Here is a 59,560-nt window from a genome sequence, read left to right as displayed (position 1 = left end):
ATTGGTTAAACGTGTGAATATGTGATAATGATGGATTGTGTATATATTTGGGATAATAGTATTGAATCTTTTGAGTATTATACTATTGAATTTTGTGCTTACTTGAATATGTGAAATTTATTAGATGATACTATTTACATGATTATGACTTGTTGTAAGTATGTGAGATTAATGAACTGTAGAAGTATGATGTGTATAGTAGCTATTGATACTTGTGATGTGATGATTTTATATATCTGAATCCTAGCATGCAATTTATCATATGCCCACTTATATGATTTGATATCTCACCCTTTTCTCTTGTTTCGTCGTTGCCTTTATATTGGCAACGTGCAGGTATTCAAGTATGAAGATTTAGTTGCCGTTACTCGAGTCGGTTGTCGCTCTGATATGTAGCACTCTGGGGGGAACGATTTATATTATTATTGATGTTGCTATTTAATTGTTTCATTTTGGTTGGACAAAATGTTAAGTTAACTGAAGATATTTTATTGAATACATTCTTAAGTGATTTCCGTTGTGTTTTAATAAAATAAGTTATTCTATTTCAAAGGTGCTATGTATCCGCTTTATGCGACGAGGTGATTTGTTTTGTTTAATTATGTGACGCCTCATTTGTTTATTGAGAAATTTTGAAAACTCTGATTTTTTTTATATAATTTCCGGGTAGAAATGGGGTGTTACAATAGTGGTATCAGAGCAGGTCGGTCCGTCCGGCCAAGTTGTCGAGTCTGTTGAGTTGTGCGACAGTTGAATGTTGTCAGTGTTTTAGTCTTTAGTACATGACACGTGTGTGAAACACTGTCCGTACTTGTTTGTTTCGTTGCAGGAATTGGTTTGTTTCCAAGTGGGGGAGAAGTTTTACTTCTCGATGATGTTTCTGTTGTAATAGATGGTCAGGTATGTCGTCGACAAGCGACGATACAAGTGGTGTTGAGAGTTTTGGATGTTACCCAGAGTCGAAGACGATGTGAAGTTAAGGATAATTTTGGGAGATAGAAGTTAGAGAGTGGTGATGTTCAGCACGGTTGAGGACTGAGAACTTGTCGGTGTGTTTAACCTTTGCGTCTAATGTTGGTGTTTGACAAGTGTTAAAGTGATAAAGTTGCGGTAGACTTTATGATAGACTCGCATAAGTGATTAACGGACGTAGTCGATGTGTGAAGTGTTGTGAATCGCGAACCCTAGTTGGAACTCGAGAATGCGCGTAGCTTGAGTTTTGGATATCTGATTTGAACTCCGTTTGAAGCGTCAGAAAGATAACGAGATGAAATGTATTATAAGAATGATTGTCGCAGCCGTAATAGATTGAGTTGACGTGATGATGTTGGGATGGGGTGCAGTTGTTGTCGAAGTTATTTGAGGAGTTTGGGAGATAACATAAAAATTGTCGATGCTTGACGTCGATGTTTGCAATTTGGATAATGTCAGAGATTCGTATCTTGAGTTTCGAGTATCAATTGGACGTACCGTTTGAACCTACAAAGAGGTGAAGTTGTATTCTACCTTTATGGAAATGTGTAAGCCTGTTGAATAAGAATGGTTGTTATCGCAAATGTCTGAAGTGAAGTTAAGCAGAACTTGTTGTTGATGATTAAAATGAGAAGACGAGATGTTGGTATTAAAGATGTTTGACGATTGTGTGTTGCTAAGTAATTGTGAATAAGATTTGGTATTATGTTTGGACATCGGTGTCTCATCGACAAGATCGATTGAGTAAGAAGTTATAGGAATTGTGAAAACCCAAAGTGAATTATTGGATTATGTCGTGTTATTGGATTTAAGTGGAAATTCTAAAAAAAAAACGCTCTTATGATGTAACAACGATTTATACTCCACTATGGTTGTCGGATACTAGTTGACAAATTGGGGAATTGATCACCCTCAATCTATTGTTAATGGTAAACGAAAATCGTGTTGGATGTTATAGATTTGTCTTGTTGTCCTAATAGTGTGGAAAGATTTTTATATTTTTATCGTGAAGTTAGCCGCTCATCAGTTGGTGTAGCTTGGTAAGAGGAATCACTGAGTAAGAATTAGATGAGATTAACAATCGGTGAGGTACGTTTTATGCAAGCTAGTGTCGCAAAGTGAAAGATTGGAAATATCAAGTGAACAACGATGTGAAGATGAGTATTGAGGAAACTCTGTATTGGATTGAGAAATGTGAACCATATAAGTTGACAGTATATATATATATATATATATATATATATATATATATATTTATTTAGGATAGTGATTTAAAAGAGAATTATCTGAGTTGAGCAGCAGAAGCTTATGTGACACGGTTATTGTAAGACTTGAGGGAGTAAGAAACTATATGCCAGAAGTCGGTAAAGATGAGTTATCTTGATATTGGATTGATGGACTGTTGGAATAAGTGTGATGCGCAAGGATACTGCATTGAGTCGTTGATTATTGAATAAATTGTAAGAACTATAATGTGTTTTGTTCATGAGAATCGTTGTTGTGACGAAGAGGTAGTGATCGAAGTGTTACCAAGCGTGATTTGGAGAATAGAGATTTGGATACGAGGTTTGTGTTTGGATGGTGTTGAGCGGATTATCGAGGACGAAAATATTTTAAGTGGGGGAGAGTTGTAACACCCCGAATTTAATTAAATTGGTTAATTAAATTAATGGAGGATTTAAATATTTGATTTAGTCGAATTTGGATTGTCGGTGTTATTTAAGGGCGTATTTGGAATTATATAAATTGAAGTCGGATATTCGGAATATATTATTAAGAATAATATTATTTATAAGTCGGAATTATTATATTGAAGGAATTATTATTATAAGTGATATAATTAATTATTTGAGTTATATCTCTTATTGGGCCTAAATTGATTTTGGAGGATATTAAATAAAGAGAGGATTTAAACACTAAGCCCAATTGATTTTTTATTAGGGTTTTAGAGATTTTGGGAAGGGGGAGTTGTCATAATGAAGAAACAAGAATAGAGGAGAAAGAGGCAAGAATATGGAGAAGAAGAAGAAGCTTGGAGATTTCTCCCCATGGTGTCAATTGAAGGTGCAATTAGAGACCAATTGAATTGCTTCAATTGATAAGGTAAGGGTGGGGTTCTCTTCCTATAATGGGGTCTATGAGCAATTGTATGTTGGGAATTAGGTGTGTAGGTTTATTGCATTATCTTGTGTTGATTGATTTATGTTGATTGATGATGTTCATAGAAATTGAAATTGAGAAGCAATGTTCTTGCTGCTGTACACTTTTAAGCTGCTGTGAAATGATTTACATTAAATTATTGTCTCGCCAACTGGTCTTCATATAATGTTAAGAGGTTCTTCAGAATCACCAAAGCCACATTTATCTAACTTACATAAAGTTATATTTAATATACTAGCATGTATTTGAAGGGATATTCTGAAATTTATTTGGTGAAGATTATTTTGAATTTCATTTCATGTGTGCTTAATACATGTAAGATATGTTGTTTCTATTCTTCCATGTTTCTCATATAATATTAAGTAGGATACTTATATATTAATAGTATAGAATGGAGAAGAAACATCTCACTTAAGCCATTGTTTTTCGTTTGTGCACTGTGTGGTGTTATTGTGTTGGTTCTCTGTTTTCTCATATATGTATTGGTTTGCTTATGTTTCCAAATACTATTACTTAATACAGGCAATGGTATATTATAAATGGAAATGAAATATAGATTATGAAATGAATGATAATTAGAAATAATAGGATAGGAAGTGTATAACAAAGATATAGAGCTAATAAAATGCAAAACAGTCCCGTTTGAACGAAATAGCCGAATTAAGGGGTAAAATTAGTTGTCCGGAATTTGATAAAATTTACGTGGTAGCTAAGTTTAATTAGTAGATTAACATGTTGGTGTTATTTTGTTGAAATTGTGATATTTTACGAATCGACTGAAATTGTGTTTGGTTTAAATATTCTTTATAAATAAATTATAATAATTTAATAGAATTGTCAATAGAGTTGTTAGAGTTGTCAATATAGTTGTTAGAGTTGACAATAAGTTGTTAGAGTTGTTTTGAATTATTAAGAGTCATATTTTTATTTGTTTTGAGTAATTCTGACATGTTTAGAGTTGTCAGTGTATAATGTCGGTGTTTGTTTTTTTTTGTTGAAACTTTAACAATTCATATCTTTTGAACCGTAACTCCGTTTGAGTCTCTGTTCGAGGCGTTAGAAAGCTAGCGCGATATTCTTTTTAATAAAAATGGTCTTGAGCAATAGAATGCTAGAAAATTGGAAATGGAGTAGAAATAGAAGTGAATTAAATTAATATAGTGTGATTATTAATCGGTTGATTAAATTAATAGTTGAATTAATTTCAATGTGTTTAATTGATTAGAATACAATTTGGAATTAGATCAACTATTTGGTTTGTCGGTAAATTACAATATTTTGAGAATTTATCCTTAATTGTGTTTTGACTTGAATATGTATGTTGAGAAATATATATTATTATGTCAATGATGTTGTTTTGATATTGATTCTTTGTGGGTAGTTGGATATCATTAATTTTAATGATTAATTGCTTGATTTTAAATGTGTATGTTCATATATAATTGGCAAAATGAGAATTAACATGAGATAGTATGGTTACTAGTGTTAATTGGACTCTGTGAATCGTAATTGATTAATTGGCCTTTTATATGTGAATGATATGTATGTGTTGTGAATGTTGTGTACAATTGGTGGATAATTCATCGAGTTGAATTATTGTGATATGCTAAATATTAAGATGGTAGAGATGATCTTAATTGCATATGTTTGTCAACATTGTACATGCATTCATGTCATGGTGTGCCTTGAAACAAAGGTGGTTTGCTTTGAAACAAAAGCGGGGCTTGAATTCTAGATTGAATTCGGAAAGCGGTAAACTATATGTTTACATATGGTGGCTTTGATCTTGTCTGGATCAGAAGCGTGGCTAGATTCTATATGAATCGGAAGCGGTGGAACTTTGGGTCCACATTGGGTACCACATGCATAGAGTCACATGTCTTGCATTGAGTCATATTGAGGTTAAGTGATGTTTGAATATATGCATTTATGTGATTGTCATGTGTACATGAGATGTGATAATTGAAATTGGTGATGTTTTGATATATAATTGGTTAAACGTGTGAATATGTGATAATGATGGATTGTGTATATATTTGGGATAATAGTATTGCATCTTTTTAGTATTATACTATTGAATTTTGTGCTTACTTGAATATGTGAAATTTATTAGATGATACTATTTACATGATTATGACTTGTTGTAAGTATGTGAGATTAATGAACTGTAGAAGTATGATGTGTATAGTAGCTATTGATACTTGTGATGTGATGATTTTATATATCTGAATCCTAGCATGCAATTTATCATATGCCCACTTATATGATTTGATATCTCACCCTTTTCTCTTGTTTCGCCGTTGCCTTTATATTGGCAACGTGCAGGTATTCAAGTATGAAGATTTAGTTGCCGTTACTCGAGTCGGTTGTCGCTCTGATATGTAGCACTCTGGGGGGAACAATTTATATTATTATTGATGTTGCTATTTAATTGTTTCATTTTGGTTGGACAAAATGTTAAGTTAACTGAAGATATTTTATTGAATAAATTCTTAAGTGATTTCCGTTGTGTTTTAATAAAATAAGTTATTCTATTTCAAAGGTGCTATGTATCCGCTTTATGCGACGAGGTGATTTGTTTTGTTTAATTATGTGACGCCTCATTTGTTTATTGAGAAATTTTGAAAGCTCTGATTTTTTTTTATATAATTTCCGGGTAGAAATGGGGTGTTACACAGGTGGAAGCACTTCTGATGAGATTCGCCGATGTGATAATATGTCATACCATGAAGTCATTTCGAACACTACGCCAAGTAAAAAGTATATGGTGACTTTGGACTCTTCAACTTTAATGATCAATTATAGCTGTCACAAGTTTGATTCTATGGGAATTCTATGCAGTCATGCTTTACGGATTTACAACATCAAAGGTATTTTAAAAGTACCCGACCACTACATCTTAAGAAGATGGTCAAAAAATGCAAGGTGTGTGATTTATGAGCATATAAATATGAGAATAGAAGAAGATTCAAGCTCTAGTTCAACTACATGTGATGATGATGCCAGTCTTCTTTATCGTAATTCTATTATGAAGTCTTTCTATAATTTAGTTTTGGAAAGTCAAGATGACAAAAAAGCACAAAAAGTTATGTGGGAATTACTTGATATTGGAGTTGAGAGGGTTCGACAATGTGTTGTTAAGCACAATTTAAATTTAAATGAAGAAAAAATTCAAAGTGATTTCTTGTTAAATGAGGAGAATGAGAACTCTGTAATTTTAAATCCTCTTTTGGCAAAAACAAAAGGAATGTCTAATGTTTGAAAAAAAAGGACATTTTGAGAAAAAGAAACGATCAACTGCAAAAGTAAAAAAAAAATAAAGGTGAATGATTCAATATTTATTTTAAAATATTATTATAGTTATATGTTTAATGTGGGAAGTTGTTAATATTTATCTTATTTTTCAGAGAAACATATTGGAGACAGTTTTAATGCAGGTAATTCTCTGGAAGATGGACTAGCACATGTTCATCATTCCACGAACGAATCTTCTTCAATTGTTTGTCCTTCTTTTCAGGTCTGAAACATATTTCGATTATTATCAATGTAGTATTCCTTTGTAATTATATGTTGACTAACATTATATTTATATCATTTGATAGCAAAATCTTTCAAGTTGGAGTTTAAATACTCCATCGACTTCTTTAACTACATTGTTACAAGGGATGAACTCACATAATTATTTAAATCACGTACACAGATAATCACATATTCTTGTTTATTTTAATACTATATCTTAAATTCTAATTTCTCACTAATATTAGTGATTTTTTTGTTGTTATAGGAATCTTGTCATTTTGGTTGGATACCTCCAAATAGAAAATGAGCATCAGATATCACAATACATTTTAGTGTTAGAGAAAGTCTAGTTTGTTTTGGTATTGTGGATGGTGGAGGTGTGTGGTGTTTTTTATTACTCCAAACTATTCCAAGTGCAAATTCTGCTTGGAATGTGCCTGGATTGGACTGTGAATCAGCTGTCTAGATTACCTTCAATTTGGTTCTTTCTCAAGTTCAGCTTCTATACAAGTATCCGATTTGATTGGCACAACAACTTTTCAGAATTGCAGGACCATGGTTTTTTTTCAAATAATTTATAGTTGTTCATTTTTTAGTAGGTAGCTTACTTTGATTTAGGCTTTTAGTTTTTAGATGAGATGTTAATTTTAATATTAAATTGATGGTCTTTTGATTCTAGTGATGGCAGGCTGTTTTTTCATTTAAGTTTAAGTGTTTTTTTTTATAGATTTTACTGAGGTTTAATTTTAGTGGGATGTACTCTTGTAATGACTATGCATGTCTTATGCTTTTATTCATTTTTAATAGTAAATTTTTTGCCATTTTGATCAGGCTGTTTTTCATTTAAGTTTAAGTATTTTTTATAAATGCATACCGACTTCATGAACGGGGCAATATACATAGAGATTAATCTTTTCAACGTAAATATTGCATTCACGTGTACTATTGCATTATCAAGCTTTTTGTCATAAAACTGAAATAGAATGAATTGAAATACACAGCTGGCTTACAATGGAAAGCTCCAAGAAAAATATATGCAAAAGAGGGATAATGCAAAAGAAAACACATAAAAGTAATGAAAGTATGTCAATTTTTTTTTGAAGAACTTAACTAAATATTCAATTTAAGAGCTTATATCCATTATCTAATTTTCTAGGTTTAAGTAAAAATCAATGTATAAAATCAACTTTTCAAAGTTTGAATATTTGTTTATGGTCTCATATCTGTTTTTTCTTTATCAAATTTCTCATTTGTAATCATGTTATTACTGTATTATAATTTATATGCATTCATTATAATGAAAGAGAAAGATGAGAAAATGGTGTACGCTATAATTTCTCAGGAGAGAGAACATGGTTGAATTGGAGCAGTTTTTTAATGCTATTATTTCTCAAATAAATTACATGTGTTATTAAATTTTTAATTAACTAAAATTAATGAAACGTGATTCTATTTTTTTAATCAATTTTTAATTATAAATAAAATTAATAATTTGTCTTAATTCTATTGGTTGTGTCTAAGAAGAAGGATTTAGATACGTGACCACACAAGAATTTCTCTACCACACCAATTAAATTAAAAAAATATTATTTTCTGACACACAGACATAAATATGTAATACCACTACCAATAATTACACATGTGTTGCCGTTGGAATTTGACTTTCCGATATCGTTCATCAAAGCTACTATTTCCGTGTCAAAATTACACCGATTTAAAAATCTAATAATAATGTCATAAAATATTATACTTTTATTAAATTAATCTTATTATGTATTAGAAGTGGTGTACAAAAAATAACACAATCATTTCTACATTAAAAAATGAGAATAATATTCAATTTGAAACAATTTTTTTTTTCTAAAACGACCCTCATTTTGAAAAGGGGGAGTAAGTTGTAAAACGCCAAGCAACGTGCCTCCACGATCTCCAACGTGGGCCGGCCCAACGCATTTTGAGGCCTAAGGCGAAATTAATTTATAAAATTTCAAAAATAATATTTAATTAAAATTAGACCAACATTTTTCAAATAAATTTGTTATAATGGTAATATTATATATTTAAATTTAAATTTAAATTTTTTGTGTAAATTATTTTTGAATTTGTTTTAGAGAAATTTGAAAAAAAATTATAGAATAGAAAATTATTATGTGCATGAGAAATTATTTAAGAAATGGAAAAACGTGCAAAGTGGTAATCAAAAGAATTGAACCCAGGTTTGTTTTAAACAAATTTGAAAAATAATTATAGAATGTTAAACAAAAGAATCGAATACAGGAAGTTTTGCGTGATAAACATTACTATTGGCAGCTCTGCAAACCCGTTTTCGTTTTATTATATTGCAACATTATTGAATATATAAATTTCAGGCCTTTTTTAATAGGAAAATGAAGCCTATTTCAAAGGAAAAAAGATGAGGCCCAAGGCGATAGCCTCACTCGCCTTGGGCTTGGGCCGGCCCTGCCAACGTCTACTAATTCGTGATCGAGATATATGTGCCACTTTCTTGTCGCCGTCTTCGGTGTTCATTTTGAAACGGAGGGAGTAAGTTGTAAAACGTCAAGCAACGTGCCTCCACAATCTCCAACGTCTACTAATTCGTGATTGAGATATATGTGTCACTTTCTTGTCGCCGTCTTCGGTGTTCATTTTGAAACGGAAGGAGTAAGTTGTAAAACGTCAAGCAACGTGCCTCCACAATCTCCAACGTCTACTAATTCGTGATTGAGATATATGTGTCACTTTCTTGTCGCCGTCTTCGGTGTTCATTTTGAAACGGAAGGAGTAAGTTGTAAAACGTCAAGCAACGTGCCTCCACAATCTCCAATGTCTACTAATTCGTGATCGAGATATATGTGCCACTTACTTGTCACTGTCTTTGTTCACCGTTAACATCATTATCATCTAACTCGCCTTGTCATTTTTGCCATTGACATTATCTAACTCGCCTTGTTTTGTGTTGTTTGGCACTATCAATAGTGCGTGAACCATACTTCTGAGACGTAATTCATAGCTTCCCTTGCAGACATTTGGTTTTTCAAATTTTTTTGCTATATTTATGTTGTGTTTTATCTTGGTTGCTGTAAATTTGTCTTCCAACGTCATTCAAAAGTAATGTTGGTTAATAGCTTCATTGATTGTTCAATATGGTTCATCGCCAACCACTCTAGTTCATTTTGATAATTCTACGGCATGTCTATCGCACTGTCTGGGGTCATGGATTTTAGATTCTGATACTTCTGATGATAACTTGTTAACTCCTCAAATATGTCACATTATTACTCTTCTGATGGATCTAAGGCACAAGTTATTAGTATAGTCAAACTTCACCTCTACCATCTCTATCATTGAACTATTGAACTATATGTTATTTGTACTTGGTTGTCCTTTTAATTTGTTTTTCTATTGGTAAATTTACTCTCTCTTAATTGTTCTATAACACTCTCTTTCAATTCTTTCTCTATCCATGATCGGAGTACTGAAAAGACGGTTGGATTAGAATCTAAATCATAAGGTCTATATTATCTAACATGTCAACTTGGTAAACATGTTAGAACATCTCTTCCAAGTAGTTCTAACAAAAGATCCATGTCTCCGTTTGATATTGTTTATTCTGATGATTGAGGTCTTAGTCGAGCGTTGTCTACTATGAAATACAAATCTTCATGAGTGATATAACTATCCATCTTAAGTTATACATGACACTATTTTTTTGGTCCATCGGCTTCTTTTTTTTATTCCAAAGGTAACTCTGATAATCAAAAGCAGAAGAAATATGGTGATTCAAAACAATATTTTTTTCTATACCGAAAAGAATGTTTGTTGTGTATGATCAATCTAATTCCTATCTAGATATCATGAAGTAAAGGTACTCAAGTAACATGTATTTTAAACTTGATTGTATTTTAAAGGCCATGGTTTTTAGTGAAAACTTTCATGGTGTATTTTTTTCTTCTTTAGGAGGGTTTAACTTTACAAGACATTTTTGTTCATTTGATTCTTGTTCCATTGTTATATTATATAGGCCACACTTTTATTGACATCATCACACTCTTTAGTCAAGAATCTTCTCCCCAGTTGAAAAGATATTCCATACCAATGTGCCTATTATGTACAATGCAACAGAAACCTTAAACACATCATTCCAAGAACCTGCGATGAAAAATCACATATAAGTGAAAACCAAGACATGAGTTTCAAAGAAGTGAACTCCAAAATGAATGTGGAGAATTCTCAGACCTCTTTGGAGTATGTATCCAGTTGCAGCTGTGCCAAAGACACCAGCAAGAACTCCTGCAGTGTTCGATAGTCCCAGCAATACGCCCTGAAATTGAAACTCGTGAGCATTATGATATAGACATGTCGAATAAACAAAATAAGCTCATATGGACAGTTTATTTTTTATGGTATATCGTAAATTAGGAAACAGTTACTCACAGCATATCGTGGTCCAATGTCTTGATGATTAGAATAAAGACCAGATTGTGAAAATGCATCAGATCCCTATAAAAAAATATTTTGGTTTGAATTAGATGGCTTAATATATTTAAGTCTTATCCAAACATGTGGTATTGGCATTAATGCTTCATAATCGGTAGAAACTTGCGGCATAAGAAATGCCAAAAATATAAGATTTCAGACTAAGGAAGAAAAAAAATGTTGATCTAGCTCAAACCTGGCTGCATGCCATGCAGAATACTGCCATGGCAGGTGTTTTGACATGGCTTAGTTGTGTCAGAAAAAAGGCGGGACCCAAAAACCCGATCGATTGCATGATCTGCCACATCCATAAATGTTAAGAGCATAATCATTTTGAAGAGTGAAATGAATGCCAAAAGCAGCTGTGAATATCTTACTTTTCGAACAGCTGTTATGGAAACGCCTTTGCTAACTAATGTGTCAGCAATCCATCCTCCGATATTTGCAAAAACAGCCATGGTTAACCACGGAAGAACGCATAAGAGCCCAGATTCTGTGAGGTTGAACTTCAGAACCTGAGATAATGATGCATTATCTTGTTGATTCAATCGACTAAATGGAAATTGTGATGTAAAAAATGTATTAAACGAAGCGTTCAATCTTACTATAAAAATTTGTTTCGAAAATTTAATAAGTAATAACCTGATTGTAGTAAGTAGGCATCCATGTTAATAGAATGAATGTCCCCCAATTGTGACAGAAATGAGAGATTATAAGAGCCCAAACTGGTGCTTTTGATAGAATTAATTTCCAAGGAATATCTGAAACGGGTGCTTTTGACACGCCGCCTTCAAGTATGAGCCTTTTTTCCTCTTCCCCGAGATCCGGGTCATCCTTCGGTGAGCTATATGCCTTGAAAGAAAACGAGTTTACTTGCCAAGAAAGATATTAGAATACACGAAGTAGATTTCATCAAAATTAAAGGGAAGTTGACTTACTTTTTGCAACCAAAAAGCAAACCAAATACTTCCAAGGGATCCAAACGAGTAAAACACCGATGGCCACCCAAGGTTTTGGATCAGAAAAGGCGAGAACGCCAAGCCTACCACAGAACCAAGGTACATGCCGCTATATACTAGCGAAAGTGATCTGCTTCTTTCTGAAACTGGAATCCACTTGGACAGAATATTATTCATGGCAGGCATCGCTACACCCTGAAAACATTAGCACGATTTTATGGTAAGATGGCATTTGAAAAAGATTATTAACACTTATCTGGTAATATAAGTACTTGTGCAAATGTTTGGTACCAACCTCACCGATTCCCATAAAGGCGCGCATAATAAGCAAATAAGGGAGTCCAAGTTTTGCAGCAATAGGTGTTAAAACTGTTGCCATTGACCACCAAACAACTCCGAAACCTAGCACTACCTTCCCACCAAGTTTGTCAGCCCATATGCCACCAAGAATCTAGAGAAAAGAAAACCATCACATAATGTCAGTTTGATTCAAATTCAACAACAAAATAGAAAGTGTGAAAATCATAACATACTAGCATTATAGCATATATTCTTTCAACATAAAATTGTTATGCATGGTAGAAGATTGATATACGAAACCGATTTCGTGTTAGGCTAATATGCTCTATGAATTTGGCATAGAAATTACACCTGAGTGAGTAAATAGCCCCAGAAAAAAGATGACTGAATTAAGCCAACTGTTGTACTGTTCCAGTTAAACTCTTGTGACATTGGAAGTATCGCTATGCTCATATTTACCTGTATATGAAACATCACAAACATGAACATATAAATGACATATTGTATGTTAGATTAACGATGAATTTGATAGAACCACAGTAGTGCAAAAAGCTACACTAAGAATCTTCAACCAAACCATGGCGCAGGATCATTTAGAAGCAATAATAGATGATCCACCAAAACAAGATACTCACGCGGTCCATGTTGCATAGAAGAAATGCAGTAAAGCACAACAATACAATAAGCCAGCGCTTAGGAAGCTTCCGCCACCAAGGAGAAACCAGTGCACCATTTCCTTCCAATTGAAGTGCTTCACCCGTTCCATCATCGGATACCACAGGATCCACCTTTGTTCCATCAATGTCATACTCCTCTGACCTGTAATGAACACATGCTCTATTTACCTTACTAAGCTTTCTTACTACTAGTCCATATACTTCTCTTTGTTCAATATGGCTTCTTCTTCTTGCAAAGAGGTTCTTTGCAATCTGGCCTTCATGATGATGAACACTAAAAATGCCTCCTCTTTGAAGTGATAGATCCTTTCTCAATTGATAATTTCCTGCCAATTTCAAAAACACACTAAAACAAGTTGTTGAAATCGGTGTAATCTCGACTGGTACGTGCTAGTTGAGTTAAATGAGTGTAAGCTACTAGTCCAGAGTTCAATCCCTGAGGACATAATTCAAACCTAGAGGGTTTGAGGAGAACAAAATCCAAACTAATTTACACAAATCCTACCATAATATCAATGTTTTGCTGAACAAATCATAGCATAATAATGAATTAAACAAGATTAAATCAGGTGAGTGAAAATTAATAGTGGTTAAAGAAGATGAACCTGAAGCAATGAAAGAAGTAAAGTTTCTGTTGGAAATTAAACCACTTATAGCCATTGGTACTATGTTAATACTGAAACTGAGAAACTATTATCATATGTTATCATCCATAGAATTCTCTTCCTCACCTTATGCTTTTTCTCTAAGCAAAGTAGAGAGAGAGCATGTTTTTCTTTGAAATATATTTTCATGAATTATAGAATTTTTTTCTCTTTATTTTCTTGTTCATACATAATAATCATTTGTTATAATTTTTTTTTGGGATTTTCATGACAAAATAAAAATGAGAAATTCTAATGGCATCATAGGCAAGAGAAAAGAGGGTTGAGAGTGCAACACGTGGCGCATTGTCCACGCTACAAATAGCCACTGTACTGAAAAAATAAGAAACTACTAAATGATCCTCTATGTTATAACCATATTGAACGAACATAAATCGTTTTAGAAACGACCATTGAAATTAGGACAAGTCATCAATAGTTACAATGGTAGACAATTAGGAAACTGCTGATATTTTTGTGAATATGATTGTGAAGAGATTCTCCAAACAATTTAAAGAAGATAGGGAGCAAAATGGTATTGTTGTTATGGAGTACAATGCATATAGCTGCAAAAGGGTCTACGTTATCATGTATATCAAATACTCAAGGTTTGTCTTTTGAAAAAGCTTTTGATTACACTATTTGGAAAAACTTAGTAGAAAAGTTCAAAGTAATTGGATAGTCAAGGTTCGATAAATGCATATGTAGGTGAGGAATGCGAGTTTAAAGTTAAAAAAATTTCACAACGAACCGGTTTTTATATGTTTAGTTGTAGATGGAGTGAGATTTGGATCGTCGACTCAGTTTACTATTTTGTTAGAAGATTCACTAAATATGTTTTAGAGCTTATGTTATATGTGTGGCATGTTCTTTATCCTTTAGGATTTGAAAGGGTTTGGATGTTATGCTAGCTCTTTCCATCATGCATTTTCATATTAGTTGCTAGAGTGTGATGTGGACCTGTCTTTAACTTTAGGTCTCCTCTCTCAACCATATAACTCCTAGTCTAGAGTCTAGATGGTCTAAGGTGAGGCACACATTATTATCATACAAAAGTTGAGGCGCAGTGATGGTTTATATGGGAATCAATTTTTTTAAATGATTTGTTTTCGATGTATTGGCTCTTGATAGCCTTCTGAACCCTTAGTCTCTTAGTTGTTTGATTGATGGGCTTTTGATATTCTTCGGTCACTTAGGAGTGTGTATAAAAAGGAGAACATTCATTTACTATTCTTTTTTCTTTCTCGTATCTTCATTATCCCTCAAATTTCTTGAATTTCTTTATTGGGAGCTTCGTTTCCCAACACATATGTTTATTACATAGAGAATTTCCACTTTGAAACAAGTCTTCTATTCCCATTTTGTATTTCTTCTACTAGGAAGTTATTTTCATGTGAATCTTGATTAATTATTACTCATGAAAACTTTATCATGTTATTTTGTGTCATATCACCTTCTATTGTGGTCATTCATATCCACGTGTTTTCTTATGCCATTTTGGTATTATGGATTGAGAGTCCATTGGTTGCTCACATCCAAATGGGTGTGGTTCCACCCTAGGTATTATATATTTAATGCTCACTAAATGTTTTTCTTGAATGGGTGGTGGCGCCACTCTAGGTGTCCCCCCAATATATGAGGGATGAGAGTGATACAGTAATGTAGATTCATGAAAAATCTTAGGAATCTTTCTTGTTCATCCTTTTTATATATGTGGGGGGAATAGGTTTTGGAACCCTTTCAAGTGAGGTGTAAGGTAGGTAGACAGGACATTTCCTCTAACTTACCCTTTCTTTTGTGTTGATAGATTAGAGATCGACAAAAATTTCAAATATCCACTACCTGTTATGGACCTATAGACACCCCCATTTGTCCTCGTGTACACATAAACTACTTAAGGACATCTTTTATATACTCTAGAATGGTTAGACAATACCCTTGTCGTCTCTTCGTGGAAGTGTGAGACCATGCAAACTAGGTTGTGGAAATTCTAATAGCCGATGACTATATCTATAGGTGATTCACAAATTCCTATGTATAATTTTAACTTCCAGGAGATGGGGTACCATATTCCCCTTGTGAAATTTGAACTAAGGCTCATAAAACAACCATCTCTTGCGACAATCTTCCCCTTGTGAAATTTGAACGAAGTCTCTTGAAACAACTCTCTTTGTTGCCCTTTAAATTGTACCTTAAATGTTGGGCATGTATCCTAATGCATCTTCCTTCCTTATTTAACATATTTTCCCCACACTAGAAAGTTACCAGACCCATATATCCCTAAGACTTAGTGATACATTCACAGATGTACAATTATGTCACATTAAATAAGATTGATCCCAAAGGTATATAGTTGAGTACCTGTTTCTATTTGTACGTTGATTAGCTTAATAAATGAAATGGTTGTTTTTTGGATATATAATGATAATAATCAAAATCATAAAGCCATGAGAAGACAATTTCTCACAATGATAAACCAAATTTTACTATTGTGTTTCTTATGACTACATTTAATTATTCGTTAAAGATCATAGATACACTTTTCATTTAGTTTACTTTGACTATAACCACTCCCACTTTCATGTATAGTCAAAGCCCGTAAAGCATGAGCATTCTTCTTTATGCCAGAAAGAGATCTTGGGAAGAAATCATGTCTAGCCTTATAATTCAGATAACCTAATTTTCATTTTTGTTACTTCACTGGTTTATCTAAAATAATGTAACTATACATTTGCGAGAAAGAAAGTCAATGAGCCATATCCAGAAATTTATTTTTTCTACTTCATTCGATTATGTCTTATGATTTAGATGATGTACTTCCATTTTTCTACTTCATCTGATTATCTATTATGATAAAAAAAAAAGTGTATTTACAAGGGAGAATAACGATAAGATTGAATTAAGCTCATTTAACAAATAATAATGAGAAAAAATAACATACTAGATAAGGCATATCATCAGAGTCTTTGCTACCCCATGATGGGGGAGTACTTGAACATAGTGATATTTATTACAACATGTATAATGAAACACATCAATAAAGTATAAAAAAAAATAAAAGAAAGCATATAAACAAAAGCATATGAATAAAAAAAGTAAATAAAGGATTAGATCAACCTGGCTATATTGCACAACAAAGTGTTACAAAAAGCATATAATAAGAAAAAACATAATGAAAACTTAAAATTATGCTAACAACTAAACTAAGAATGTTTGTAAATTAATGATTGCATGAAAGTAATGATGTCTTTGACCTTTTTTCTTTGGAATGATTTTATTTCTATGTACAACACAGAAGGCACCATGATCCATAATGTTGATGCAATTCTATAATATCCCTTTAAAGAAAAAGTTTTGAAAGTTTAAAATACAACATGGTGGTGATGGTAAACATAGGTTGACCATATTGCCTCATAGGTTGCTTGTTTTTTCTTGAAATTTTAGGGTTCTTCATATTTTTATGTGCTCAGTAACATGGTCGTGATTTTCAACATGACCTAGTAGTGTTCATGAACATTCTTTCCCAATTTTCAAGTTTTTTGGGCTCCATTTGGCTATGAACTTCAAGCATTTTGATCTTGGGAATTCAATTATTTATGTTTGGCCTTAATATGAGTATCTATTCTCTTTTTCCCTACAAATTGATTTTATGGAAAATGTAGCAAAAAACTTCTAAAACTATACTAGACATAAAAACTTTACATAGAAATGGCATATTAAATAATATATTTAACATGTCATCATACTCCTCCAAACTTGTATGATTTTATGTGTTGTGCATGTTAAAGTATTATGAGGTTTTAATGGTGACAACAGAACTAGGAAAAGTCAATCAAAATCATCATCAGACAAAAAGCTATCAAAAAGAAAAGTTGATCAAGTTTCAATATTGAGAGAAAAACAAGACAAATCAAATTCGAATATCAACATCGAAATAAATTAAAGATGTGAAAGCTCGCTTGATCTCGCGCTTAAATTTTTGGGTATTTCTGATCAGTAGTATGTAAATTAAGCAAGATTATATCTTGATGTACTAAGGAGATGAACACACACGCTAAAACCTTTTAAATTGCTTCATCCATTTCATATTTCTTCTAAAATAAATATTGGCAAGTGTTTAATCGATTAAGAAGAAATTCTGGTTACTAAGAAATCTAAACTCATTGTCTAATTGATTATAGCTTTTTGCTAATAGATTAAGGAGTGAGTTCGCCTCCTAACAGATTAGGAAGCAAATTACTCAATTAAATAGCAAACCTAAATTAGGGTTTCCTATTTCGGCACATCCTAATTGATTAGTGTCGCTGCCTAAACAATTAGAGAGCGACCAGACCCATGTAATTCTGTGTTTTTTAGCAAAAAAAATTCCCTATATAAAGGAGTGTTGTGCTCACTTCTAAATCACAAATTTTATGAATATACTAATCTTTTATTTAACTCGTTATCCTTTTAAAATTAGTTTTATTCTTTGTACATTACCTTAGTGTTGAGAGAGTGAAAAGCTTACTTTGAGAATTGTGTTATTCTGTTGTTATGCTGAATTTGTATATTCAAGATCTTTGTTATGATGCAAATTTGTAATTGACTTTTAGATTATAAGCTAAGCTTGTAGAAAGATTAGTGTAAAGAAGGTTATTGGGTTAAACTTGTGTAAAAGCTCGAGTTATTAATAGTGGAAATTTCAAGAGGAAACTCTTGGAAACTAGAGTAGGTCGTGTGATTTAAGGTTGAACCAGTTTAATTTCGAGTGTAATCTGTATAACTTTATCTCTTTACTTTCTACAGTTTATTTTTCCACTACTTTCGTGGAGTTGGAAGTAATGGAGGCAAGTTTGGGTTTTTGTAAGTAGTGTAAGGTAGGGTTTAATGAGTTGGGTCAGGTAGGTGTTTTTTGTTAGGTTGGTGTATCTCTCCTCAAATAATTTGGCCAGAGTCAAGGCTATGGATATGGAATTGTGGGTTAGGGCTATAACATCATGTGTGAGGTATGGATTAAGCCCACTAATAAAATAATCAAATATGGCAAGTGGACTGAGTCCGTCAACCCTATTGGATACAGTGGTGAAAGTTATGTAGTACGAGGTTACATTGTTGGTTGAGCTAAGTGTAATACGGTGAACTGACTTTTTATTTTTAAGCAAGCAATGTTGCGGTGAGCAAGAGTCGCCACCGACTTTTATTTTATCCAATTTATAGAAAGGCTAAAAGAACAGGAAAAGACCTTTAAAAAGATTTTGAGTTCGGGGGGTAGGTTATACAAAGGGAAGGTGTAAGCACCCTTTGTATCCATGGTTATCCATGGGCTCTTAATTGCTTAGCTAACTTTTTGTTTTCAAAATGTTTGAAGTGTGTGAATAAGAAAATGTTTGAATAAGAACTTTAGCTTGTAAATAAGTGTAGTCTTTTTGAATTGATTTGAAAAGGGGTGTGAAAAGTAATTTGAAAGTTTGAATGAAGAGCAAGCATTTAAGAGCACCTACCCTAAGATTGTCTTTCTTGTTCTTTAAGTTTTCGCTTGAAAGGGGCTATCCATACCATAAGGAGGGCAGGTAGTCCTTTCATTGGATTTGAGAAGGGTCATCGGAATTATCGTTCGCCATAAGACTGTCCCTACCATAAAGAGGGCAGGTAGTCTTTAGGGAAGGATATAATAGTCATTTTAAGGCAACAGGCGAGGATACCTTAGCAATTGGGACAATCATCATTACCGAGGCAACATCGAGGGACAAGATCATTTACTGTTAAGGCAACTTCGAAGAGACTTTGATCTTATGATGATGAACTGAGAGTAACATTTGTTTTGCTTAGGTATCCTCGGAATCGAGGGACTTGGCTATTTCAGAATCGTAATCAAAAGGCAACAGGCAACATAAGAAGAATTACCCTAAAGGTGTGTGTGTGGCACAATCATGTGGTTCAATTCGAATATTTATTTTATAATTAGTGATTCTATGTTCAGTTCATGGTTTATCACTCCCTAGGGTTACTAACCACGCAGTTAAATAATAGTTATATTGCACGGAAATTTAAAGGCAGAAAATAAACCTACAACTATTACAAGGCTTTGGGGCAGTTACATAATAGAGGAAGAATGGAGCGCGAAAATAAAAACCTAACTATTACAAAAAAACCTTTTGCAAACCTATACACATTTTCTAGAATTTAAATGGCAGAATTTAAATAAACTAAAATAAAGGCAAATAATTTAAATAAATAAATAATAAAAAGCAAAATTTAAGTAAAATAAACAATTGAAATTAAAGGCATGCGACATACACTGGAGTTCAGGATGAGAAGAGAAATCGCGAAACAGAAATTTAAGGTTTGAAAATATAATGATAAACCTAATAACTAGAAAACCTAAGTGTGAAATAAACCTACAGGGTTGAAATACCCAAACTAATTACTGAGCCTAACTGTACTAAGTAAAATTTACAAGGAAAAGTTAATTGATTAAATAAACCTAAATCTAATTAAATCAACCTAATTATTATAATTTTAATCCTAATCATTAAAATTAACTAACTCTAATTATTAAAATTAACTAATTAAAAATTAAAATTAAAACTAAATCTAAATTTTTACCCTAAATTAATTAATTGAATTCTATGATTAAATTAAATCAAAGGGGCAAAACTAGTTCTAATTAATAGGGTTAAAAAATTTTGGTTTATGGTTAAGAATAGGGTTTATGGCTTAATAACAAAAATAAAATAAAAAACAAACAAACTAGAACTACAAACAACAAAAGAAAAAAACAAAACCTGGCGCTGGAATCTGGTGTTGCTGGATCTTGAAGGTTCACCGAGGGCGTGCACTTCCTGGCCATTAGATCTAGCGCTGGGAACAATCTGATGGTGGAGATGTGAGGGAACACCATGGTCAGGCGTGGGCGTGTGTACTGGATTCGCAAAGTTTATAAATGGTAAAAAACATTTGTCTTTGGCCAGGTTCGAACCTGGGTCTTGTGGTGTAAGAACATGAGGCCCTGCCAATTGTGCTGCATTCGATTTATTGTCAAATAAATCACTTCACGGAAATAAATATAAAAATAAAGGTAAAAGGAAAAAGTCAAAGAATCAGTCCCTGGGCCCACAGAGCTGCGCGCGTGCCAATGATGAGTGGAGAGAGGAATTCTGAATATGTTGACCAGCCAATTATATCATGCCACGCACATTGGAAAAGGGAGAGAGAAAATAGTAGGTTTGACGAGCCAATAAGAAAACGTGATGAAGCCACACGTGCAGATCCTTATTTCAACAATATTGTTTGTCTTCTTCCCCAAGTTTCCTGCAGATCCTTGTTTCAACAATATCGAAACACGTGAAAACAACAATCTGAGGATATCAAACATACCCAGAACCACGTAAAAACTTCCCCTGATCACGAATATGGCGTAGTTTTTGACTAAGACAGCCCAGAAGCATGAGAACGAGAGGACTCCTTTGATTTGCCCTAACCATGCTGGTTCGAGTTCTGCACATAAAAGCTCTACTCCAACGGTCCGAACCTTCTTAAAATCATGTCAGGAACTCAAAGAAACAGTTAAATTGAATCAAAACATGATAATGAGTAAAAAACGAAAACTAAATAAGTAAGAACATGAAGATCGTGATGGGGACTATCCTGGGTGTTTTAGCGATGGGTGATGATCTATTCTTATCTTAACATACCCCAGGAACACGAATAGAATGCTAGAATTGCTGGAGACTGTTAGGAGTAAATTAATGGTAAATTCATGTGTTAATCTAAGTGAGTTAGTCTCTAAACTAATGCAAATTGTGATAGATCCATAGGTTTTTAGTGAGAATTGAATTGAAAAGGTTCAGTTCATGTGTAAAGCAAATCGAATCACTTGTGGGTGTTATTTATGCAGGTTTAGAGCTGAACTGAAGCTTTAGGAAAACAAGAAGAGGAAAGGAAGCTGGAAGTCTCAAAGGCAAAGCAAAAAGTTGAAGTCTGACAAGGGCGCGCCGCGGGAGTTCTAGCCAGCGTCGCGCCAAAGTCTCTGTTTCTTATCGCGCCGCGCTCATCCGTTGCCGCGCCGCAGCCTCGGCGTTAAAAGCCCAAAACTTATAAATAGAAGCCCTAGCTTCCAAGTGAAGGGAGATCTTTTGTGAGCGAAATTAGGAGAGCATTCTGAGTTTGCAGTCAAGAACAACAATTGAAGGCCAATTCTTTACCAATTCATGTGTTAATCTAAGTGAGTTAGTCTCTAAACTAATGCAAATTGTGATAGATCCATAGGTTTTTAGTGAGAATTGAATTGAAAAGGTTCAGTTCATGTGTAAAGCAAATCGAATCACTTGTGGGTGTTATTTATGCAGGTTTAGAGCTGAACTGAAGCTTTAGGAAAACAAGAAGAGGAAAGGAAGCTGGAAGTCTCAAAGGCAAAGCAAAAAGTTGAAGTCTGACAAGGGCGCGCCGCGGGAGTTCTAGCCAGCGCCGCGCCAAAGTCTTTGTTTCTTATCGCGCCGCGCTCATCCGTTGTCGCGGCGCGGCCTCGGCGTTAAAAGCCCAAAACTTATAAATAGAAGCCCTAGCTTCCAAGTGAAGGGAGATCTTTTGTGAGCGAAATTAGGAGAGCATTCTGAGTTTGCAGTCAAGAACAACAATTGAAGGCCAATTCTTTACCAATTGAAGAAATTCCGTTGAAGAAGATGAATCCCTCCATTGATTCTTGTGTGTTCTTCATGTCTATGGAGAGCTAAATTCCTCTTGTTGAGTTTAAGGTAGTAGTTAACCTATGAATATACAATACCATTGATTCTTTCCTATGAACAATTGTTTGAATTTTATTATCAATAAGAAACCTTGCTTTTAATTTACATCATTGTTGAATCCTTGATCGAAAGAGAGGATTTTTACTTTTGCCCTAGGTTACTATATTGATTCAATTGCAATTTGCAGAGATGGAATTGTGATTGGGTTTTCATAATTATCGTTCTTAATTACTATTATCGTTATTGATATTTGGAGAGATCGAATCTCATACCGGTAAAAGTTATCTAATTTGGTTTGCAGACATGGAATCATATTTGAGGATAAGTGAAGATAATAGTTCAAATGATTGTTCAATTGTGAATTAATCCATAAGTTGTATAGGAATAGGTTGATGAACCCTAAAAGCTCAACATATTTTCTTAATCGTCAACAAATTCTCATTATTTGCATTCTTATTATTATTTAGATTTGACAATATTAGAATCATAAAACAAATCCAATTACTTTTTCTAACTCAAAATAATTAACTATAGAACGGCAGTGATATTAACCAATCCCTGTGGATACGATATATTACCGAAAATATTTACCCACAAATACTTTCAACAGAGACCTGTTAAAATTCGTGTTGTGAATTTGCCATAAACTTTGAATCTTTTGAAGGCTTTTTAGGGTTCTTTGAGGCAAGCTTCATGTGTCCCTTGCAGGCTGAATATCTCCAATATATATAAGGGAGAAATCAGGTCAATATATTTGGAACAAAATCCATGATTGGAGGTTTGTATCTTTGATTGAAAATTTACACTAAAATTTCTATTTTTGGAACACTTTGCAAGCTCCCCAAACCAACGAAATTTTCTTGATTTACCTCGGTGTTATACTCAATATTTGATTGAAAAATAAATCAATATCGAATCCTTTATGATTTCCATTAGTTCTTTCATTAAATTTTGAATTATAATGAATATAATTCAAAAATAAATAAATAAAAATGATAACAATGAAAGGATGGCGTGGTGGGCCTCTAATTATACCATGGGCATGCTTAGAAACTCAAACCTTGGCCCATTAATCAAGAAAACCAAAATTCATCACTTTGCAATAGGTGTATTTTCTCCAAATTGCTCAACTTGTGAGAGCCATAGCTCGTTCAATATTTATCATATGGAGATGTTCTAGGACTTTTTGGAAAGCTCAAGATGTCCTCTTCAAGCCACTTTGGAACCTTTTTTCCATTTAAGGATTTTATCTTGATGATATGGCCCTTGACAAAAAACAGCTTTTTGCAAGCTTCTAGAAGGACCTGTAATGTTTTGACTTATATCTCTTAGGCGGAAGCATTTCTTGACCTTGGGCCCAACATCAAAGTTGTAGATAATTGAATTTCCTTGAGAATGAGCTTTTGTTGGGGAATTTCTGATAAAGTATGAGAAATATATGATCAGTCAAAGTTGGGTTGACTTTCTTCTAGAAACCCTAAATTAGAAAATTAGGTTTTTGATGATTTTGGAGCTTTTCTTGATGAATCATGATCAACTCGTGATCAAATGATGAATCTAACATTAAAATGTTGATGTTGAACAAAAATCAGGAGTTTTGACTGTACTTTGACCATAGTTGACTTTTAGGTCAAACTAGTCGACTGTTGACTGTATATTGAGCAATCTTATGAATCAGAGCTTGAAAATTGACATGAGGATCCTTTGAAGCATATGAGAATCCATGAGGTTAATTTGAGGTATCAGAAGTTGATTTCTCATTGGGAGAGAGAAAACTCTAGTTGAAGGCTTGTTGCTTAGGAGACAAGTAAGTGAGCCCAATTCTTGCATAGTCTTGAGTCATATGAGTCAAAGTGTATTGAAATATGATGGGTAAATTTTGAGGTATGACACTAAGCTTAAAGAGGGTCTGACTTGATAATTCATATAGTGAATGGCCTAATTCTAGTTCGAGGGAGCATGTAAACTCCAACCAAGACTAAAAGGGGATTGCTGTGTACCATCATCTAAAACTAAGGTATTTCCTCTTGGTTCATGTGAATTGTAACAATGGTGAGGCGTCTTGGATATGGAATTGCATAATACTAAAAAAAACTATTATGCTCTAAAGATCTAGTGTAACACGTCGAAGCAATCAAATTGGGAAAAGTCTAATTTGATGTTTATGATCTTAAAGGGTTGGTATGGTGATGATTAAGGAGAGTTCTTCCCATTGGAGAAGGAGGAACTAGTGGTATTCAAGATATTGAGTTCGTTTTCAAGTGGCTCCATGCCAATACGATCCTCTACACAAGCATGAACGTTATAATCCATGAATTATGTTAGGTTAGCAACGATGGTGGTGATGAAAGTCTCCATGGTTTTCATCCTAGTGTTTTCCTCAACGACAATGGTGGAATTCTATTATTTTATTTTTTCTATCCCCATTTCATTGTTTTTCTTTACATAGGACATTCCTAGAGTAATCAACATTGAGTTTGTTGAAGTATTATTATCCTCACTATTCAATCTTCTTTCCTTTGAAATAATTTTACTAAAAACTTCTTCAAAACTCATAATTTTCTTCCCATATCTAAAAGTATTTGAATCTCCATGCCTTGTATGTCCCTTTGAAGTGCGTGGTGTTGGCTCCCATAGAACCACTGAAAGCAGTGAACGGTAAATAATGCTATGATATTTAGTCTTGTTCACCAAGGTTTGGGGTTGGATCATATGGGTTAATTAGGGGGTCTATGGTATCACCATCGTCAACTAGAAACATGTGTAAATGTTTATTAAGGCACTTGTAGGACATGAGGAATTTGACATTACAATAGAAACATAGTCCTAATTTTATCCCGTCGCAATTGAATTTTTGTGGTGTGATACTTTTGACATTAGGGTTAAAAGAAGGGTTATATGGTAGTTTGGGTGGTGGGGTTGGAAGTAATAAAGGCAAGTTTGTGTTTTTTTTAGTAGGGCAAGGTAATGTTTAATGAGTTAAGTCGGGTAAGTTTTTTTTGTTAGGACTGTGTATTTATCCTCAAACAATTTGGCCAGAGTCAAAGATTTGGATATGGAATTATGGGTTAGGGATACAACATCACGTGTGAGGTATGACATAAACTCATTAATAAAACAATCTAATATGGCAGTTGGACTACATCCATCAACCCTATTGGATATAGTGGTGAAAGTTGTGTAGTATGAGGCTACTAAGGTGGTTGGGATAAGCTTAAAGAGGGAATGACCTAATTCTAGTTCAGGGAGTATGTGAACTCCAACCAAGACTCAAAGGGGTTGTTGTGTACCATCATTTGAAACGAAGGTATTTCCTCTTGATTTATGTGAACTATAATAATGGTGAGGCGTCTTGATCTGGAATGGCATAATAATAAATAAATTGCTCTGCTATAAAGATCCAGTGTAACACGTCGAAGCTATCGGATAAAGGAAAATATAATTTGACATTTATGATTTTAAAGGGCTGGTATGATGATGACTGGGGAGAGTTCTTCGTACATGAGAAGAAGGAACTAGTGGTATTCAAGAGACTAGTTAGTTTTTAACTCGCTCCATGCGAGTATACTCCTTTACACGAGCATGAACATTACATTCCATGAACTGTATCAAGCTAGCGACGATGGTGGTGATGGAAGTCTCCATGGTTTTCATCCGAGTGTTTTCTTCAATGACAATGGTGAATTCTATTATTTTAATTTTTATCCCCATTTAGTTGTTCTTCTTTAATAAGACATTCCTCTGGCAATCAACATTGAGTTTGGTGAGGTATTATTATCCCCACTTTTCAATCTTCTTTCCTCTGAAAGAATTTTACTAAAAACTTCTTCAAAACTCATAATTTTTCCCATATCTAGAACTATTTGAATCTCTATTCCTTGCATGTTCCCCTTGAAGCGCATGGTGTTGGCTCCCATTGAACCACTCATAGCATTGAACGATAAATGGTGCTTTTCTATTTAGTCTTGTTCACCGAGGCTTAGGGTTGGATCATATGGGTTAAATTAGGGGTCAATGGTATCATCATCGTCAACTAGCTACATGTGTAAATGTTTATTAGGGAACTTGTGGAACATGATGAATTTCATGTCACAATAGTTACATAGTATTTTTATCCTATCAAAATTGAATTTTGTTGCCGGTATGATTTTTTTGACATTAGGTTTACAAAGAGGGTTTTATTGTAGTTTGGATGGTGGAATTGGAAGTAATGGAGGTAAGTTTGTGTCTTTGTGAGTAGGGTAAGATATGGTTTAATGAGTTGGGTTGGGTAAGTGTTTTTTGTTAGACCTGTGTATTTCTCCTCAAACAATTTGGCATAGTCGGGGCTTTGGATATGGAATTATGGGTTAGGGCTACACGGTCACGTGTGAGGTATGACTTAAGCCCAAAAATAAAACGATCTAATATGGAAGTTTGACTGAGTCCGTCAATCCTATTGGATAAAGTGGTGAAATTTGTGTAGTACGAGGCCACAATGCTAGTTGGGATAAGCTTAAAGAGGGTCTGACTTGATAATTCATATAGTGAATGACCTAATTCTAGTTCAAGGGAGCATGTGAAATCCAACCTGTACTAAAAAGAGTTGTTGTGTACCATCATCTGAAACCATGGTATTGCCTCTTGGTTCATGTGAACTGTAACAATGGTGTGGCGTCTTGGATCTAGAGTTGCATAATACTTAAAAAAGATGTTATGCTCTAAGATTCGGTGTAACACGCCGAAGCCATCGAATTGGGAAAAGTCTAATTTGGTGTTTATGATCTAAAATGATTAATGTGATGACGATTGAGGAAATTTCTTTGCATTGGAGAAATAGGAACTGGTGGTATTCAAGAGACTTAATTAGTTTTTTAACTCATTCCATGCGAGTACGATCTTCTACACGAGCATGAATGTTATATTCCATGAACTCTGCCAGGGTAGAGGCAATGGTGGTGATGGAAGTCTCCATGGTTTTCATCCGAGTGTTTTCCTCAATAAGAATGGTGGCAATCAAAACACCAAATGTTAAGGTCAAAATTATTTGGAGACTTCAGAATAGCTTAAGCATCAACTAGATAATTGTTCAATAGTACCAAGAAATTTGAAGACATTAGGTATATTAATCTCCCTCTTGTATATCCAGCATTATACCCAGCAATAACATTTGATATATATCATAAAAAGCATGAAAGGGACGTGGGAGAACTTTAAAATGAAAGGTTTTGTTAGTATGAGTAAACTAAGTAGTATAACTAGTAATTCAAAACTTGAAATCAACATTGGCCCAAAAGTAAAGTCCATAGCCCAATACACAAAAAAAATCCTCAATTTTCTTTTTAATTTTCTCATCGGAACCAAAATCCCCTTTCTCTCTCTTCTTTCTCTCTCTTCTATTCTATCTATCCATTTCTGTTCATCGCCGACAACCGCCAATTCCCTCCATTTCAAAGCAATTCCTTCCCCCTCTCTCTGTTTTCAGGTACTTCCCGCTCAACCCCTCTTCCCCTTTCTCTCTCCATCTCTCCCTATCTCCATAAATGCATATAACGCATGGATTGGCTTGCTCCATTTGAATGTTTACCATTGCTTCTTGTTTGCCTTTCCATAGTTGTTATCACCTTCCCTCGTTGTATAGAATCATGGGTTGTCTTCAAAATGCGTTTTTTAATCTTCTTTTGTTATTCTTGAATTTTCTTTTTGTTTGGTTTGTAGAAATGTTGACATAAGCAAAATGGTGGGTGCAAATAGTCATTTATTTTGCCATAAGAGTTATAAAATTTAACTTATTCCTTACTCTTCAATGTGCGTTTGAAGGGGTTTAGTGTTATTGGAATCTTTAGTGTGATGAAGAAGTGCTTATGTTTTGTTTCTTGTTTAGATAACTAGCAAAAGTAGTGACTTTCTTATTTATATGACTTTGCAGCTTTCACTTTTTATTTGGAAGGTGGTGAATTATTCTTCATTCTGCTCTTTTGCAAGTGAATGCTTGTTTTGCTTTTTTGCTTTGTGGTAAGGAGATTTGTTTATGACTGCAAATACTTTGGTGAACAATGTACATTTGAGAAATGTTGCTGCCACAGCTTAATCTTGAAGGAAGAAGTATTTAAATGTGTTATCTGATTTTCTGGACTTGAAGGTTGAGTTTCTACCTCAGCGAATACTGTTTACACCCTTCAAGAAACTTCAAATATCAACAGATTTTAGTTTTCGGATTGGTTTAAGATGTCGGAAATCGACATGTCGGTTATTAAACCAGAGGTATGATGGTATCTTACTTCTTCCAATGTTCGTATCTCTATTTAATATACATACCCCTTGAATTCTTGAATAAGCTCAATGTTGTTATCTCTTTTATAGCATTCAAAGCTAAACCAAATTGATGTTTTTTTATCATTGTTGTTGTACGCGAGAATACGAGAATAAAGTAAGTGTAGCAGAGACGAGGATGTTGCTTGGACGTGTGGTAAGACTAGACATGATAAGAATAGAACCCAATATTAGAGAGTGTAACACCTATAGTAGAAAAGATGGTGGAAAGTAGAATTAGGTGGTTTGGACATGTTGAGAGAAGACTTGTAAATTCTGTGGTAAGGAGAGTAGATCAGATGAATCGGAGTCAAACAAGTAGAGGTTGAGGAAGACCTAGAAAAATTATAAGAAAAGTTATTTAGAAAGATCTCGAGATCAACAATTTGGATAGAACATTATGGCGGGAGTTGATTCATGTAGCCGACCTCATTTAGTGGATTAAGGTTTGGTTGTAGTTTTTTTATTTTTTTTTTATAAGCAGAGAGAAAATATATTAATGAGTACAAGGGTACTCAACCCGGAAAATACAATGGCAAGGAGAAAGAGAAGCAAAACTATCCAACTAAATAGTAGGAAGGATTGATTTGCCCAATTGACCGAGTCAGCTCAACTAGACCATAATCCTTAGCTAAAACACAGTCCCTAGTGAGAGATTTTATCTGCCCCATAATATCCATCTGCCCTAAAATTCCATCATTAAACAAAATAGAATTTCTTTGAGGTCCACAGAACCCAACAAACAGCTAACCAGAAGCAACTCTGAAAATCTTTAAATTTACAGACAAATAAGCTGTTAAAATAGATAAGGTGGCTTGGTTGTAATTGTTTTGTTGTTGTTGTTGCTGTACACATTGTGAGGGGAATCAGAAGAAAAATGTATTTAATGGTTTTCTCTCTACTTGCCTTATTTGGAAAAACCAAAACATTGGACTTGAATCTAATTAAAAAGCCCTACTATAGAATCAATACCTTGCTTTGCTTACCTTTTACATTGAACTTAAACTATTTTGATATTAATTTTCATTTTCAGATGATGAAGCCCTATATTTGGCTTCAGACTTCGGATGGTTCCATCCAACAGGTGGAACAAGAAATTGCAATGTTTTGCCCTTTCATTTGTCAAGAAATTATACAAAAAGGCGCGGGTTCTTCCAAAAATTGTGCCATATGCCTTCCTGAAAAAGTCACTCCTGCTATGTTGAGTTTAGTTCTTGATTATTGTCGTTTCCATCAAGTACCAGGTCGCTCCAACAAGGTTCTACCTCTTTTATTTAATGCTTTTCAATCATCATTTTCTTTATGCAACACGACTTAAGGCTGAAAAACTATGAATGTCATAGATTATTTGACATATGAAGTATTATTGGTATAGGAGCGAAAGTCTCACGATGAAAGATTCATAAGGATGGATACCAAACGGCTCTGTGACTTGACATCTGCCGCAGACAGCCTTCAGTTGAGGCCGCTGGTTGATCTTACAAGTCGCACACTTGCAAGAATAATTGAAGGAAAATCGCCCGAGGAGATACGGGAGATATTTCATTTGCCGGATGATCTCACAGAGGTTTGTGGTGCTTGCGAGAACTCTGTATGCTGATTATGTCTTTCGTGATCAATTTTCATTTTCCACATGTGCTTTTGATCCAGGAAGAGAAGTTGGAGCCTCTGAAAAACACAACCGATGACCCGAGGATAAGGCTTTTGAACAGGTTGTATGCGAAAAAAAGGAAAGAGCTAAAAGAGCGTGGGAGGTTAAAGGTAAAGTATATGTCATTTGTTCAATGTTCTCTTTATTTCTAAACGCTGACAGATGTTTGCTTGCATCTATTCTTTATATTATACTATTGACTTGATTAAGAATTGGTCTCTCGCATGTTTCAGAATGCTGAATTAGAAGGAGAGCATGTAGATGAACGCTCCGTTGATGACCTCTTGTCTTTTATTAATGGAAATGATGAAGGTAAATTAAAAATCTTTTATCCTTGCGTTTTATGGAAATTTTCCTGCTTTCCACCTGTAGATTGATTAACCACTACCAATATTGAATTCTAATATGATCAATCAAATGTTGAAATGAACCCTACTTAAGGCAATAAAATCCATTATTATGCTCATTTAAAACTGTAGTGTAATTTTTTTTTTACGTAGGAATCACTTGAAAGCAATAGGTTCTTAAATTACGTTCCAGTTTGTTTCCTTTGAATGGCTAATTACAGGTGAATGATTTTTTCGCAGATTCAAAAGGGTCTAAAACTTCTAAGAGTAAAAAGAAAAATAGAAGAAAAAAAGAGCAAAAGAAGAGCTCTCTTTTGACTGAAGTTTCCAAACCGAAAAAGGTTACTCTAAATATCATGTTCTTTTCCTGTTTTTATCCTCTCCTAATTAACAAACTCAATTATTTGTCATATAAATTCTAAAAGATTTTTGCCTGTTTTCTTGCGATAGGAGTTAAGTGATTATAGTTCTGTATCTGATAAAATCGCTGGGACCTCAAATAATCATACAGAAGATGACACTTTTAGTCATAAAGAGTTTGATGATGAAGATGATGGAGATGAAGATGATGAGATTGATCCTGCACTACAGGAAAAAATTGACAGGTTGGGCTCCATTTGAAGTACAATATTTGCACTAATTGCTTATACAATCTAATTTTTTTTTTTGGTCGATGGCTGTCAACCTATCACTGTCTTTAGCATAGTCGAGTCGCAGACCTCTAGCTTTTCCTGTCATTAGTGGTCAGTACTCAGTAGCATTGCTGAATATATTTATATGGTAGATAGCATATACAGCGGGAAGTCATCTGAATGATTGAACTCTATCCTTCTACAAATTGTACTTTATGGATCATCTATAGTGAGTTGAAAATGAAATGAAGTGGCTGTGTTCTGTGTTCTTCAGAGAGGGAGGCTTGACAACATTTAGTTAAATTTTGTTGGATTTAGACTTGAATTTTATAATCTTGGTCTTGGTTTTGGAGGAGAATGATAGACTTAGTAATGTTGTTGTATCTCATAGCAGTCTAACTATGGATTTTTCAAGATTCCGAATATTGTAAAACCATTAGCTAGGTAACACTAATGGTTTTGATTTGGTGTGTGACCTTTGCTCTTATAAAAGTCTAGAAGGGTTTACGAAAATTGTTTATAAAATGTACATAAGTTGTTTTTAGTTTATTTTCATATGTTCGTACATGCTTATATAATTCTTAGATTTTGTCTGAGTCGAATTCAACCCCAAAGCTAGCCCACGGAGGTGAGGGATGCTCAACCCTTATGAGGACAAATTTGACCATATCTCTAGTCGATGTGAGGCATAAGCACACTCTTTCATGCTTAGCCTTGGACATCTAAAGTGCGAAGAAATATGGGTTCCCCGATAATAAAGATCTTAACACCTCTCGTGCTTAAGACTAGACATTTGGAGTGTAGACAAATATGAATGACCCAGAAATAGATCTAGAACAAACTTTGTTACCATTTTAGAATTTGAACTGGACCCAACCCAACCCCAGTAAATGCTCACGATGGCGAGGGCTGCTCAAGCCTTATAAGGACTAATTTGGCCATATCTTTAGTTCATGTGGGATCTCAATACACTTAATACTCAAGATTGGACATCTAAAGCGGGACAATTGTGGGTGAACCAATAATAGAGATCTTAATAATGATGCCTATTCACTCAAACTTACTTGTTCATGACATTCTTGTTAATTGTCTTCCCCATATCTAAAGCGGGACAATTGTGGGTGAACCAATAAAGGGATGTTTGCATGATGGTTATACAACTGTGCTTTTAAAATAATATATACACGGGTTCTTATTTATTTGATTCTTTGACACAGGGAAGTAGAAGATTTTGCCCGCCGTTTAAATTCTGACTGGCCTGAAAGGATGCAAGAATTTTTATCATCAGGGCAAGAAAGGAAGTCGACGCTTTTTGCTACCAACGGGAATGGTCTTCTGAGGCGAAATATTTGAAAGGTTTGTCTAACTGTTTGCGGTTATTTTACTTACCGGTGATATGCTAGCTGAACTTTTAAACTCCCTTTTAGTAGCTGACAGCATAACAATAGTATTCACAATAGTATTCTTGGCATTCCTTTCCATTCATTTTCAAATTCATTTTTTCTGTATTTTATCATGCACTATCAACTTTTGGAACCATGGTGTGCCATTCAGCCAATAAAATTTTCTCCTTAAGCAGCAGTGTTATGACTTCCTTATCTTTTGGTGTTAAGATTGATAGTGTTTCGTTCCATTTCTCACATTTATGGTGTCATTATGTACAGGACTGGACTCAGAATGGAAATGAATATGCACAAGCCTTACTCATCTGGCCAACGGCTGGAACAATTTTGAGAGTTGCTGACAAACACTAGAAAAGTGTGGCATGTCAGTCGTTTTTATTTTTCCGATTTACTCCCTAACTTTATTCCTGCACTTCATTGTTAGTGCTTAGTCCAGGCGCAATTTGATGCTGCTGGGGGCTGTCTTATTGTACTTTATACGAAAGATTCAGAAATAAAAACTGTTTTCTGAGCTTGTAACTTGTAAGGGGCGTATATAACTTGTGCATTTGTCTTTGGTTTGTTCCTTTATGAGTTTTGATTTTAGAGACTGATAATATATGTACTGTTAGATAAAAAAAAAGGTTTGAAGGCTAGTTTGTGCCTGTTGGGTTATGTTATGCTAGGTGAAAAATAGATTGAAATTTGATGGTTTGATACATTGCTTGTCTAAAGCATTTTGATACTATTAAAGGTTAACTTTGAAGTAGTTGTTACTTGTTACAAGTCATACCATTATCATATTTTCTCGTTACGATAATAGTTGTTGCGAACCATGCCAACGATGGAAAATGAAAAAAGATCAACCAATATCTTACAGTTAGGATGATATCTCAAATCTCAGCTGCTGCTTGGTACACGTTTGTGCATGATATCATTTGGCTGAAAATTTGTTATACTTATGATAGATCTACAAGTGTTACATAATCTCCTAAGGTTTGTTGTAATATAAGTTTCCTGTAAACTAAAACCTACAATACTATTCTGTTGGAGATTACTGGTCTATAGGTTGATGATCCTCTTGCATGTGAGGGCAAGGCATTTTTGGTTGCCCTCTTGTCCACAAAATCTTGAGTTCACCTCTCTTCTTTCCAAATGACAAAAAGGTTCCTGCATTTACAGAAATGAATGTTTAAACAATTGTACTAGTTTTGATGCCGATACCTATATGAAGGCCTCTATGAATTGTGAAAGAGTAAAACAATCATATAACCAGTGTTTTGTGATTCAAATTTATTTGTGTAATAGTTTTACTAACCAAGTGTAAATGGGACTATATACAGCAAAGCTGGTTGACCATGTCCATCCATCAAATTCAAAGCTAGGTATGTGACGAGAAGACCTGTAGATCAAAATTCATAAACATGATATAAACGGTAATCCAAGCGTAATCAAGGAAAATTACTATGACGTATCCTATCAATGAAGACTTAACCTAGATCAAACATAGTAGCGTACCTAAACCATAAGCACTCATCGCCCACAAGAAGTATCCTGATCGAAGTTTCCTCTTTGCTAACCAATCATACCTGTAAAATTTTCAACAGAATAATCAAGTTCATGAACCATTGATAAGACACAGAAGAGATCCATGTGAGACTTTCAATTCAACCTTAATGAAAAGGCTACTAGAAGCCCTGGTAAGATTATGTCCCCGAAACCGATGACACTGTAACCACCCCAAGGATCAAACAAACGCGGTATCTTGAGCAGCATTGGAATACCATCTTCTCCACTCCTATCACCGCGAGCTACCTATAAAGAAGAGAAAGTGTATCATTTTAAAGGGGAAATAGGAAAACGAAATGGAACAGTGAAAAAATGGTAGGAATGGGAGATATATCTTGAAACACTGACCACTATCATCACACTCTCATGGAATATATATCTAGAGAGAAACACCCAGAAGATGTCATATAGGAAGGCACAGCTGAGAAGAACAGTTCCAACCTTATGAAAAGAATGTATACTATTAGTGTCGTTATTCGTAAAAAAAGAAAAAAGTAATCGGTATTCTAAACTAGAGAGAGTAAAAAAATGAAGTGTGAATAATCATCACCTTGAGATTTGGTATATGGACAATCTGAAGAACTGTAATTATCAAAGCAATACCCTGAAAATAGAAGATTAAGAAATACGTTCCTAATTCCGGAGAAATAGGAAATTGTCGAAACAAAAAAATGGAAAAGTATAAGAACTAGTCTTACAAGAATATCTTGACCAATCCAAGCATATGATACACGGCGTTTAACTCCCCAAACCACAGCAAACACTATGCAAAAGGGAGTAACAGCAAGCGTGAGATATGAGACAGCACCAAAGAAAGGTATTTTCACGTATGTTTGCGCAGCACGTTGAGACCAACCAAAACTATAAAAAAACATTTTCTTGTCAATTTGATATCATTTCGGGTGAACTTAACAGAATAAAGCATCTTGTAAAGTTGACATTACAACAATACACGAGACTTACCATGATAAAAGAGCCACCAAACAAGTTTGCAGTCCCTGAAAGCATGCAAAGAATAAAGATTCAGCTTCTGAATCAACAATAAACATCAAGCCGCAAAATAGTATCCGATATTTTTATATAGTCTAACAGTAATAATCAAGAATAAAGCGTTGAAGAATAATAACTGACCTCAACCCCTCCAATGCAAAATAGAACCACTAGAACTTCAACAAACCAGAATGCCATTAGTTTGTAAAGCATAACCAAGAAACACGAAGCAATCACAACGAAGGAAACTGCTGCTGTGGTACTTATTTCCAAATAAGGACTCGAACCAGCATTCTCGGTATTTAAACACTCATCTGAATCATCCTGAAATCATAAAAGTTCTATATATATCACTATCAAGAGAAAACTAATACAATTGACATGAAAAGGAACCAGGTAAACCTTTAATAGCTTCTCGCGCTCAATAACTTCCTCTCTGGCTGTCCAGGCAGACCAGTAAGAAGCGCATATAATGGTACCAACAGCCATAAGCCATAAAAATACTTCTGCAACATCGACCGATGGACGCCGTGGAGAGTATAACTGCACAGACACTTTAAGAGCGAGCAAACATATAAGACACAGAACCAGTGGTAAAGGAAAGCATAATCAATTACAAAAGAACAGACACGTTCACAGAAGAAGTGAAACATACCAGTGGACTTGTTTTGTATATAATTTTCTATGGTTTCACCGGCATCTTGTGGAAGCATGACAACAGGTATTCCAATATCAACATCGGTTTCATTCTTTTCACAAACCATCTTGAAAAGTTCTGCAAAATTACTATATAAAATTATTGCTTATAATAAAAAGCCTTTTTTTTCCTAATGTGTTAGAAACAAAATTTATTACCTATAACCTTAAACTGAAAATTTTGTATTGAAGATAAGAAAAGAAAATTATACAACAGGTCTTGAAATGCATTTCGGAAAAGAAAAAAAAATTGCATGCAAAAACCTGCACGGTTATTTATAATCAGGATGGCCGAAGCACCGGCTCCTTCAGCTATATTTGCCTTGGTTGTGAAACTACATTGTCCTCGGTGCACCAAAATGACCTCGCCCGTAAGCTAACAAAATTCCAAGGCACTCGATATTACAAATTATTAATAAACTAAAAATTTCAAGCTTTTAATTCTATGCTTAACTTAACATCCACAGAAGATTTGCATTATTATTCAGTAAGTCCCATAGCACAAAACTAGAATACCTTATTCTTAGGCTTGCTACAACAATCAGGAGGGTCTGCAATGGCAACTCTAATATGATTAGCGCGCTTTTCTTTCGATTCCAATGTAGGCCCAAATCTTGCACCAACACCGACATACTCGCCACTTTCCACACCATCAATCCAAGTCGGAACTTTAACCTAAGGAAAGAAAAATCGGTCAATATACCGAAAAAAAACTCGTACATACATACTTATAACATACATACTTATAACATAAATACTTACCATATAAGTACTTATCAATTATCAATAAGCTATTTCTATAACAAACAAAGGATTAAATAAAGCCAAATTGTTTTTCATAAAAGCTATAAGCTGCTGTCACAATCTATCCTCAAGAGCTTATAATAAGCTGAAAAGTGAAAACAATGTACTGACACTTTCAGAATCTATTTACATAAATTCTCTGGAATAGTCTTACAAATGTTAAGTCAATATAAGAACTCAAATAAACTAATCCAAACAGTCCTTAAATCTATAAATAGACACCACTATACTATGAATCATCTATCAACAATTTCAATAGAATTCAGTCTACAAAATTCTTTCTCACCTTCAATAAAGGGTAATTTTTGGAATACAAAAACTAATGCTAGAGATTAATACATTCACAAAGATAACAAAGCCTGAGATATAGATACAATACAACAAGAAATCTAAAATATAAGCAAGTATTAAAATTTTCTATGATGGTATAATGATTAGTAATTCAGTACCAGAACAAAGTTGTTGTCACATCCAGGCCTTTTGGGAGAATTATCATCACGGTGTACTATATCACCAGCAAAACTCATACCGAGAAGAAGCATGAACACAGTGAAGAACACAGTGAAATCCATGTTGGTTTGAGAATTGAGAGAATCTTGATTGTAGAATGGAATTTGAGGTGAGAAAAGAAAAGGGTTTGGAGTGTGAAAGAAAAAGATTATATCTTTGGGAAAAAAGAAAGGAAAAGATGGAGGTGGTAGTACAAGGGAAGAAGAGGAAATCGTGGAGGGGTGAAGTGAGAGAAAGACAAGAGAGAGAAAGGGACACAAAGGTTTTTGCTTTTTAATATTTTTTGATAATGATAATAATAATTTATTTATTTAGTTTTTTTTTTTTGTGTTTGTCGAATGTAAGATGGAACATGAAGAAAACGCCGCGTGGTAACCGTTGAACTAGAGTTTCATCTGTTTCACGTTATTTGTTTGAGGATTTGGCCACGCGGTTCGTGAGAACGTGATGCACACGCGATTTTCAAGGGATAAGTGTAGGAATAAGAATAGATATAGGTATAGATAGCGGGTTTACCTACGCTATTGGTTTGATGTGGAGGCTATATAACCTCGAAATATGGTAAAATTAAATGTACTAGTTCTTCGTCCAAAAAAAAAATGTACTAGTTCAAAATGTGAATGAGGAGGTTGCAATGTATTTTTTTTTTTTATAAATAATATATATTTTTTGTGTGTGTAGATCTTGAGTCAGACTCAAATTATATATTTAAAAAATAAATTTAATGTGAGTTAAAAGATTATATATATATATATATATATATATATATATATATATATATATATATATATATATATATATATATATATATATATATATAATTTGCGGGATGGAACCACACATTAAAGGGTATAGGCATAAACTCTTGGCACGCTCTGCACAAATTAGGCATGTCCAACGGATTCTTTTTGCCATCCATATATGTGATAGTAGTTAATTTATATTTCTTTAAAATTATTGTACTTGCATATTTGTGAAAATGTCTTCAAAAGTGACGTGGGGGCTTTCAACGACTCATTTATCATATCAATAGCCTATTTGTTAGATATCTCGTCTTCTTATGAAATAAGTCGCTCGGCTTGAAAAATTGTAAGTGGCATGTCCTCATTTTGTGACAGCACGAAATTAGTCATGATGATGTAGACCACGCTCTTCTAAATATCATGAAATAAACTATACATTCTCCAAATGGTTGTTATTCTCAACATGGCTATAAATACCTCAACATCACAGTTGAGAAAGAATCTAACACAAATACAAGAGTACGCACATACAGAGTTTGTCACACCTATGTGAGCTATCTCTAACACACCCCCCCAATAAACCTTAAAGCCATTGACAACCCTTAATTGCTATGGGTTGTTACACATTTGTATTTTTAACAATTACAATTGGCGCCTATTATGGGTAGGGGTGGCAAAACGGACCGTCCGCTCTGGGCCGCTCCATCTTATGCCTGCAAAAAAAGAGCGAGATGAATAAGTCTGCTAAGTGGAAATAGGCATAAAAAGCCTGCCCCGCCAAGGTGGCGGGTTGCGCGGGTGACAGGCTTGTCCGCCTTTTTTTTAATAGATTTTTCTTACCTTTCAATTAGATTTTTCACTTATTATTTAGAACATTTTTTTATAAAACAAATTTTAAACAAATTTTACTTCAAAAAATATTGCATATATTCACAAATTTTACGGTACTAAGCTTGGATACCTAAAAAGTGAGAAACAGGGTCCTATTTATAATAAAATTAAACCCTAAAAATATAATTCAACTATTGGATTCGTGTGAGATATTTTTGGACAGAAAAGAGGGAGTGGGAGGACCAGACCAGGCCCAATTCAACTGAAGCGCCTTTTAACTTGTGACGACCGGCACACCTCCATGCTCATATCGTGGGAAAGACTTGGTCTTCTGACTGTTGAGAGGCGGACCACTCATGGCCACCTGTATGGTGAACACCATGGTGGTCCTCATGAGTGTAATTAGCTCAATTTCCCTCCTTTTTCTCTAGTTTTGCTTCATTTCTTCGCACACGGCTCACAAATAGCAAAATACCTTAAACACACACAAATACCAGCATAAAAGAGAAAACGAAAGACAAAACGAAAATAAAACATGCACAAGTCGAGTCAAATAAGCGGTGAAATTGTGTGTTATCAAGTGCATGCATATACTTTTCATACTCCACTCTATCCTCTTTTTAAACTCATTAACTGACTTGGATGTTGGAGTGCTAATCTTGAAGGTCCAATCCCATGTTCCGCGACATTAAATACTTGCAACACTGCATCAACAGTCCAATACCAGAATTCAAAACACACACACACACACACACACGCACACACGCACACACGCACACACGCACACACGCACACACGCACACACACACACACACACACACACACACACACACACATATATATATAATTTTAATAAATTATGAAAATATAAATAGTTGATATTGTCAAGGGTTGAACTCTTAACCATTAACTCACATGTATTTAACTTACTCAACTAGGACATATTAATTGAGTTATCCTATTCAAAAAAAATTAAAATTAAATAGAGCTAACATAAAATAAAATATTAAAATATTTTGATGACAATGGTAATTCTTATTTTATGTTTGAAAAATATTTTTAAATTAGAGTTTAACAATATTATATTATTAAATTTTAATTATTATATCAGTATTAAAATTAATATGTATTTATCTTTTTTTCAAATTTAATTTTTTGGTAGTTTGATGTAGCCTCATATTTTGGTCTTGAGACTCTTCTCAAGTCGTTCCACCCTTCACCACCTCTACGGTTGGAGTGTTGTCGGCGCTGTGCCGGTGGTCTTTTGAAAACCTTTTTCTGTTCAAATGGTGTAACTGTTTATATTGGCGATGGTTAGGTTATGGCGACGATTGACCAGGCTGATTCTTAATTGTTGTTTGCTGTATGTAGATCTATTGTGAATCTTGTTGTAAATTACAACTAAATTCAATATCAATTTGTGAGGCAAAGGATAGTAACAACCAAAATAAATGGTCTACAACAATAATAATCCGTACATAGATAATAACAGAATAAGGCGAGAAAAAAGACGAAGGTTTGTTTACCCATCTACTCTGGGAAGAGGGCAGTTCTCTAATTCACTATACTCAGAAATTTGTTAGACATTACACATGAGTTACAAGAAAATAGCATTCGCAGTTTCCAAAGAACAAACTCTATTTTCTACCCAAGTGTTTCCTAACCTCTCCAACTCTTAATATAAGAATCACTCAAACCCAAGATGTTTAGAAGTATTTCTCAATCCCTTTAGATAACTCCAAAGATTTCCCAAAAACCTTTGCCTTTCTAAATTTTCCCTTGGAATTCCCTAAGCCCTTATTTCTCCCTTTTTCTCTAAAGCTCTAAAATTGTCACACTATAATAACAGAAGAGATACATACTTATAATAGCCAAAATCCAACAAATCCCAAAACATACCTTCTTAATTGTTAGAATAAAAGATACTATTATAATCTTATAATATCTCTCCAATATTATAAATATATTATAAATATCTCTTAGACTATTATAAATATATATCTCATAATATCTTTTAGAGTATTATAAATATATATCATATAATATTTTTAAAATATTATAAATATCTTATAATATTTTTTATATTAATTTATATGATCTCCAAATTAATATAAAATATTCTAACATTAATGAATGGATCAATGAATCGAATTGATCAAACCTGATACTCGTAAATCGCTCAGACCTGATTACTTTTTGGCTTTCTAATATTTTGGCAATCTCGAAACACGTTTTTTCTCTTCATCAACAAAGGTTTTAAGACATACTTCATCAATATCCACCTTAACTTTAAATTATGTTGATGTCAATTTAACCATCAACAACCTTGTTGCTCTCTAGCATATTTAAACTCTAATCAATAACCTTGAGAAAATCCAAGTCATGCTTGAATCTTGATCTCGCCACTTGCATCCACTTGTTTCCAATTATCCTTTTATGCCTAGGTAATTTAAAAATCCCACAAGTATGATTTTTCAACCACCCTTGACTCCACTTGTTTTCAAATGCCTCCCTGAAGGTTTTTCTTTTAGTATTTTGCAGTCTTTCAACCACATTCAAAACATAATATCTAAGGCTAGCATAACCGTCCCTTTGAGATGTTATAATAATCCTCCTTACCTTATCATGAGTCAAATGATAATCGGAGATCTCTGTAACCGTTCTCTCACTACTGTTAGCATCCATAGTAGGAAACTCCAACTCAAACTGAGTTTTCTCCGTTATAGTTTTTGAGAGGTTTCTCCCTTGGTTTTCACTATTCTCCCTTTTGAAGAAACTCCATACCAACCAAGTAAGTTGTTTTAATCTCAGTAAGCTGTTTTAACCAAGTAAGTTGTTTTAACCAAGTAAGATGTTTTTATCCCTTGATTTGTGCAAAATTCATTATACTCCTCTGAAACTTTCTCAAGCCATTCATAACGCCTTAAACTCAAATCCCATAGTTATTCCTTGTCATGAAAGCCTCCACTAGTTAACGATGAATGAATAACAACATTTGAACCTTTTAAAATATATAGACCAACATATTTAGACCCTTTAGAAATAATTAATTCATCACACAAAATATTTAACACTCCATGTTTAACTCTATGACAATAGCCTAGATCATCAAACATAATTATAGATAACAAATTTCGCTTGAGTTCTGGAACATACCTCACATTGTGAATAAGACGTTCACGATCATCAAACATTTTAAATCTGACCATGCCAATACCATGAACCTTGCATGATTTATTATCACCAAGGCGACCTACTCCACTTTGCATCATCTTCAAAGTTTCAAAATATTCTATTCTTGGACACATGTGATAAGAGCACCCTGAGTCAATAACCCAACTATATTCAGTTTCCAAGCTCGATACTACTAGTGCACTGGAATCCTCATAACTATCCTTACCTAAAGCAGTTGTAGCTTGAACAAAATCTTCATTGACTTTTCTCTCAGGACAATTCCTTTTTAAGTGACCGATTTTCTAACAATTAAAACATTTTACCTTTTACTTGTCAAACCTTTTTGATTTGGATATCCCTTTACGCTCACCTCCTCCTCCTGACTCATTTAAGCCTTCACCACTATCTTCAATCTTCAAATCTTTCGACTTTGAAAATTCTTTGGATTTCACCGATGTATGACCTTCATCAAAAGTAGTAGTACCTTCCTTACCATAAAGAAGGGCATCATTAAAGTGCTCAAAGGATCTAGGTAATAAACTCAACAGGAGCAAAGCCTTGTCCTCATCTTCAATATTCAATTCAATATTATCAAGATCATCAATAATCTTGTGAAATTCTGTAAGTTGCTCAACTGTGGATTTGTTCTCCACCATTCAGAGTGAATAGAGTTGTTGTTTCGAATACAACCTGTGAGACAAAGACCTTGTCATATACAATAATTCAAGTTTTTACCACATAACAACCACAATTTGCTCCTTGGAGACTTCTCTTAGAACTTTATCCCTGAGGCACAAGATAATGGAACTCATGGCTTTATCCAACATCTCGGTCTTCTGTACCTGTGTAAGCCCTGAAGTCATCAGTATTTCACTCTTCAAAGCATTAATACACTTCTCTTGAATTAAAATGGCTTGCATCTTAATTTTCCACAACCCGAAGTCGTTGTTATCGGAAAATTTCTCGATCTCCCATATAACCATGGTGCTCACTTGTAAATAATACACCTTGGCTTCACGCTCACTGCACCATTTGTTCTGAATCTTATTATGAATTACGATAAAATTCAATATCAATTTGTGAGGCAAAGAATAGTAGCAACCAAAATAAATGGTCTACAACAATAATAATCCGTACACAGATGATATAACAAAATAAGGTGAGAAAAAAGACGAAAGTTTGTTTACCCAGTTCGATCAAACGGTCTACTCTGGGGAGAAAGCAACTCTCTAATTCACTATACTCAAAATTTTGTTACAAGACATTACATATGAGTTATAAGAAAATAGCATTTGTAATTCTCAAAGAACAAACTCTATTTTCTACCCAAGTGTTTCCCAACCTCTCCAACTCTCAATATAAGAATCACTCAAATCTAAGGTGTTTAGAAGTATTTCCCAATCCCCTTAGATAACTCCAAACGTTTTCCGAAAACTTTTGTCTTTCTAAGTTTTCCCTTGGAATTCCCTAAACCCTTATTTCTCCATTTTTCTCTAAAGCTTTAAAATTGTCACACTATAATAACAAAAGAGATACATATTTATAATAGAAAAAATCCAACAAATCTCAAAATATATCTTTTTAATTGTTAGAATAAAAAATATTATTATAATATTATAATATCTCTCAAATATTAGAAATATCTTATAATATCTCTTAGACTATTGTAAATATATATCTTATAAATTTTTTTAGAATATTATAAATATATATATATATATATATATATATATATATATATATATATATATATATATATATATATATATATATATATCTTATAATATTTTTTAAAATATTATAAATATTTAATAATATCTTTTTATATTAAGGGTTAAATATACAAATCCCCTGTAATGTAAGCGAGATTTGCTTTAGCCCCTTGTAAAAGACTTTTTTTGGATTCTTCCTCGTAATATCTAGATTCTCTCTGTAAGGCCCCATGCGCAATATTTCAGCCTAGATTCTTTATTTTGTCCCCGTGGCATATATATATTATATATGACGTGGCTTTTTTATTTAATTTTTAAAAAATAACCTAGTTTTTTTTTTCTTAAATCATTTTTATTAATACTTTTAATAAATTAATTTTTTAATAAAGTAATTTATTTATTTGTGTTGATTTATTTATAAATTAATTATTAAAGTAATACATTTGGGCCTAAGGCTCTTGTTCTTTTCAAGAGGAGCCCTATACTTAATGAATTGATAACTATTGTGTAAATGTTATTTATTAACACTTCCATTAAGTAAACAATTTTTGATGTGGGACTATTGTTGCTTCTGCTTTTGCTTTGGATAACAGCTTGAGTGTTTTGAAATATAGTTGTTATTGTATGTTATACTTGTTGCACTCTAGTCCTATTGTTGTTACAAGCTATACTCGTTGCATGCATGCTATACTTCCATAATGGTTTGTTGTTGCAATATAATAATAGAGTAGTGGCTTTTACATGTCAAATTTCAACGATAGAGCTCGAGAACAAAGCCAAAGAAGCATTCTTCGATGATTGTAATATTACTTTGTCTAGCTGCTCTTCTGTCGGTCTTCGTAGTGGTGATGGCGTGCAAAGGGTGTTGAGTGGAGAGAGTTGCAAGGTTGTCGGTGTTGGATCCATGGCGTTGCGGTGGTGCGATTTGAGCGTCGTTGGAGCGTGGTGGTGTTGTAGTGGAGCTGCTCTGCTGACATCGATGTTGCAATGACAAAGTCGAAGGGAGCAAAGCAGATACAAATATACTCCTTTTTATGTTCCAATTTCTCTCTCAACTTGGCTTGAACTGTTGCTCTGATGTTGAAGAGTATGTTGTTATCGTTGTCTTGTGATTACAGTGATTGGGTCATTGACTCCAATTGTTATGGTGCTTGTTTTATGTTTATAACTTTTTGCAGGTTTATAGGGAGTTTAGAATTGATGATATGGTGACAATGGAAGGAAAGAGACAACTACTTTTCATTGAGAAAAAAGGAAGCATGTAAAGGAAGTTTAGTTGTTAGAGATGAAGTAGAATCTTGAATGTAAAGGAAGTCCCGCATCGAAATTTCAATAATAAGTGAAAGTGTTTATAAAGCTATTTTAAATAGTAATTGTCAAATATTCAGGTGTTTGGCTATTGGGTAAGGCAAACTGGGCTATAAGTTCAATGTAATATTTTGATACTTTAAATTAATAATTCATAAAAAGTATTAATGAAAATTAAAATAATAATTCTTAAAAAATATTAATTGTAAAAAAATATATAATGTAATTAAAAAGTAAAAAAAATTAAAAAAATAATAAAAAAATTCCACGTGGATTTAAAAGATTAATTAAAAAACTAAAAAATGTCACGCTGACAAAATGAAAGAATCTTTGCCTCAATTTGGCAATCGAGGGTCTTTTTGACGAATCTGGAAATTACGATGGGGGGTTTTAAATTTTTTTTTTTACAGGGACCTAAAGCAAATCTCACTAATATTACAAGGGGGCGTATATTTAACCCTTATATTAATTTATATGATCTCTTAATTAATATAAAATATTCTAACATTAATGAATGGATCAATGAACTGAATTGATCGAACTCGATACCCGTAAATCGCTCGGACCATATTACTTTTCAACTTTCATATTTTTTTGGAAATCTCGAAACAAGTTTTCTTTCTCTTCATCAACAAAGGTTTTAAGGCATTCTTCAGCAAGATCGGCAACCAGTTGCGTCTCATTCAGAGTTGTTGTGTTTTTTTTTTGTTTTATCAATTGACTTATTTAGGTTGGTTATCGTCATCGATTGGTTTAATTTTCATTTATGGTGGAGATTGACTTTACAGACGATTGTGGTTATTGTGTGCTGAGACTCGGATTCCTCACCTTCCTTGGTGGAAGTTTCGGCGGTTGTGGCAACTCCTTCATTTTCTCATGCGAATCTCTTAAACGATAATGGTTTAGCCACAGTCGCAAGATTGTATTTCTTGCGTGAGGTTGGTATCCTAATATTTTGATTTTCTGATTGTCTTTAGATCAGTTGAGATTTACAAGTTCAAGATTTAAGGTTTGTCTTTTCTACACTGACGTTGACTTAATGTTTGTATCACTCATCATGATTAATATCAGACTAATTTGATGTTTGTATCACTCTATTTGTTTGATGTTGGATAGTTTTCCTTGAAAGAGTCGTCTTGTTTATCCTAGAGGTTGTTGGTTCGTGAATCAGTCTATGTGGCAGTTGGTTCATATGTCGTCTTGAGAAGTGAAGGCTCACATTAGATTTTTTTACTATTTGGTTTCATGCTCGTAGGCGGGTTTGCAAGATAGTGTCTATCATGTATGTGCGTGCGCATTCGTTTTATTTTATTTTAAATTACTTTTGTTTATTTTATTCGACAATATATGACATGAACATGTCCTTATAAATGGAGACAATCTTTATTGTATAAGTTGTTTTTGTATGAATGAGTTCGTCTGAATCATATTTTTAATATGATATTAGAGTTTGATTTAAAATCCGATCAACCATCTACTTTTATATTTATACTATCGGATAATTTACTAATTATTTTCATGCTACAAATGTCGAGTCTAAGCACGAGAATAACATAGTTCAATTTTTCATTACATGCTCAATTTTCATCACATGCTCAATGTATTTGTAAAGACATAACTAAGATTAAATTATAATACTTATTAACTAGGGTTAAGTATCTTTTTGACCCCTTTTAAATATCTCAAATTTCATTTTTAGTCCCTATAAAAAAATGACATATTTTAGTTCCTACAAAAATTTTATACATGCAGTTTTAGGCCATGCTATTTTTTAAAATTTTGAAAACTGTTTAATTACCCTTAAATTTTTAAATTTCTGAATAATTTTTTTAACACATATTTAGAATACTATAAAATATTTCTTTACCAAACTACAATTTTTTTTTAAAATGATAAGAATTAAATATGAATTTTTTAAATTTCAAAAGATAATGATAAAGGTAATGCAAATCTCGACTTAGAAATCAAATTTCGAGTTCCATTTTTTTCGAGGAACTTTTTATAATGTTCTAAACATATTTGTAAAATAATCATTCAAAAATACACATCGATTTCATAATAGGGATTAAAATTACGTGCATAATAATTTTGTGGGGACCAAAACATGTCATTTTTTAATTAAGGACAAAAAAATTTTAATAATTTTATAGGGACCAAACATATCTAACCCTATTAACTATAATCCAATGTGAATTATTTAATTTTTAAACTATATTTTCAAATTTAATATAAATTAATATCAATAATGATATATATTTCAATAAAACAAACATAATTATTAGAGATGTACATGAGTTGGATCAACTCATAAAATTCTGATTAAACCCATCTATTTTTTTTTTTTAAAAAAGTGGGTTGAGTCAGGTAATTAAGTAGATATTTGTTTAAATATTAAAAAAAAAACTCATTCAAAAAGTTAGGTTTTAAGTAAAATTGGACCCAAAGCTAAAAAATCTACTGACCCACTAATCAAATGTTTATTATTATAATACTTTTAACGACTTTGATAAATATTAACTTAGTTGTTGCAATTTTAGTCTCTTAACATTACTATTTTAGTCAACCACGACTTTAACTAGTTTTGAAAGTTTCACTTTGTAGTTATTTTGATGTTAATACAATTTTATGTTATGCAACTTTAGTTTGGTACTAGTATTTTATGATAATCTTTATTAGTTGATGATATCATTTATTATTTTATGATGCTAAAAGATAGTAAAAATAAGTTATCTAATTATTTTTAAGAAGATAAAAATGTTGAGTAATTTTTTATATAAAAAAATAATGACTCATTATTTAGTCATTTAATATTAATAACAAATTATTTGGACAACTCACTATCCAACCCAACTCAAAAGTCAATAGATTTAAAGTAAATTTTATTATTCCAAAAACAGTGATTACAAGTCGGTCCTAAGATCCAGGCCACCAGTAGACATCATTGAGCTAACATAGAGCAACATCTAGCCTTCAGTATCTATTACAAAAACGAGTCAAGTTTGTATCTAATTCAATACAAATCCGTATCATGTCAAGAATCTCCTGAGCATTCAGCTTCTTTTTCTCTCTGTCCTGAAAAATTGTTTTGTTACAGACACTCCAAACATGTTACACAGTTTCAACAATTGTCAATTTTAACATCTTTCTTTTACCCCCTGTGTATTATGAATTAGCCAAGTCAGTTTCATGTCTGATTCCCTCGTATTATGCTGCATCTCCAACCAACCCAAGATTCGCCTCCATATGTTATTTGTTTCAACACAATTAAAAAACAAATATTTGCAAATTTTCATTTTATCACAAAAGACACATCTACCATCAGTACTTACACCAAATCTGCTCAGCCGATCTTTGATTAGGAGTCTGGTTTGACAGGTCAACCATTAGATGAAAAAAGCCCGCGGCCTAACTTTGTTATCCATAAACATCTCCCTCAAGCTTACATTTGGTTTAGGGCCCCAAAAAAATCAATGAATTTGTCAAACCGGCCCATGAATGTAACAAGTCTTTACTTTACCTCGCCTAAATCCGAGTGTCTAATATGAATTGGTATTAAATTTGGCCAAACATAACTCTATCCGACTCATGTACATCCCTAATAATTACATCATTTTAACAATAATACATCATATCACTAAATTCTAAGATTTACCATAATTATTATTATTATTTACAAAACTATTTCAGATATATCTATAGTTATGATTTGTGAAAACTAAAAACTTAAGAGTGCAATGGGCGCGTGGAGCAACGATTTATGTCGACTACTAACATTACCGGCTACCGTCTAAACCGGTCATGATGTCCGTATGATCCGTACAGACAAGACTGCAGTACGATTCACGATTTGAATCCGCTGCATCCGTTACCATCTTTACTCCAACATACGTCACCAATTTATTGGATTTATTAATTTGGATTATTGCCACTACTAGATATTATTTTTATCAATATTAAAACTAGTCAATTTTACTACTTCAACTAGCCCAAACCGGCTTTAAAATAAAACTGTATATTTTAATTATTTGAAAGATTAAAATAATAGTACCTTTCATTCTTTCATATCAAGTCAAATCTTTAAAAAATTATATCATGTTGTTCTATATTTGGTTATAAAGTTTAACCAAAGGTTTCCTGAAAAAAGAGTAATTGAAGGTGAGAAAATATAATGGGTGTGGAATTGTAAGAAAAATTATTGAAAAAATGAAAGATAGATTCTCTTTTATAACTATAATTTAAATATAAAGTAGATTAATATATAAACAAAAATTGATTACTCACGAATAAAACAACTATATGACAGTCGTATTAAATTAATTCTGCAATATTCTATTTATTATTTTAAAAAAAAGAAAAACTATTTGACAATTAAATATAAAATAACCACTATATGCCATATGACATATGTCACAAATTCTAGGTATAAGAATGAATTGTTATTTAATTAATAATAGAAAGTAAGAAAAACATGTACCAAAACAAATTAAGAAAAACAAGAGGCATGATATTTTAACATTAAGATTATTATATATACAAATATAATTAATGTTTTGGAGGGGCAACAAGTCCAAAAAAAAATCCAATTGTGAGGTCTATGTTTTAATATTTATTCCATAAATAAAGAAGCATATGATTTTTACTGTAAATTTTGATAAACAAACACTAATTTTTAAAAAAGATTAATTTTTTTTTAACAATTTAAAAAAGATTACTTAATACTATAATATATATGCATAAATTTTTGTAATTTTATTTGAATGTTTAGTGTAAAATAGAAATCTACTCTAATTCTTAAGAAGACTTTAAATGTAAAGTTACATAAAACAAGGGATTTCAACATAGTCGAATTTTGGTTACAAGGGATTTCAACATAGTCGAACTTTGGTTATAATAATGCAGAGAAGGAAAAGAAAATTGTTGTAAAGAGAAAAGTGAAAGTAAAAGGATTTTTCTTAAATGTAAAGAAACTGGTATTCAGAATCATACATTTCGCTAAAGTAACTCGTTTCTCACTTCTTTGCTCGGGTACTTTGAGTATGTGAGTTTTTGTAATGAATTTGACACCCCGAATCGTAACGCTAAAACTCTTATTTATACTAATATAAGACTAACTACTCGCAACAACTTTCTCTCTAGAAGTCGACACATGTTTGCTGCATGCTTTTCGTCTTTGGATTTGCGTCCTCGTGTTCCTTTGGATAAGACCAAAATACAGTTATTTGCTCTTATTTGCACCAACTTCTGTTGTTGAAATCTCACACTAACTTGTGATGTCGAAGTCCTGAATCTACTGTTGACGTCAAAATCCTGAATGAAAATCTTGAGAAAAATACTAAGTCACAACTTCTATCCTATATTTGAGACTTTGACTTCTCAAGTTGTAAAGACCATGTCGAAATGCTCTTTCAAACCTTCAAATTTTACTAAGTTTTTCTCTGAACTTCTTCTTCACACGTTGAGCTCAATGACGTTGAAAATACATGCTAACAAATTGCCCCCTAAAAATGTCACTTCCGACTACCTAGAGATAATTTTTTTTTTTGAAATTTCTCGACATTGTTTCACATAGTGAGCTGATGTCATTGTCATTATGAAATATTTGTCAACCGTCACTTCAGAAATGTGCAGCCTCCAAAACTTCATCACGCCTCCAATTTTCCAGGAGATCGTGGGCCACAAAAATCAACCGCTCCATTCCACCTCTTTATGCAGACCACATGTCCCTGAATTTGGCGCCATTTGTCAAAAAGTTTTTACTCTCTCCCTATAAATACCCTTATTCATTAACTCTTCTTTTTCTTTCAACTTCCGCTTTGTTCTCGCTTCAAACAAAGAATTTTATTCAGTTTTTTCTTCTTCAAACATTAAGTTCATCATCTACAACAATAGCCACTTCTTCAAAACCAAAAAGCTCAACGAATTCTAAGGATTCTTTACAACTCGCTACCAGACTCAAAGCTCCTATCGTCATTGGAAACCAATAATACGTTATAGAGCTACCATTGCAGGAAGAGAAATTTTGCATATGCAAATCTCAGGTAGTGATTTCTTTCTTAATCTCTGGTAATATCCATGCGCTTATAGGTCTGCTACTTGACCCTTCTGTAGACGCTTCCAAACTAAAAGAGTTTTTTCCTTCTTATCATCACACCAAACCCATTGTTAGTATAAAAAACTCATAGATTTAGACTATATGAGCCTCATTTTCCGTGTTTTCTGTTTCTCACCTTCAGCCAAGAAAAACGGGGATTACACTAATTGGTTGAATAAGGTCAAAAAGGCACGAACCTCAAAAGATAGAGGTATTTATGATTTAATCCAATTTTCGAGGATTGGTCCTCTTTATTTCCAAAACATACTCGTCGTAGCTTTATATTTTTGGGAAAGCACTACTGATCGGCCACCAATTTCACCTCGTTTCTATGTTCTGATCAATGGAAAAACACTTCATCCGGTGGTAATTTAAGTCATTTTAGTCTTGTTCTTGTTAATTTTGCTTAGTTTCATATTTGAGTTTGATGTGTTATCTTTTCTAGTTTTTGTTGGTTTTTCTCTTGCTTTTGATCTTGTATTGGTAGTGTTTAAGTGTTGCAGGAACAGGGCACGATTCGAATCAAGGAAAGGTAGTTTTTGGCGAGACAGAGTTGTGACACGGCCACCCGTGTCCTGTGACACGGCCGTGTCACACTTGCTGAAGGAAAATATTGCAAAATCTTGGAACCATGAAGTCAGAAGTCTGACACGGCCACCCGTGTCCCATGACACGGCCGTGTCAGACGTGTGCGCAGAAAAAAATTGTGTTTTAAATCTTTGGACTTTGTCACTTAAGGAGGGGCATAATGGACTTTTCAGAAGAGAATATTTGCTAAGAGTTATTTAGTCACCGTTTGGGAAGGAAAAAAGCACTTTTGGAGAGTCGGCAAACGTGAAAAGAGGATTAAGAGCACTAGGGCTTGAGGCGAATAACTCTTCAAGAGCATCCGCGATTGAAGATCAATTCCGAGTCAACCAATTGTAATGTCTTCATCTTTAATCATTGTTATGTTAACAATTGCCAGGAGTAACTAAACTTTTACTTGTTAGGATTGATGTCCCCGGATTATGCGATGTAATGAATAATCTCTATCGTTATTTTCGGATTATCTTTATGAAATTCAGTTTATGATTAAAAGTTCTTATTGCTTCTATATATTGGAAAATATATGTGTTGATTTACGGTTGGGGTTTGTCGGACAAACGACCTCAATGCTTTTTTAATCATAACGCTATAATTAAGAATCACTTAGGAATAAGGGTTTGATGCATAGCGATCAAATTACCCGGGCTATGTCTTTTAGAATCTTGAGATATAATTATATTGTTAAGGAATTAAAAGAGGGTTTTAATCTCAAGAAGTTTTCACTAAGGAATTAGGGAAATCAATGTTCGGTGTCGATAGTCGAGAATTTCTAAAGTCAATCTGTTAATTGGTAATTATTTCATTACAGAGCAATTCATACATCTATCCTAACTAGTTTCATACTTTTTCATTAGTCAAAACATTTAAGCACTTTATTTTACTTAAGCTGTTATTTCAATTAAATAATCAAATTCAAATACCCCGATGACTTTTTATTCCATTGCACTATTCTAAAACGTATAATTCCTACGCAGTCCGCGAGTTCGATACTTGGGAAAATTAATCCACTTATTACTACATCGGCAAAAATAGTACACTTGCTATTTTACCGGTCAAGCTTTTGGCGCCGTTGCCGGAGACTGCCAAATTATAAGTTGAAGAATAGTTCAATTGAATTTTTGTTGCTCTGCAACTAAAATTATTATTTTTTTTGTTATTTTATTTTTCTAATATTTCATTTGCTTATCACTAACAAATCGTCTAATCTTTTTATGCGAGGTAAGGCCTTAGCAGAATTTCTTTTTGACGCAGAGCCAGAATGATCACTACGAGCTAGACTTCGAAAAGCAAAGCAAGAGCGACTGGAAGCGTTAGAAGACATTCTGACAGCTTCGGAATCTGATAACGAGGAAATCCTCTCTATTCATTCTGAGCATTCAGATTCGGAGGCTGAAACAATGGCAGCTCCCGTAGAAAGGCTGTTAGGTGATTATGGTGGAGCAAATGCTCCAGCTGGACGAATGACAATTGTAAATCAACCAGTCGATGTTGCTCACTTTCAGCTACACCCAGCAACAATTCGACAACTGGAGAAGAAACCATTTTTAGGAAGAATAAATGAAGATGCTAATAAGCATTTGCAAAGGTTTCTTACTATGACAACATCTCTGAAGATAGAAGGACACCTTGAAGAAGCCAAGAAATTGGTTATGTTTCCATTCACGTTAGCTGATGACGCTGAAGAATGGTTCTACTCATTACCTGCTGGGAGTATTACCACATGGCAACAAATGGAGTCTACCTTTCTGAATGAGTATTTCCCTGCTGCTGTTTATATCCGTAAGAGGTATGATATTGTTAATTTTAAACAGAAGGAAGGAGAATCACTTGGAGATGCTTATAAGAGATTCAAGAGGTTATTGGTGGCATGCCCAACTCACAACATGGATGTCACTGAACAAATGCAGAATTTTCTGAATGGTCTTAAAATGAAGACTAAGCAACTGATTGACACAGCATCTGGTGGCTCATCCAACTTTTCAACAGCCATTGGTGTTAAAAAATCATAGAAGCTATTCCGGCCAATGAACACTTGGAGTTATATGACCGTAGTGTTAGCCAACCTGAAGGATTAGTGGATATGAAATTGTCAACGCAAGTTGTGAAAATTGAAGATCAGGTAGCTGCGGAAGTTGAGCGGAGATTGAAACAGATGGGTCTTGAAAAACAAACAGTAGCACAAGTTCAACCGGCTCAAGCAAGTCAATCGGTAGGGTGTGAAATATGTGGAGGACCTCATTTTACTGTTCAGTGTGTTGCTACAGCTCAGCAAGTGGAGGAAATAAACTTCTTGAAACAAAACAACCCCTACTCAAATACCTACAATCCGGGGTGGAAAAATCATCCGAATTTTTCATGGAAGGACCAACCAGGGAATGCTCCTAAACAAGGGGTTCTTCCATATCAAGGTCAACAGTCGCAGCAACAGTATAGACCTCCTCAACAACATTATCAACAACCTCAGCAACAAGCCCCCAGAAAAGCAGATTGGGAGATTGCCATCGAAAAAATGGCAGCTCAAAGCTCTTAGTTTCAAGAAGAAACGAGGAGTAATTTCTGGAATACGGGTTCCTCCATTAAAAATCTGGAGATTCAAATGAGTCAGATAGCACAGCAGTTAGCAAACACTCAACAGCCGGGCGCTTTACCAAGTGCCACAGTTACCAATCCTAAAGATCATAATAATGTGAGCGCTATTGTTACTAGGAGCGGTAAAGGGAAAGGTGTAGTTGAAAATAATGACGAGGAAGAGGAACCATTGTTGGAGGTAGACTTAGAGATAAGAGAAAATGAGGTAGAAGCTGAGGAAGTGGTGGTGATGGAAACAACACCAAAAGAGAAGGTGGTTGAACAAAAACAAAAGCCGGCAGTAAAACTTCCGTTTCCGATAAGGAACAAGAAAAAAGGGCAACATGAGAAGAATTTTGAAAAGTTATTGGAGATGTTCAAGAAGTTGGAGATTAATATTCCATTCTTGGAGGCATTAGAACAAATGCCTACTTATGCAAAATTTATGAAGGACATCATTGCCAAGAAAAGAACCGTCGATCGTGACCCTATTATTCTAACTGAAACGTGTAGTGCTATTTTGCAGGGTATGAAGATTCCGGTGAAAAAGCAAGATCGGGGTTCCGTGACTATTCCTTGTACAATTGGGGATAGGTCATTCAAGAAAGCTCTAATTGATTTGGGAGCAAGTGTGAGCCTTATGCCGTTGTCTATCTACAAGAGGTTGGGGATAGGTAATGTACAAGATACAAGAATGACACTCCAGTTTGCTGACCACTCTGTTAAAAGACCTTATGGGATAGTAGAAGACGTGCTTGTGAAAATTGACAAATTTGTGTTCCCAGTGGATTTTGTAATTCTAGAGATGCCAGAAGATGAGGAGATCCCTATTATTTTGGGAAGGCCATTTCTAGAGACAGGGAGATGTTTGATAGACATTGAAGAAGGCACAATGACTCTGAAAGTTTATGATGAAGAGTTAAAGATTGATGTGCGCAACACCATGAAGTACAAGGATGATATAGCAACTAGTCAACAGATTGAGGTGATTGATCAAATCTGTACTAATGAGAATTCTTTGAACATACAACAATTACCCTTGGAAAAAGTGTTGAGCTCGTCTGTTTGCGATAAAGAGGAAGCTGCTGATGAAAGAGAAGTGGAAGTAGTGGCTATGATGGAAGCAAGTCCCATATTCAAAAGTTCTAGACAAAACCGGTGGGAGGATCTTAGACAACCTTTAGTTGAAGGAAAGAAGGAGGAACCTAAGAAGGGGGCTGAATTAAAACAACTCCCGGAGAATTTAAAATATGTTTTCCTTGATGCTGAAAGTAGGTGTCCGGCCATTATAAACTCGCACCTTGAACGGTTGCAGGAACTTAAGCTAGTAGAAGTGTTAAAGAAACATAAAAGTGCCATGGGGTGGTCTATTGAAGATTTAAAAGGGATCAGTCCTACAATGTGCATGCACAAAATCCTCATGGAAGATGATCACAAGCCAGTGGTCCAATCTCAGCGGCGTCTGAATCCAGCAATGAAAGAGGTTGTGACAAAAGAAGTTGTGAAACTTTTAGATGCTGGGATGATTTACCCGATATCTGATAGTGCTTGGGTAAGCCCGGTTCATGTTGTGCCCAAAAAGGGAGGAACAACTGTAATAAAAAATGAGAAAAATGAGCTTATCCCCACAAGGACTATCACAGGGTGGAGAGTATGCATTGACTACCGGAGATTGAACCTAGCAACTAGAAAAGATCACTTCCCATTACCTTTTATTGACCAGATGTTGGAGAGGTTAGCGGGACATGATTACTATTGTTTCCTCGACGGGTACTCTGGATATAATCAGATTGCAGTTGCACCAGAAGACCAAGAGAAGACCGCTTTTACATGTCCATTTGGTGTTTTTGCCTACAGAAGGATGCCATTCGGATTATGTAATGCTCCGGCCACTTTTCAAAGATGCATGCAAGCGATTTTTGACGATATGCTTGAAAAACACATGGAGGTCTTCATGGATGATTTTTCAGTCTTTGGTAAGTCATTTGACAATTGCTTAACTAACCTTGCTCTTGTTTTAGAAAGATGTCAACAGACCAATTTGATCTTGAATTGGGAAAAATGCCATTTTATGGTCCGTGAAGGAATAGTTCTTGGACACAAGATTTCCTATAAAGGAATCGAAGTGGACCAAGCGAAGGTTGAAGTCATCTCAAAGCTGCCACCACCGATGAACGAAAAAGGTATCAGAAGTTTCTTAGGACATGTGAGTGTTAGAACAAGATTTGTTCTTATCAATTATCTTAGTTTTGATGATAACAATAATATGAATTTTGCTTAAGATAATATGGTACTCTAATCCAATGCAATTTCCCTTTCAGGAAATATATAAAGAGTACGCATAATTCAGCGCTCAGAAGTTGTGTCTCAAATGGTTCAGCATGCAACATCAGAACATGGTCTGGCAAGACATCAGAAGATGGTCGAAGCAGAATCAGAACATGGATCTATGGAAGCATCAGAAGAACATGAGATCAGAAGCACTGAAGATCAGAAGATGGTATCACGCAACAGAAGCACTTCAAGGTCAGAAGATCAGAAGATGCTATGCACCAAGCTGTTTGACTCTGATGATATTCAAACGTCGTATTCACAAACATCAGATCAGAAGGAAGTACAGGTGGCAGACTACGCTGACTGACAAAAGGAACGTTAAAAGCTACTAAAGGCTACGTCAGTAGACACAGCGTGAACAAGGCTCGAGGTAGTTGACAAAAGCGTATAACATTAAATGCAATGCTGTACGGAACACGCAAAGCATTAAATGCACTCAACGGTCATCTTCTCAACGCCTATAAATATGAAGTTCTGATGAGAAGCAATGTTAACGATTCTGAACAAAGACAATTCAAATTAACTTGCTGAAACGCTGTTCAATCAAAGCTCAGAATCTTCATCAACTCACTACATTGCTGTTGTAATATCTTAGTGAGATTAAGCTTAAACGTTAAGAGAAATATCACAGTTGTGATTATCGCTTTTAAGAAGCATTTGTAAACTCTTGAATAGATTACATTAAGTTGTAAGGAACTAGAGTGATCTTGTGATCAGTATACTCTAGGAAGTCTTAGCAGTTGGCTGAGCAGATTGTAACTAGAGTGATCGTGTTGATCAGTAGACTCTAGAGAAAGTCTTAGAGGGTATCTAAGCAGTTGTTCCTGGAGTGATCAGTGTGTGATCAGAAGACTCTGGAAGACTTAGTTGCGGACTAAGTGGAAAACCATTGTAATCCGTGCGATTAGTGGATTAAATCCTCAGTTGAGGTAAATCATCTCTGCGGGGGTGGACTGGAGTAGCTTCGTTAACAGCGAACCAGGATAAAAATAATTGTGCAATTTATTTTTATCGTCCAAGATTTAAAGTTACACTTATTCAATCCCCCCCTTTCTAAGTGTTTTTCTATCCTTCAATTGGCATCAGAGCGCCGGTTCTAATGTGCAAGCACTTAACCGTGTTTAGAAAAGATTCAGGAAGAGAAAAACGCTTCAGTAAAAGATGGTTGATGAAAGTGAAAAGACTACACCTACACCTGCATCTACATCTGGCTCTGCTGAGCAATACAACGGTAACAATGGTTATACTAGACCGCCGGTATTTGATGGTGAAAACTTTGAATACTGGAAAGATAAACTAGAAAGTTACTTTCTGGGTCTAGATGGTGATCTATGGGATCTTCTGATGGATGGTTACAAACATCCAGTAAATGCCAGTGGCGCAAAGCTGTCAAGGCAAGAAATGAATGATGATCAAAAGAAGCTTTTCAGGAATCATCATAAATGCAGAACTGTTTTGCTGAATGCTATCTCTCATGCTGAGTATGAGAAGATATCTAACAGGGAAACGGCCTATGACATATATGAGTCCTTGAAAATGACTCATGAGGGAAATGCTCAAGTCAAGGAGACTAAAGCTCTAGCTTTAATCCAGAAGTATGAAGCCTTCAAGATGGAGGATGATGAAGACATTGAAAAGATGTTTTCAAGATTTCAAACTCTTACTGCTGGATTGAGAGTTCTTGACAAGGGATACACCAAGGCTGATCACGTAAATAAGATCATCAGAAGCTTACCCAGAAGATGGGGTCCTATGGTGACTGCATTCAAGATTGCAAAGAATCTGAATGAAGTTTCTCTGGAAGAGCTTATCAGCGCCTTGAGAAGTCATGAAATAGAGCTGGACGCAAATGAGCCTCAAAAGAAAGGTAAGTCTATTGCATTAAAATCTAATATCAAGAAATGCACTAACGCTTTTCAGGCCAGAGAAGAAGATCCTGAAGAATCAGAATCTGAAGAAGAAGATGAACTGTCCCTGATCTCCAGAAGGCTAAATCAACTCTGGAAGACCAAGCAAAGGAAGTTCAGAGGCTTCAGAAGTTCAAGGAAATTTGAACATGGAGAATCTTCTGATGAAAGAAGATTTGACAAGAAGAAGGTCATGTGCTATGAATGCAATGAGCCTGGACACTACAAGAATGAATGTCCAAATCTTCAGAAGGAAAGTCCCAAGAAAAAGTTTCATAAGAAGAAAGGTCTTATGGCAACCTGGGATGAGTCAGAAGATGATTCAGAAGATGAGCAGGCCAACTGTGCGCTGATGGCGACAGAAGATGACGGATCAGAATCTACATCAGAATCAGATTCTGAAGAGGTATTTTCTGAACTTACTAGAGATGAGTTAGTTTCCGGATTAACTGAACTTCTGGAATCCAAGTCTCAGATTTGTATTAAATACAAAAAGCTGAAAAAGCTATTTGAATTTGAAACAAAGAGGCTTGAATTGGAAAATTCTGAATTGAAAGATAAACTTTTAAAATTATCCAATGATGTTGGATCTTCTTCTAATTCAGAAAAATCCACTCCTAGTCTAAACCATATTCTGAAAGAATATGATTTAAGTTTCAGGAAGTTCTTATCTAGAAGTATTGGCAGAAGTCAGCTAGCTTCTATGATATATGCCGTATCTGGAAACAAAAGAGTTGGCATTGGTTATGAGGGTGAAATCCCATACAAACTTGAACCTGTTGATGAGATGAAAATCACATACAAGCCATTGTATGATCAGTTCAAGTATGGCCACTCTCATGATATTAGGCACACTTCACATGCACAAAGTTTTCACATAACACACACCAAGAAGCATGTAACACAACCTAGGAAATATCATGAAACTCATATTAAAAATTATCATGCTGTTCCTCCTATTGCTTATAATGTCAAACCCAAGTTCAATCAGAACTTGAG

At 34.1% G+C, this 59,560-nt stretch overlaps 3 protein-coding genes across 4 annotated transcripts; 1 reads left to right on the top strand and 2 right to left on the bottom strand.

Annotated features, from left to right (window-relative positions):
• Positions 1-10,509: 10,509 nt before the first annotated feature.
• Positions 10,510-13,904, bottom strand: LOC131641585 (ascorbate transporter, chloroplastic-like). The gene is made up of 11 exons (XM_058911886.1): positions 13,672-13,904; positions 13,025-13,392; positions 12,741-12,848; positions 12,385-12,540; positions 12,069-12,284; positions 11,773-11,982; positions 11,508-11,645; positions 11,327-11,428; positions 11,089-11,154; positions 10,891-10,975; positions 10,510-10,803 (listed from the first exon to the last, which is right to left on the bottom strand). Exons 1-11 carry the CDS (start codon positions 13,724-13,726, stop codon positions 10,706-10,708), a joined length of 1,602 nt encoding a protein of 533 aa, XP_058767869.1. The 5' UTR covers positions 13,727-13,904; the 3' UTR covers positions 10,510-10,705.
• Positions 13,905-27,772: 13,868 nt separating this feature from the next.
• Positions 27,773-33,276, top strand: LOC131641589 (SKP1-like protein 21). 2 transcript variants are annotated; one of them, XM_058911891.1, is made up of 11 exons: positions 27,773-27,897; positions 28,342-28,427; positions 28,555-28,676; positions 29,758-29,982; positions 30,100-30,291; positions 30,375-30,485; positions 30,609-30,687; positions 30,963-31,063; positions 31,173-31,327; positions 32,572-32,710; positions 33,019-33,276. In XM_058911891.1, exons 3-10 carry the CDS (start codon positions 28,641-28,643, stop codon positions 32,705-32,707), a joined length of 1,035 nt encoding a protein of 344 aa, XP_058767874.1. In that variant the 5' UTR covers positions 27,773-27,897; positions 28,342-28,427; positions 28,555-28,640; the 3' UTR covers positions 32,708-32,710; positions 33,019-33,276. The 2 variants fall into 2 exon arrangements, with proteins under 2 accessions (XP_058767874.1, XP_058767873.1); XM_058911890.1 differs by having other exon boundaries at positions 28,342-28,676.
• Positions 33,277-33,579: 303 nt separating this feature from the next.
• On the bottom strand, positions 33,580-37,577 carry LOC131641588 (signal peptide peptidase-like 4). The gene is made up of 14 exons (XM_058911889.1): positions 37,245-37,577; positions 36,508-36,666; positions 36,256-36,367; positions 35,951-36,070; positions 35,698-35,849; positions 35,437-35,619; positions 35,269-35,303; positions 35,004-35,166; positions 34,856-34,909; positions 34,654-34,746; positions 34,409-34,551; positions 34,255-34,325; positions 34,055-34,138; positions 33,580-33,906 (listed from the first exon to the last, which is right to left on the bottom strand). Exons 1-14 carry the CDS (start codon positions 37,365-37,367, stop codon positions 33,791-33,793), a joined length of 1,608 nt encoding a protein of 535 aa, XP_058767872.1. The 5' UTR covers positions 37,368-37,577; the 3' UTR covers positions 33,580-33,790.
• Between the last annotated feature and the right edge of the window lie 21,983 nt (positions 37,578-59,560).

Source organism: Vicia villosa, unplaced genomic scaffold (assembly GCF_029867415.1).
Source record: "Vicia villosa cultivar HV-30 ecotype Madison, WI unplaced genomic scaffold, Vvil1.0 ctg.003867F_1_1, whole genome shotgun sequence".
In the NCBI taxonomy this organism is placed as follows: Eukaryota; Viridiplantae; Streptophyta; class Magnoliopsida; order Fabales; family Fabaceae; genus Vicia; species Vicia villosa.
Note: the sequence above shows the minus strand (reverse complement) of the source record. Positions and strands in the feature narration are given on the sequence as shown.

Excerpts from the sequence above, each read along its gene's own strand:
- LOC131641585 (XM_058911886.1), bottom strand. The coding sequence starts at position 13,726 with ATGGCTATAAGTGGTTTAATTTCCAACAGAAACTTTACTTCTTTCATT. Across the intron at positions 12,849-13,024 it reads TTCTATGCAACATGGACCGC|GTAAATATGAGCATAGCGAT; the intron begins GTGAGTATCTTG and ends TTTCATATACAG. Across the intron at positions 10,976-11,088 it reads ACATTGGACCACGATATGCT|GGCGTATTGCTGGGACTATC; the intron begins GTGAGTAACTGT and ends TTTCAATTTCAG.
- LOC131641589 (XM_058911891.1), top strand. The coding sequence starts at position 28,641 with ATGTCGGAAATCGACATGTCGGTTATTAAACCAGAG. Across the intron at positions 29,983-30,099 it reads TACCAGGTCGCTCCAACAAG|GAGCGAAAGTCTCACGATGA; the intron begins GTTCTACCTCTT and ends TTATTGGTATAG. Across the intron at positions 30,486-30,608 it reads AAGAGCGTGGGAGGTTAAAG|AATGCTGAATTAGAAGGAGA; the intron begins GTAAAGTATATG and ends CGCATGTTTCAG.
- LOC131641588 (XM_058911889.1), bottom strand. The coding sequence starts at position 37,367 with ATGGATTTCACTGTGTTCTTCACTGTGTTCATGCTTCTTCTCGGTATG. Across the intron at positions 36,368-36,507 it reads GTAGCAAGCCTAAGAATAAG|CTTACGGGCGAGGTCATTTT; the intron begins GTATTCTAGTTT and ends GAATTTTGTTAG. Across the intron at positions 34,910-35,003 it reads GGATTGGTCAAGATATTCTT|GGTATTGCTTTGATAATTAC; the intron begins GTAAGACTAGTT and ends TTCTATTTTCAG.